General features: G+C 44.2%; 1 protein-coding gene across 1 annotated transcript; it reads right to left on the reverse strand.

Annotated features, from left to right (window-relative positions):
• Positions 1–6,278: 6,278 nt before the first annotated feature.
• Positions 6,279–24,597, reverse strand: ACKR3 (atypical chemokine receptor 3). Its single transcript, XM_040440553.1, has 2 exons — positions 24,487–24,597; positions 6,279–8,271 (listed from the first exon to the last, which is right to left on the reverse strand). The coding sequence occupies exon 2, from the start codon at positions 8,240–8,242 to the stop codon at positions 7,100–7,102; it is 1,143 nt and encodes a 380-aa protein (XP_040296487.1). The 5' UTR covers positions 8,243–8,271; positions 24,487–24,597; the 3' UTR covers positions 6,279–7,099.
• Between the last annotated feature and the right edge of the window lie 47,492 nt (positions 24,598–72,089).

Consider the following 72,089-nt stretch of genomic DNA (forward strand, 5'->3'; position numbering starts at 1 on the left):
CTCAATATTTATGGCCCTGATTCTGTAGTTTACAGAAACACCCCATATGTGGTCGTAAACAGCTGTACGGGCACACGGCAGGGCGCATAAGGAAAGGAATGCCATACGGTTTGGAAGGCAGATTTTGGTGGACTGTTTTTTTTTACACCATGTCCCATTTGAAGCCCCCCTGTTGCACCCCTAGAGTAGAAACTCCAAAAAAGTGGCCCCATTTTAGAAACTACGGGATAGGGTGGCAGTATTGTTGGTACTAGTTTAGGGTACATATGATTTTTGGTTGCTCTATATTACACTTTTTGTGAGGCAAGATAACAAGAAATAGCTGTTTTGGCACCGTTTTTATTTTTTGTTATTTACAACATTCATCTGACAGGTTAGATCATGTGATATTTTTATAGACCAGGTTGTCACGGACGCGGCGATACCTAATATGTATACTTTTTTTTAATTTATGTAAGTTTTACACAATGATTTCATTTTTGAAGCAAAAAAAAATCATGTTTTAGTGTTTCCATAGTCTGAGAGCCATAGTTTATTCAGTTTTTGGGCGATTATCTTAGTTAGGGTCTCATTGTTTGCAGGATGAGATGACGGTTTTATTGGCACTATTTTGGGCTGCATATGACTTTTTGATCGCTTGCTATTACACTTTTTGTGATGTAAGGTGACAAAAAATGGTTTATTTAGCACAGTTTTTATTTTTTATTTTTTACGGTGTTCATCTGAGAGGTTCGGTCATGTGATATTTTTATAGAGCCGGTCGATACGAACGCGGCGATACCAAATATGTATACTTTTTTTTTATTTATGTAAGTTTTACACAATAACAGCTTTTTTCAAACAAAAAAAATGATGTTTTAGTGTATCCATATTCTGAGCCATATTTTTTTTTATTTTTTAGGCGATTATCTCAGGTAGGGGCTCATTTTTTGCGGGATGAGGTGACGGTTAGATTGGTACTATTTTGGTGGGCAAACGCCTTTTTGATCGCTTGCTGTTGTACTTTTTGTGATGTAAGGTGACAAAAAATGGTTTATTTAGCACAGTTTTTATTTTTTATTTTTTACGGTGTTCATCTGAGGGGTTAGCTCATGTGATATCTTTATAGAGCCGGTCGATACGGACGCGAAGATACCTAATATGTAAACTTTTTTTTCCCCCTATTTTTTACCAATTTTTTTAAACTTTATTTGGGGAAAATGAAGTTTTTGTTTATTTTTACTTGAAACTTTTAATTTTTTGGGGGGAAAACTTTATTTTTTGTCCCACTTTGGGACTTGAACTTTTGGGGGTATATTCCTTTACAATGCATTCCAATACTTCTGTATTGGAATGCATTGGCTGTATGAATAATACTGTGTGTATTACTCATACAGCTTCCGGGGCCTGTGAGATCCAGGGGGCTGGATCTCACAGGCTCTTCACCGGAAGGCAGCGCAGATGCCTCAGGAAGGCATCGCGCTGCCTTCCATGCCATCGGGTCCCCCCCACAGCCCCATGGGGACCCGATGGCACCACAGCCGCACCAGGAAAAAGCCGCAAACCGCAGGTCTGAATCGACCTGCGGTTTGCGGCGATCGCCGACATGGGGGGAAGTCACGGGACCCCCCCGTGCATTTATCTGAGGTGCCTGCTCAATGATTTGAGCAGGCACCTTGTTCCGATCACCGCCCGCCGGGCGGCGGTGATCGGAACAACACATGATGTACCGGTACGTCATGTGTCCTTAAGGACTCGGGAAACATGCCGTACCGGTACATCATGTGTCCCTAAGGGGTTAAAGGGAGTGTCCACTTTTTTTTTATACTGATGACTTATACTCAGGATTGGTCATCAATATAACATCAGATCTGCGGGAGGCCGACTCCCGACACCCCCGCCGATCAGTTGTTTGAAGAGACCGCAGCTCTCATACAAGAGCTGCCTTCTGTTTATTGTTTACCTGCTCGCCGTCACAACTACAGCAGTGAGCAGGTGTAGTTACATCTCAGCCATCCCATTCACATCAATGGGACGGCTCTGTCTTATTCACTGGAATAGGTCATCAATATAAAAAAGCAGACAACACCTTTAAAGAGTGATCGAATAATTACATGAAATATGTGAATAAAAAGGTATATTTAAAGTGTGTGTCCACGTTACACAAATCAGACCTAGGCAATCAGAGAACAGAAGCAATCATCATGGAAAATCATGCAGTCAGTCAAGTCAAAATGTAAAAAAATTCAGGTACCTTCCCCTTGCAAAACCCTGTTAAAGGGATTGTCCAACATTTTGATACTTATGACCAATCCTCAATATATGATTGGTGGGAGTCCAACTCCCTCCCGGGACCCCCGCTAATCAGCTGCTTAAAGATGCCATGGCACTCTGGTGAGCGCTGAGGCCTCCTTACTGCTTACCAAGCACAGCGCTGTACATTGTATAGTGGTTGTGCCTGGTATTGCAGCTGAGGCGCATTCGCATGAATGGGACTAAGGCTACTTTCACACTTGCGGTAGCCTCTTCCAGCAGGGGAACAGCCTGCCGGATCCGTGCTACCGTTAGTACACTGTAGAGATTTTCTTCTGTATGGCCATACAGTATTATCTGAGGTTTTTCAAGTTTTTTCAAGTGTCTGCCTTTGGCAGGCAGACACTTGACCACTGAGGAAGGGAGCGTGAATCTACCCGTAACGCGTATGGTGAAACAAGTGATGTACCTGCATTGAAAAACCTCCGATAATACTGTATGGCCATACAGAAGAAAATCTCTAAGGCCTCATGCACACGACCGTTGTGTGCACCCGTGGCCGTTGTGCCGTTTTCCGTTTTTTTTTCGCGGACCCATTGACTTTCAATGGGTCCGTGGAAAAATCGGAAAATGCACCGTTTTGCAGCCGCATCCGTGATCCGTGTTTCCTGGCCGTGGAAAAAATATGACCTGTCCTATTTTTTTCACGGCCAACGGTTCACGGACCCATTCAAGACAATGGGTTTTTTCATGTCCGTGGATCCTCCAAAAATCAAGGAAGACCCACGGACGAAAAACGGTCACGGATCACGGGAAAACGGAACCCCGTTTTGCGGACCGCAAAAAAATACGGTCGTGTGCATGAGGCCTAAAGTAAAGGATTAACTATTCTTATCGTCGAAAGCTGCACCGAAGGAAATTGCGGAACAGAGTGGCAACTCCCGCGATCTTTGGAACTCCCGCAAAATTTAAACCAGCTTGCTGTATGGAGCGACTGAATAAGCCGGCAAATATTTAAAGCTCCATTGAAGCAATAGGGAGACAGCAGACGCTAGACGGTAAGCCAAACATCGATTTAAAGTTTTCTTCAATTCAAAGCTCATATCGAGCTTAAAAGGATATGCTATAAGAGACTTTTCACATTATCAGGATTCCTGTGGACACTTTATGAACATATTGCGCTCCCAGTGAATACACCTACAGCATTTTCAGTGACATTCAGTTTCCCAAATTGGGATAGAGCGCTAGAAGATAATACCCCCTCTTCCCAAATAACAGCATATACTTGAAGTTTCTTGGTGTGATATATATTATTGAATTTATCGACACTATTGAGTCATATGAATATAGTGTCGATCATATCTACCACAATATATGTGACTGTAATGTTGTATATTATTGCTACATTGTTCTTATAAATTTTATTACTTGTATTTTATGGGGATTTAATAAATATTTTCTGCACATCTCAATCTGGTTGCCAAGTGTATGAGTGCTCGCTCATTTTCCTATTACTACATTTGCCTTTTAAGAGAGGGTGGGGTGATTCCCTCTTTGAGCTTGCAGCACCATACCTTAACTACTTGCTAGAGAGCCACCACAACCTACCACTATCCCTAGATTAATGCTGCCATATAATATACCAATCTGTAGCCCACAGTCCCTTGATATACATTATATGCATTAGCCTGTATCCTGCAGAGTAGAAGTAAGCAAAGTGAAAGTGAATTTTATTATCCACACGTTGCTTCGTATATGTTGACCGATCCTTATTACAAAATGAAGTAGGAAAAGGCTGTTCCCTAAATTATTCTTCTAGGTTACTTCTATGCTCTTTGTTATTCATTCCATGGAGATGAGTGGTAAAGCACTGTAGATGTGCAATAGACCTGAATAAAGGAGTGTATGATTTACATGATGTGTATTTACTAACCCTCCTGGGGCTTATTTGTATGCATTTAATTACTCGTTAATTGTTTCTTATTATGTTTGCATCACAATAAACAGTTTTGCACTTTTCTTTAGTTCATTTGTTTCCATTATGTTGCAGAATTATGTGTCAGTCTCAGTACATGACTTTGTCACTTTCCCAATCAACATGCCTGTCAAGAGGTCTATGAGTGTCACCCTGCAGGACCCATCGCCTTGGGGGTGAGGTGTTTGATCCCCCACCCATTCTGTCTCCCTCTGTTCTTCTGGAATTCATCAGAGGTAGGGGGTAGTTATGTAGGACTGAGTAAGGGGCCTTGTTCCAACAAGTCCAGTAATGAGGAAGGTGCTCTGAGGTCACAAGGGAGCTAGACATGACAGGCAAGGTCTGTTTTCTCAGGGCTTAGCGTGAACATGTGTGTGTATTACATGTATATAGAAGCACTGCTGTCAGAGATAGACTGCCATACATTCTCGGCTCCTGTCTGTCACTGTGTTAAAACCTGAAGATTCTTTTTTATATTACTACTATTATTATAGGAGATTAAATATAATCCAGGCATGGGTAATCAAAGGTCATAGGACATACTCAAGAAGACAACAATTCAGTAGGGAAGGATTATTATAACTAAAACAGTCAATCAACAGAAGGGAGCAACTACAATAAATGATTCAAAATAAAGCGTATTCGCATTAAGAACAATGTGTTAACTTGGGACATTCGGTTGGGAAATCTGCTGCAGAATACAATAAAACCTCTCCAGAAGACCAAGACCAACCATTTCAGAACAAGCTTCTTATTCTTCCCTGTGACAGGTTTTCAGTTCCACCATATATTATGCATACTGGCTATCTTGAGAAGACCACCCCTGTTGACGGCACATTTGTGTGCTTGTCTCCAAGAGATTTTACTATGTTAGATGCTAAGTTTGGACGTGCTGCAGATTTATGACCAGATCTACAAAGAAAATGTTCTAGCATTCAAGTCCAGAACAGTTATCACCTGTGCACTGAATTGGTGATAAATGTTAGATCGGCAGGGACCTGACCCCCAGTCGTTGTTACCAGTACCCCAGACCCTCCTTACTTCACCAACATTACTGGGTGAGGAGTCAGTATGTAGTGGAGGTCGAGTAGAGTATGGATGCTCCATAGAACACTATAGGTTGGTCATGGAAAGAACTAATGCTCCATTCCAGCAAGTGGTGGGGGACCAAGAAGTTGGATACCTATCTGATGTATACGTGATACAGTTTATCTGCTGGAATACACCTTTTAATGTTGAGCTACATGATTAATTCATTTGTCCAGATGTGTGGCATACTTGCTACAATCATTGGCAGACTTTAGCACCACGTAAACCAAGCAAATACTTGGAACCTGCTGAAAGTGGTTGGCTGAAAAAAAGCCTGTACAATTGGTTCAGCTGCACGGGGGCTGAGGGGGCCCTTCCCAACGGTGGATTGGAGTTTAGCAGGCCAACTGGGTTGGGACTTAGCGGGATGATAGGAGGCATACTTTAATGAGGCAATGGAGATGTAACTTAGAAGTGCAAATGCTTGAGATTTTGCTTGAGACCCCAGAAATACCAAATCGTGGCCTGTCCCATCATTGTAGTATTTAGGTGCTACAGACCATACAATACCCGTAGAATTCCATTGGCAGCGATGGTGCCATGTGATGGCTAGCTAGTAAAGTATGAAATCACACTAGAAGGCTTAAAGTATCCTGAGAAGCATAGTTGATCTTTTGCCAAAAGAGTTGAAAAATCGGCAAACCAGGGTCAGTGTTATTCAGTAAAGGTGATTTCTTTGAATTAGACAAATGCCTTGTCCTGCACACAATGAGGGGGTATGTGCCATGTTTTCTTTCATTAGGCCTTGGATTTATTAGAGGATTTCAATCTTTCTACATCTCATCAGTACGCTCCTTTTATCTCCTCTCTGGGCATCTTCTTGCTAACCATTCTCTGCAAGGGTCCTCATTTGTCTTACACTACAAGCTCCAGTTGAACCATTGCCCATTGGCTAGCAGAACAAGTCGTCCCACAGAGGCCAGTTCAATTTAATACTCTCACCGGACACTTTTCACACCAAAATTCACACAGATACAATGACGACTGTTTGTACAAAGCTTTAATGGTTAAAAAGAGCCTTTGTGTATTAACAAAACCACCAAAGTAAGATATAGAAAACAGTAACGGTTGCAATCGTCAATGATCATAACACTTCAAAAATATAGATAATACATATACGGATATATATTTATATATAAAAGTCTATTTGAATTTCAAATACAAAGAACTGCCAGTTAAAATGGCTTTTAAATACAATAAGCTATAGAAAAATATATATATGTGTGTGCTTTACAAAAGGCGTTTTATATTACATATATACAAAGGCAGTGGCTGACATGATATTAATAGACTGGGTTTACCCTGTGGGTATTCATTATGTCATTTGCTGGAGACTTGCCAGTAAGGAAGTATTTGGCTGAAAGCCTTATTTCTACAGAAGTGCCGTGCCTTGTAGACACAGGAAGGGAGGGGGTTGTAGGTTATACCATTTGATGGTCATTAAGTGATGAACATGCAATGCCCTTTCTAATAGAAAATTAGACGAGATAGGACCGCATGTCTGTGCTCTTTAGTGCCATTTATAACTCTATTCAGAGTATAGTTCAGCGGCAGATGTTTGCAGACAAGCGGGGAAATCCCTGGTCACAGCTATTATTGCTGCACAGTCTTAGTTTGCTTGTGCTCTCTTGATGGACATGAAGCTTGGTGAACTGCCAGCTTTATTAATTAAGCTGTACTTGCGGCCCGAAGACTCTTCTTCTCATCTGCCAGCACCGGCAGGAATGTGAATGAGTTTGGTCCCAGATACCTCAGTCTATACCTGCGAGGAATTGAGGCAGCCAGCTCAGTCTCTTGTAGGCCTCACTTGGGAGTTTGCTCTACAGCTGAGTATTCTGCTTCTGAAACCTTAGAGGAGTCAATGAGCTTGGTAAGACCAGTCTTTGATGAGTAGCGGAATATGAAGGCTTTCATGATCTCATAGCGGTAGTTTCGGTGAATAAGGCTGTACAAGACTGGGTTGACGCAGCAATGAAGGAGGGAGTAGCACTGGGTTATATTAAGACCAGCATATAAGAAGTTGTCTAGGAAGCAGCTAAAAGGCAACAAGTGTAGGAAATAAAACACATCCAATAATACCAACATATGGTAAGGCAACCAACACACCATAAATACTATTACATAAGAGACGATGAGCCTTCCACTGATTCTTCTCTCTTGGTCCACAGATGATGATGATGATGATGTTGATAATGAAGAGGGTGAGGAGGATGACAAAGTCCATGCCAGGAGGCAATAAAAGACTGCAATGATTGCAAATGGGATGATGAAACCCAGTAAAATGTTTAGGATTTCCATTCCCAGTAGCCACTCTTTGAATGTATCTTCTGGGTACACGGAGCGGCAGTAAGTCTCATTAGAACCTGGATAAGACACGATTTTTAGATAGTAAGTGTCTGGGAGTGAGACAGCAAAGGCAACCAGCCAGACAAGTACACAAACCAGCCGGCGTATAATCTGTCTCCTGTGTTTACTAATGGTTCCACGTAGAGACACAGACAAATAGCGATCGATGCTCATGCAAGCGAGAAAGAAAATGCTGCTGTAGAGATTGATGGAGAAGATCAGATGGGTCACCTTGCAGGTCATCTCACCCATTGGCCATTGGTTATGTTGGACTAATGAAACAATCCATATGGGCAGGGTCAAAAGTACACAGAGGTCAGCCACAGCCAAATTGAAGATGTACAGGTGAGTTTCATAGCCGGTAGTCTTAGACTGGAGATTGAGCCAAATGACTACAGAATTGGCCAAGAGTCCTATAACGAAGATGAAGATGTGGACAATGGCTAGGGTGTATAGCAGAGCAGTCCTGTTCAGTGTGTTAGGGCAGGACACAGACTCCAGGGTGATGCAGTCTCCAGAAGAGCAGCTGATGTTAAGATCACTGGAGTTCAAGCTGTCCATGTAATAATCCATGGCGACAGCAAAGTCTGCAGCACTCATTGGTGAAGAAGGCCAGTGGTGAACACAACCTGTTGGGATAAAATGACATAGTTAGATGGCGGCACTGTGATCAAGAGATTAATATACTACAGTGCACTAGTCCCAGCATGCTTAGGCAACAAGAAGCTAAAAAATTGCAGCTGGAGGGGAAGTTTACACAAGTCAGATTTACCGACCCATTTTCCTATAATTCCTATAATCCTTAAAAGCCAGGTCTCTAACAACTGACATGACAGGTTCCTGACAACAGCATTAAGTCCCAGACACGCAAAACCTACAATAGCTTGACAAAACAGAAACATAAAAATAGCAGGAAATCAGCGCAACAATAACAGAATGTCAACGAGATACAAAATTGTTTTTTTTCATCACTTCACAGAATAACCACCTAAAAATTGTGTTTAGACTACAACGATGGGGGCAAAACACGCCGTAAAGTAATTAAAATTGTATTGTATTACACAGATGCCACTGACCGCTCATGGTTGTAGGCTAGTTAACGTCTATTGCTACACTCACAATATTTTGGTGTAGACGATGTACTGGTTTATGATCTTTAAAGCGAACCTTTCACCTCATTTTCACCTTATAAACTAGCAACAGTACCTTATAGATTATCTTGAGTGTGTTGTTATGCATGTTAGTGCCACTTTCCTGGGCTCTTTATACTTCAAAAAATCGTCTTATAAACTTCACATTCTGTGCTCCAACAGTCATGCAACCAGTCAAGGGGGTAGCCCTTCCATCTCCTCTGGCCGTACCGCCCCTGCCCTAACCCCTCCTCTATGCTCCTTAACTGACAGCCGGCTCAGTCGCCGGGACGGCGCTTCTGAAACCTGCGCCGTCCTCCTGATTGGCCGCGCGATCCCGTGTTTTTTGCTGACAAAAGCGCGATCATGTAAGAGAATCGCGCATGCGCATTACGCAATGCCGGCCTGTCTGCTCTCCCTCCCTAATGTGCGCGCGCTCCACTATCTTCATGCTCAAAGTGCCCCACGTGATCACTGTAGACTTGCCGCACATTAGGGAGGGAGAGCAGACAGGCCGGCATTGCGTAATGCGCATGCGCGATTCTCTTACATGATCGCGCTTTTGTCAGCAAGAAACACGGGATCGCGCGGCGAATCAGGAGGACGGCGCATGCGCAGGTTTCAGAAGCGCCGTCCCGGCGACTGAGCCGGCTGTCAGTTAAGGAGCATAGAGGAGGGGTTAGGGCAGGGGCGGTACAGCCAGAGGAGATGGAAGGGCTACCCCCTTGACTGGTTGCATAACTGTTGGAGCACCGAATGTGAAGTTTATAAGACGATTTTTTGAAGTATAAAGAGCCCAGGAAAGCGGCACTAACATGGATAACAACACACTCAAGATAATCTATAAGGTACTGTTGCTAGTTTATAAGGTGAAAATGAGGTGAAAGGTTCGCTTTAACGTCTAAATAATTAGAAATGTAAGGATTCAACTCTTCCCCATTGGCATTTTAGGAAGTAGGCTCCCAGATAAACAGATGCACATGTTAAGAAATAGACTTGTCCTTGGGCCTTGTACATATATTAGTTATGGAGATCAAAGAAGAAGACAATGTGGAGAACAGATACTACCCCCTAATTTCCCTGCCAGTAATTTCCAGTAGCTCCTGCTAAATAAAACCTGCTGGACACAGACATGATATATTGACTGTACGTTGCACAACTAAATCAAAAGTTACTCAAACTATGAGAACACATGAATATAGACTACTTGCTTAGGTGCAACAAGAGCAATATTGACGCCCTCAATGCACCAAAGGCCTAATCTGTATATTAGGAAAAAGTATCATAACTCTGGAAAGGAGCTTCTGATCAACAAAAGAGAAACAGCGTTTACATTGGGTGAAACACAGCTAAGTGTCTATGCAAACAGTTTGATAAGGAGGTCACTGGTGACAGATTCTCTTCAAAGGGTTACATTAAAGAGCATTTGTCACCATGACTCCCCCTATTAAACTAGGCACACTGCCTGATAGGGTTGATCATGCTAAGTTAAATGATACCTTGCTTGTTGCAATCAGATGATCCATTGCAGAGAAATCCTTACTTTTATTAAGATGCTAATGAGGTGCTATGTGCACCCAAGAACAAGCCTAGTCCCTTGGAGCACCACTTCACCACCACCTCTCCCCCATTGCCATTTTCTCTCCCCCACTGATTGACAGGGCCAGGCAGCCTCACTGTTCTTATGACTGGCGCTGAAATCTCATGCATGCCCCAGCGAGAGTCCAATCGTCGCGTGCACAGTTGATCTTATTCTGATCTCCCTACTCTGAGATTTGAACTGTGCATGGGCCGATTGTATTCTCACTGGAGCATGTCCAAGATTTCAGAGCCAGGCATCAGAACTGTAAGGATGCCTGGCCCTGTCAATCAGCGGGAGAGAGGGAGTGGCAATCGGGGAGAGGAGGAGATGAAGTGGTGCTCCAATAGGCTAGGCCTGTCCTCAGTGCTCTGAGCACCACATCAGCATATTAATAAAAGTAAGGATTTCTCTACAACAGAACATCTGATTACAGCAAGCGAGGTATTGGCAAACTCAGCATGATGAATCCTATCAGGAAGTACGCTGGTTTTAAAAGGATGATCATGGTGACAGGTGTTCTTTATACATGCAGTCTGATCTGTAAGCAGCATGCTATAGAATAGGAGGAGATGAGCAGATTGACAAACAGTTTTGGAGGGAAAACCTTCAGTATATCTTGTAGTTCATTCATGTAAATATCTGTTCTTTCAATGCTTAGGAGTCCAGTGGGCAGTCTTATCACTGATTTACAGCTACCTTTGAATGCACAGGAAAAGATGTCAGTAAGTAGGGGCCGCCCACTGGACTCCTAAGCATAGAAAGTGCAGAGATTTACATGAATAAATGACAACTTATAAAGAATATTCTCCCACAAAATTTTATATCAAACTGCTCAGCTCCTCCTGCTCTATAACATGCTACAGAATTCACTGCATTTTCATAGTGACAGGTTCCCTTCAATTTCTGGTTGGCGGGGCCAAACAGAAATAAAGGGGGCACCATGCTCAGTTCAGTTCTTCTGTCTCCTCCTTTTAGCAATCATTGTGGGCCTCAGTACCCTCACTGATCAGAACTTCTGACATGTCATAAAGACAAGCCTGACGTGTGTGGTAATGATTGGTACCCTCAAAGGATTGCCCAACTAGGGCCCCTAACACTACCAAATATCATGTGATTTAGCCAATTGATTCAAATGATAATTTTGGTTTTTGGTCAATGGTTAGCACTTCTGAAACTCTCATGCAAAACTTATTAGTTGCAGGGGTTTCAGTAAGTCAATATTAGCTTTTTTTTTTTAAATAGATTGGAAGCTCTCAACGTAAACCATCCATGAAAGAACTGTGAAGCTACGAATCGTATGCTGAAGTTTTATGTACTAAAGCATTCCAAAAGACAGTGACATTATAATAACTATCTAGGGTGCTGTCCAACATCATGAAAAATCGCTCAATTCTGAAGACTACAAAACTTAAAAAAAAAAAAAACACATGCATCTTATATAAGCAACAGGAAATCAGTCTAAAATGACCCCAGATCTGCTTTTCTTTTTACACGTGCCCTTTGATGACTAAATGACCCTTAACCACATGTGCATAAGCTCACAGCCTCTGCCCTTCCCCCTAATAAAAACATGTGGGACGAGCAAGTGTGAGGAAAGGGGGATATAGATGGCACACAGCAAAAACGGGTTAACATCTGAATGAACTGTCACTCAGCAGACTATGACAGTGACCTAATATACCTTCTCTGTCTCTGACACTGACCATTGCTTCTTAGAGCTTGTTCACATCTGGGTTGGAGGCTCCATTTCTTAATGATTAAATAGGCCTATGACATGTAAATATTAATGGTCATGTAAGACGTGCAGTGACCCCTGGACATGTGTCCAATTTACAAGACACTTTAGGAGAAAAGGTCAGAAAATCATATACATGGAAAGTGTTGAAGGTTTCACTAGAAACCGTAAAGTTTAAAAAGATCTTTGTAGATGATAGAGAATTTCCGCACATAAATTTACTCTACATAGTCTGTGCAAACATTACGTGAGACTATGTCTTCAACCATTCTATGACCAAGAAACTTAAAAAAAAGGCGACAATCTGAGTTCCCCAAAATGATGACTAAAGGTCTTCTGACGACCATGAAACTCTATGGGAGAGAGGTAGTCGAGAGGTCATCCTATCCAGTTGCTTTCATTTGCTTTTGCTGAATTGTTGGTCTGGTTTCGAAAAACCTTACGAGGAACTTCAATATAGGGTTCAGGACCCTCATCCGTTAACCGGAGAGAAGAGAGGGGCTACAAAGAAAACCTCCCTCTCACTGGAGGACCTGACGTATTCATATGCTGCACTGTTTCACTAGACACATATTGTAATTCTCTATTTCCCCTGAGTTGGTGCTGCAGGCAAATTAAATAGCTGCTACCAAGTTTCACCAAAGATTATACTTGATTTCTGGAGACCCAAACAGCGGGACATCCTTCTATCTAATAAAAAGCATTTGTGAAAAGTGGACATCCCACTTAAAGATATATCTAAGCATTACTATTAGAAAAATTCACTTGACATTTTCACGAATATTTATTTTTCTAACCAGAAAGAAGTTTTCCCGGGTTGACATCAATAGGATAGGCCATCAATTGTCGATCATTGAAGATCCGACTCTCAGCACCCCCACTGAACACTTGAGCCTCTTCGATGTTTACATAGGGGGTTAAAGGGTTTTAAAGTAGTTTTCCAGGACGAGAATATTGATGGCCTATAGTTTACATTGGTCAGCTACCTCCATGTTTTGTACTTAGTTACATCAGTACCAGATACTGTGGATTAGTCCTATTCAAGTGAACTGGAAAAATCTGCAAAGCCCTTCACCCCCACTACTAAGTAGATGGCGTGCAAGTACACAGATCAATTAAAAAGCTGCACTAAGAATAGGCCATCAAAATTCTGATCCCAGAAAACCCCTCCAACATTGTAGGTACACCTCTAGGTTTATATCTTTACCCATATCTGCCAATCCATTCCCCACCACTGATACCCTTGACGGCATGCCCTGTGTGCCCAACGGATTAGAACATTAAAGGGGATATGGAATTCAAAAAGTGACGAATTAAGACAGACAAAGATTGAATCTACATCATCTCTCTCTACACATACAATAGAAATGGACCCTCCCTATCCTACCATGCACACAATTGCCTATTAGGCTCAAGACCATGAAAGGCAATTCTTCTAATTAAGGAGCTTTGTAGCAAACATAGGAAACAAATAAAGGTTAAGCCCATTGAAACATTGCAACAGCAGCTACATGGTGTCCACCACTGGCTTGATACAAAGGGACCTATCTACATATGTGTATGGACTTTACAATTCTTGACAACACCTTAAAGGTGCAAATTATGGGCTTGAACCTGGAAATTACAGGGCATACAAAGAAAAGAAAAATCTAAGTCTCTCTAATGACAGGACAGTCTCTGTAATCAAGCATCTTTCTTCTCGTAAAAACCGCCTCTAGTTCACATATGTTCCACATATGTCAATCACGAGACGGAAGGAATTTAAAGGTTCCCATTACTTACGAAAATACTTCCTCATATAAAGTGAAGTGGAAAATCCAGAACAGCCCTCCAGAAAGAAAGGCTTCCCATTTACATAAATAATTAGTCACCTGGACTGAACCCGTAATTAGAAATGTTCCTTCACTGCATTCCCATGGCACAATTTGGTTCAAAATTTCTTCTGCTTTTATTTAAAAATGAGCTTATTCTTGGAAACCTGAAGAAGCACGGGACAAAATGGCCTTCCATCTAGATTTGGGGAAGTGCTGGATGATAAAGATGGCTAGCACTACATTTCGCACAAGTAAGACTTAGCTTTGAAGTTACCTGAAGCCACTTTTCAATGGGAGTAAGACCATCACATTTTTGCTCATACTAACCAATCAGATTCTACCTTTCATTTCTCAGAGCTCCCTTGGAGAATGAATGGTGGAATTTGATTGGCTGCTATGGGCAACTAAACCACTTTTCCTTTGCACCGGTCTTAATAAATCTCCCCCATAATCTTATAGGAGGAGACTTTGCCTGTGATAATCAATTAGGCACTGCTGACTGTAACTAATAGCTGGCAGATATGATGTCCTATGTTTTCCCAGCTAATGGTACATATATTTATTTCTCTTCAGGCAAAAAACAACATATGGGGTTGGGAGTGGTGAAATGCACAGTTCAGAAAGGTTAAAAGGGATGGATTTTCACACCACTCTTCAAAGTCTCTTACCTACCACGCTGCTTGATGATAAATCTCTACAAAAGGTGACCGCGGCAAACCTAGCAGCTCCTCAGGTGGCCTCATTGTCAAGGGGGCCTCCTATCTTTGCCTCCTGAGGCCAAGAAGCTGCTGTCAGCTTGGTGTGATCACTCGATGCCTTGTGTCCCATCTTCTGTGTGTACAACAATGTCTCCATTTACTCTTAAAAACCTGACTTCATGACTGCTCTCTGATATGACAAAATACAGTTGCAAGAAAAAGTATGTGAACCCTTTGGAATGATATAGATTTCTGCACAAATTGGTCATAAAATGTGATCTGATCTTCATCTAAGTGACAACAATAGACAATCACAGTCTGCTTAAACTAATAACACACAAAGAATTAAATGTTACCATGTTTTTATTGAACACACCATGTAAACATTCACAGTGCAGGTGGAAAAAGTATGTGAACCCCTAGACTAATGACATCTCCAAGAGCTAATTGGAGTGAGGCGTCAGCCAACTGGAGTCCAATCAATGAGATGAGATTGGAGGTGTTGGTTACAGCTGCCCTGCCCTATAAAAAACACACACCAGTTCTGGGTTTGCTTTTCACAAGAAGCATTGCCTGATGTGAATGATGTCTCGCACAAAAGAGCTCTCAGAAGACCTACGATTAAGAATTGTTGACTTGCATAAAGCTGGAAAGGGTTATAAAAGTATCTCCAAAAGCCTTGCTGTTCATCAGTCCACAGTAAGATAAATTGTCTATAAATGGAGAAAGTTCAGCACTGCTGCTACTCTCCCTAGGAGTGACTGTCCTGTAAAGATGACTGCAAGAGCACATCCTGGCATATGCTAACATCCTTGTTAGCGAATCTACGATACGTAAAACACTAACCAAGAATGGACTTCATGGGAGGATACCACAGAGGAAGCCACTGCTATCCCAAAAAAAACATTGCTGCACGTTTACAGTTTGCACGAGAGCACCTGGATGTTCCACAGCAGTACTGGCAAAATATTTTGTGGACAGATGCAACCAAAGTTGAGTTGTTTGGAAGAAACACACAACACTATGTGTGGAGAAAAAGAGGCACAGCACACCAACGTCAAAACCTCATCCCAACTGTGAAGTATGGTGGTGGGGGCATCATGGTTTGGGGCTGCTTTGCTGCGTCAGGGCCTGGACGGATTGCTATCATCGAAGGAAAAATGAATTCCCAAGTTTATCAAGACATTTTGCAGGAGAACTTAAGGCCATTTGTCCACCAGCTGAAGATGGCTGTTGCAACAGGACAATAACCCAAAGCATAGAAGTTAATCAACAACAGAATGGCTTAAACAGAAGAAAATACGCCTTCTGAAGTGGCCCAGTCAGAGTCCTGACCTCAACCCGATTGAGATGCTGTGGCATGACCTCAAGAAAGCAGTTCACACCAGACACCCCAAGAATATTGCTGAACTGAAACAGATCTGTAAAGAGGAATGGTCAAGAATTACTCCTGACCGTTGTGCGCGTCTGATCTGCAACTACAGGAAACGTTTGGTTGAAGTTATTGCTGCCAAAGGAGGTTCAACCAGTTATTAAATCCAAGGGTTCACATACTTTTTCCACCTGCACTGTGAATGTTTACATGGTGTGTTCAATAAAAACATGGTAACATTTAATTCTTTGTGTGTTATTAGTTTAAGCAGACTGTGATTGTCTATTGTTGTGACTTAGATGAAGATCAGATCACATTTTATGACCAATTTGTGCATAAATCCATATCATTCCAAAGGGTTCACATACTTTTTCTTGCAACTGTATTCCTCCACGACAGGATGTCGGTTAAAAGAATGTGGAAGCTTCAGTTCCTCAAGATAATCTTGACCAACCTTGGGTCATTATATAACACTCCAGGTACATTTATTTTATAGGGGTTGTCCAGGATTAGAAAAACACGTCTGCTTTCAGCCAAAAACAGCACCACCCCTGTCCATGGGTTGACTCCGACGGAGCTGAGCTGCAATACTAGACACAACCCACCGACAGGGGTGGCGTTGTTTATGGATGAAAGCAGCCATGTTTTTCTAATTCTGGAAAAACCCTTTAAGTCCTATTTAGTAAAAGTCCATACAAATGATGATGTAAACCATACTCCTCAGGGATGGCCGCTCAGCAAGCATTACATACCATGGAGAATGGAGAACACCTTTTTCTCCAGCAGGATTGAACCTGGGATAGATTATTGTTTGTGATGTGACATGAAAATTGTAAGAAAGAAACAGATATGACTCAACTTTAGGGGGTAAGGTACAAAATCAGAGGTAATTGTATTTAAAAAAAATAATAAAAAAAATATTTAAAGGGACTGTCCAGGGGGTTAAGATGATTGGGAAAGGCTTCAGCGTGAGGTTGAAAACAAATAAAATAAAAGCAGTCTTGCTCGCCCTCACTAAACCCCCCGGGCCCTGCACTGACAGCACCAAATGGACAGGATCAGGCTGTGCAAGGACACCCCCGTCCCAGATTACAGATTCATTAATAAACTTCTATTAGTAATAACTGAGGAGCAGCACAACATATTTAAAAGAAAAGATGATCCATGGGAAATAATATTATTTAGTAAAACAGACATTTCAGGAGCGGTGACAGCCCTTTTTACATGGGCCTTTAGAGAAGGCAATGATTGGGAATGAGGACAGTTAATACCAGATTATTGCTCACTAGTTAGCAGCATCCACATGCAGCAATGATCGCATTATTATTATGATTCATCCCCCATTCAATGTGCAGATTGTCGGCAGCCCATCTCAGCTTACACGGGCGATGTGCTGCTGACAAGCGAAGATTTTTGGTGCCTCATCGATCGTCTAACAAAAAAGAGTTTGCACCTTTGTGAAATGATCGGTGGCACATTTCCATGTCTTCGTGCTGCATAATTAACCCAATCCTCAGCCTGTGTAAAGATGCATCTAGATGAGGCAGTGTAAAGCCGGTATTCCTTCCTGATAGTCGGCTGCTGGATAAGTGGAGGAGACTGGTGCATTTACATGTGGCAATCTCCTCCACAGTATGAGGATGAGGGATCGCTATTGCTCATCCTCATACAGCTGCATTTTTTCTGGGCAGCAGATCGCAGTTCAGACCGCACAATCTGGTGCCCAGAATCGATCATTTAGGTGCCTACACGATCTGCTGCACCTTTACATGGGCAGATTGTCGGGAACAAGAGTCTGCAGGAACGTTCACTCCTGATAATCTGCCTCTGTAAATCTACGTTAAAAGTGCCTTTATAATGGCAATATCTATTCAATGTGTAAATTGCTTATCTGTGGCCCTTTTATATGAACTGTCTGACTAGGCAATTATCAGGAATGAACTGTTTATTCCAATATTTGCCTGGTCATCAGCGGAGGTGGGAGTCGCACTTAAAGGGAACCTGTCATCAACTTTATGCAGCCCGCACTAACGGCAGTATAAAGTAGAGACAGGGGAGTTGATTTCAGCGGTCTGTCATTTAAAATTTAAAAGTAAGTGGTTGCCGAGAACCAACATCCCAATCATTGCAGACTGGGCCTGGAAAAGAGTCAGATCTACCTGAGAAGAGTCCTGGTTATTCATGAATCCCTGCTCTCCCGCCCACCTGCTGATGGTGGACAGTCTTCTACCTAGTTTTCTCCCTTTCTCTCTAGGAGAGAACTGCCAATCATCAGCAGATGGACAGGAGAGCAGGAGATTATGTATAACCAGGACTCTTCTCAGGTAGATCTGACTCTTTTCCAGGCCTGAGCTGTAATGATTATGTTGCTGGTTCTCGGCAACCACTTACTTTTAGCTGATGAGTGACACACCGCTGACATCTGCATTTCTGTCACTATTTTATGCTGCCCTCAGTAAGGTCAGCCTAAAGTTGATGACAGGTTCCCTTTAAGCTGGTTATATACATTAGTCTCTCGTCGACTGAACCTGCCTAGGACACTAATGTTTGTGGGGAGCTCTCACCTCTCCCCCGACATCATCAGTCAAGGATCGGCTTATACATTATGAATATTTTTGCCCAGTCCTTTTGTTCCCCCGGGAGAAAAAAACGCCTCCAGAAGTGACTGGCAGGGGCTTTCTCCACTTCGACCGAGCCAAATGCATATGTATATGGGGAGCCAGGAGGGATAGCAATGTGTATGGGACGCTTTACACACAGCTATCACCTCCGTTGTATGGGTGATGGCTGCCCAAAAATGATGTTGGTGTCCACATCATTGATGCTTTCACCCGATGAATAAGAGTTTGCGTTTCAGTATGGAGGCGAGCGAGGACATTAGTGATCGCGCCTCCCCATACTGTGGAGGAGATCGCTGCATGTAAATGACGAGCAGGCCACTGTCGGGAAGGAACGCTTCCTTCTCCACAGTCACCTGCTACATCAGGCCATGTAAAGGAGCCTTTAGGAAGAAAACATGTCCATATCAACACAGATCCCCTAAGTAATAATTACCTTGTCACAAGTTCCAGCGCCTACAATGAGGATTTCAAGGAGGTCTACCCGCTCCTCTTGTAACCCAACTCCCGGTATTTCAGGACAATGAGGCCGGGATTATGATTGGTTTTGGGACAATAGAAATCTGATCTGAGTGAAACAGGTAGGAATGATCAAATTGTGTCATTTACCTTCAAAAGAGGTCCAGATAAACAGGTTTATCCAAATTAGATTAGTGTGTTGTCAGATTAAAGCCTTCCTGGCCAGAGCAAAGGTTGATGGGACTTGATCACAGCGGGAACCCTGACTAATTTGGGTGGACAGGTTTGCAATGTTCTTTGTGCATAATCAGCAGGTATTGAATCCCTCTTCTAATGTCTCTAGGCTATAGTATTCAGTGTATAAAAGAGACACCTGAATTTGAACAAAAGGCAGGACTGATCCCAGGAAGTTCCGTTGCTAGGGAGATGTTTGCCAATGTCAACTTTGAAAATTGTAGTTGTTAGGCAGCGTTTGCCTAGCAACCAAGTGTCAGACAAGCTCAAAGATGGAAGTATGCTTTGCTGACAGCAAAGGGGAAGACAGCAAGTCGCCACCGGTCATATAATTTCCATTGAGGTCTGTGGTATCATTAAAGGGGGTTTCAGAGATATTTTGCTGATGACATACCCTCTGGATAGGTTATCAGTATCTGATCAGTGGGCATCCGACACCCAGGACCCCCGCGTATCAGCTGTTTGAGAAGGCACAGTTGCTCGCAGTAGCGCTGCGGCCTTCTCTCAGCTTTTCCTAGGCCAAGTGATGTCACGGTAATCAAATGGCCTAGGCACTTCTCAGCGCCATTGAAGTGAACGGGGCTGGGCTGCGATACCAAACACAGCCACTATCCAATAGAGGCGCTGTGCTTGTTGAGCTCTGAGAAAGCTGTGGCACTACTGCCTTCTCATACAGCTGATCGTAGGAGGTCCCGGGTGTCGGACCCCCACTGATCTGATAATGATGACCTATCCAGAGGATAAGTCATCCGTAAAAAGATTTTTCTAAAGGTAACTTGGCTGTAGAACATCTGTAAGCTGCAAAGTCCGAAGAATAGTAACTGCTTCAATTCCCTATGTAATCACAGTTCTGAAGCATCTATTCTTATGACTCTGTGTTGTGCCATTCCTCTATTATTCCTACAAAAATTCATTAATGCTTTACCAGCAATCTGCAGTCAAGGTCCATCTGGTTGCTACCAATTAGGGGTCTGTCCCTGCACAGTCTGACACTATCCAATCAGTTCTGCCAGTGTCCGACTGTGCAGGAACACCCCCCCCCCCCCCCAAATAGTAACACCCAGCTGGACCTTTATTACAGACTGCTGGCAAATCATTCATAACCTTCTAGTGGGATTAATAGAGAAATGGCACAACATAGAGTCATAAGAATAGATGCTCCTGACTTGGGATTACTGGGGGAATGCCAGCAGACTAGTCAGGAGACGTGACAGGTCCTCTTTAAATCTTGGAAATGGCAACGTAGATTGTAATGGGATACAGGACCATGGAGAAAGCCAAATGTAGGGTCCACCCAAACCCGCTGACAATAGCAAGTATATCAAGCAACAATACACAAAATTAACTAAAATGTGTTTGTTTAGATAAAAAAAAAGCATAAAAACAATGAAAATAGTAACTGAATCCCAAAGTTCCCTGATAATGTTACTGTATTTCCTTGACACAGTTCCAATCGTTCTCTTTATCTCACTTCCACTGAGCTGGCTCTTCTAAAATGTCAGAAAATGCCCTTTAGAAATGATCCTCCCCGAAACTGGGGTAATAAGGCACCCTGGTGAGCTCTTTATTCCATCCACCTCATAGAAACCCAGCAGCTATTCTGTGCCGTGTCCCCTGCTGTCTCGCTCCCTCACTCCCTCTCATTTCTTCCTTCTTTTTCATCAGCCCGGCCTCTCCCCTTTCACATTCCTTTTTTTCCTGTTATTTTACTTCTGGATTTTAAAGACAAACTTCATCTCCTTTCTCATTTTTCATAATTCTTGGTGCTCTGTGAAGTTACAAATTGGCCTTGCCGGGTTGACCTGAATATTCTCGTTGACTCCACACCACAGGCTTACACAGTCCATGAAAGTTAAGCTTACTAGTGAAATTTCGGGGATGATATTTTTGAAAAAAAAAAATCTTTTTCCTTTAAACGGACGAACATCTTGATCTATTTTTATTACTACTGCTATGAAATGGGATGCGGTGGCTACTCGAATATCTATGGATCCCTGGGCAACATTACACATTTTACACACCATTTATGATCATGGTAACAATTATGAGATATCTCATATCAGATTCAAGACACCATACATGATCTTGTAGTGGTCCCTCGGTAACAGGTGAGCAGTGGAATAGTGGGCACCTACTGTGCACAGATGTACTATACCCGCACCCAACCACATATGTTACACAGACTACCTCTACCCCAAGCACTTTAGTTTGCAGCTGTCCATGACCTACTTATGTCCTTACATAGACTATTGAAAAGCAATGCGCTGTGTTTCGTTTTCTGCATTTCCTCTCGTTTCCTTCTCAAAGTGGAAATCTACAGATCTTAGGGTACGGCCACACAGCCAGGTTTCCTGATGCCGTTTTGGAAGCCAAACACAGGAGTGAATTCAAAAAAAGAGGCAAAGTCATATCTGTCCTTTATGCTTTCTCTCCTTTTTTTCATCCACTCCTGATTTTGGCTTCCAAGGCGGCATCAAGAAAACCTGCGCGTGTTGCCATCCCCACCTTTAAGTTGACTTGAGATACAATGGACCGCGCCGGCATCCTCCATTGTACGCATTTTTTGCTGGGGATGGTCGTTTGCTGGGGTCCACATGCGGTGGGACTGCTCCCCCAATGAGAAACACGCTACAGTGTTTGGGGTTTGAGCAGTTCCCCCATATTTGCCACTATATTTCTGTGATTTTGACTTGAGATAACCATCTGAGGGTTTCTGTTACACATTTGAAACCTTTGGGTTATAGAAGAGCTATTCCAGATCCCCATACCATTCAATTGCTGTCTCTAGAAAATTCAGATCAGCTTTATCTCCCGTATCTTTGGAAAACTATATATCATATAAATGAGCTTAGATTTGTGTTAGTAATCCCAAAGTAATGTACTTCTTCCGACTTGCCAAATCACTTGCAGCTCGTCTTGTCAGCACCTCCGCTAAACAACCCTCTGCTACATTCCAAGTCAAACACAGCGCTTGGCCCCGCTTTTTGGACTAGAATGAAATGACACAAGCATGGCGCCCCCCTCCCTCCCTATAATACCTGTGCAAATGTTTAACAACTCTCAGACAATGGAGTTGGTCTTCTCCCTTTAACTCCTTCATTCCCAAGGTAACCACCACACCAGCCTCAGACTGAAGCTCCTTGGGCCCAGCAGAAGAAATGCTATGTGTATATACCTGACCAGCTCAAACCCACTTTTAAGAAATTTGTGTTCATCTTTGCACATGCAGGACTTATCATCGGTAAGGATATCTGAGATGTCTTCTGCTAGAAATGAAGTGGTCTGTTTTATTAAGAGTGTCAGAGCTTGGGCCCACTGGAGGGTCCTCTGGTGGGCCAGCCCGACCCTCAACACCACATATAATTCAGAGGGTTAAATAAGTCACAAACTAGACCTCTGAACTGTCACACAACCGCAGACTCTTATCAGTCCCTTGGACAGCAACTGGTCCAGGTATGGTACATAAACACAATGGGGCATAGGGTTGTAAATGTCATAAATCAGCCTATTTGTGTACTTATAAGGGTACGACCACAGGGTCAGGTTTCTGCATGCAGTTTTGGAAGCCAAGACCAGGAGTGAATTCAAAAAAAGAGAAGTTGTATCTGTCCTTTATACTTTCTCTACTTTTACAATCCACTCCTGATTTTGGCTTCTAAAACAGCATAAAAAAAAGCCCTGTCCATACCCTAACAGTGACAATGTAACACTAGTCAGTAGTTTTGCAATTTTGTAACACATTTTTCAACATTTCAAATACACAAAGGTGTTGGAAACATTGCGCCATATGCCCCAGATCATCAATACTCCTACAAGACAATTCTTAAGACAAAAATGACTTGTTTTGCCTGCATCACCCCCTACCTCTACACTTTCCAAGTATCTTAGCCGAACTGGTGAAAGTTTTGAAGGAGTACAGCCAGTAAGCCCATGCTCCATTAGGCACACAAAACAGGGTCCTAAGTCCACTAAGTGACCATGAAAGTGACAGCGTCTGCAGGAAACTGCAACAAAGGGATTACTATTAGTAGCCCTGATCACAGCCAGCATCTATGTGTGTAAGTGTTGTGTAATATCACACATCACGGAATAAAAAACAAAAAAAAACATTGTATGCAGCAATAATGACAGTAAATGCAAAACCAATTTGCACCACAGCAAAGCGTGAAAAGATCTCAAGGTATAAAAGAGAGCGCAGGTTAGTGACAAGTGAGACAAAGCAATGAGCTAGGAATCCTGCGTAAAGGGGACGGTGACAGGGCCGTCTGGGGAGCCTATTATTTTTATCCTATTATATTTATCTAATTTACTAAAAGAGTTGCAAAGTTCAAGCCGGGAGCAGCCGTATAAAAGTGCTTTTCAGGGGGAGGCCAACAAATGGCTGCAGGGTGACAGAAGTTAACCATGGGTCGTGCACCCATACAGTACAGTACAGACCGCTGCATCAGCAAAGAGCAAACCATCCAGGGGCTCAGCATCCACACAGAGGTAGCACTATATGTCACACACATGGAAAAACTGCATCTACGTCACATCTCTGGGCTCCTGCCCTACAGGATGAAATATACAATTGTAGCTGGTGAAGGCAGTGACTACACTGTCCGAAAAGTCACAAGTGTGCAAATATAGATAACAACTCCCAACCAGTGCTGCAGGCAGATACCCATCACACACTAGAGCCAATACTACAGAAATATACTCAGATAATAATAATAATAAATTATAATAATGCACACAAAAAAATAATATATATATATAACTATAATAATAATATACCAAATAATAGCAACACTAATAATAATGATACATACTAATATGAATAATAATACATAATATACCAAATAATAATAATAACAATGATACATACCAAAATTTACAATAATAAAAAATAATGCGACAAACTAATATCTACAATAATAATAAATAATAATGGGAATATCTACACACTAATAATAACAAGCCAAAAAATTATATTTATAATAAATCTAAGAAATAAAACCCTGTTAACTGAAGAGTCTGGTGATGATCCTCCAGGTGACACTGAAGTCTATGTTCTAACATTTCCAATTATTCTTTTTTGTGGGTGACAAAAAGTTTATGAATTAACCCCTCCAGCGCTGCAGGACACCTAAGTTGTGAGAAGGCACAGGGAGAAGTGACTTTCCCCCCCAGTGCTGTGGGCTCGGGGTGCCCTCTGCTTACCGTGGACTGGAGGATGCACGCTGGCACACGCTGCTGCTCTCACCTCTCTCTCTATGTTTGTGAGTTCGCAGCGTGCGCCAGCTCTATATATAAGATGGAGGCGCCGCGCCGCCAGGGGGCGCTCTCCGGTGTGCGGGCGGCGGGAGGTCAGGTCGGTGGCTGACACGCCGCACGTCACTGGAGATGAGGGACATCTGCGGGAAGGATGCGGGGAAGTGTCCGGAGGCAGTGATTATAAGGACGCCTGGTGTCAGCAGAGCTGCTGAAGTTGGCAGGCAGGGGAGACAGTCAGCGGGCAGCCACAGGTAGAGATGGAGACAGTCAGCGGGCAGCCACAGGTGGAGATGGGGACAGTCAGCGGGCAGCCACAGGTAGAGATGGGGACAGTCAGCGGGCAGCCACAGGTAGAGATGGGGACAGTCAGCGGGCAGCCACAGGTGGAGATGGGGACAGTCAGCGGGCAGCCACAGGTGGAGATGGGGACAGTCCTCTAATCCGCAGTTAAGAAGTTTTATTAGATTGCTTTGTCCTGTTTTATGTCGTGTGAGATTATCAGATAAAGCAGTTACCTAGGGTGCACATGGCTATATACCTGCACCAGGGTCAGGTCAGCCCATCAAATCCCCAGATTACCCCATAGATGCCTCATAAAAAGCCCAGTCCAGGCCAGTACCTGTGGTGCCAGCTGCCGCCATTGGAGTCCAGGACCAGGATGTCACCACTGGTGGTACACTGGTCACTGATGCCCCTATGGTAGCATGCTATTCACACATGCCCCTATGGTGGTACACTAGTCACAGATGACCCAATGGTGGCATGCTAGTCACAGATGACCCAATGGTGGCATGCTAGTCACAGATGACCCAATGGTGGCATGCTAGTCACAGATGTTCCTATAATAGCACGCTAGTCACAGATGACCCAATGGTAGCACACTAGTCACAGATGACCCAATGGTAGCATACTAGTCACAGATGCCTTTATGATAGCCCGCTAGTCACAGATGACCCAATGGTAGCATGCTAGTCACAGATGACCATATAATAGCACGCTAGTCACACATGCCCCTATGGTGACACGCTAGTCACAGATGTTCCTATAATAGCACGCTAGTCACAGATGACCCAATGGTAGCACACTAGTTACAGATGCCCCTATGGTAGCACGCTAGTCACAGATGTCCCTATGGTAGCACGCTAGTCACAGATGACCCTATGGTGGCACACTAGTCACAGATGACCCAATGGTAGCATGCTATTCACACATGCCCCTATGGTGGTACACTGGTCACAGATGCACCTATGGTGGCACGCTAGTCACAGATGACCCAATGGTGGCACGCTAGTCACAGATGCTCCAATGGTGTCACGCTAGTCACAGATGCTCCTATGGTGGCACACTAGTTACAGATGCCCCTATGGTAGCACGCTAGTCACAGATGACCCAATGGTAGCACGATAGTCACAGATGCCCCTATGGTGGCACGCTAGTCACAGATGACCCAATGGTGGCACGCTAGTCACAGATGCTCTAATGGTGGCACGCTAGTCACAGATGCTCCTATGGTGGCACACTAGTCACAGATGCCCCTATGGTAGCACGCTAGTCACAGATGACCCAATGGTAGCACGATAGTCACAGATGCCCCTATGGTGGCACACTAGTCACAGATGACCCAATGGTAGCATGCTAGTCACAGATGACCCAATGGTAGCACACTAGTCACAGATGCCCCAATGGTAGCATGCTAGTCACAGAAGACCCAATGGTGGCACAATAGTCACAGATGACCCAATGGTAGCTTGCTAGTCACAGATGACCCAATGGTAGCACACTAGTCACAGATGCCCCAATGGTAGCACACTAGTCACAGATGACCCAATGGTAGCATGCTAGTCACAGAAGACCCAATGGTGGCACAATAGTCACAGATGACCCAATGGTAGCCCACTAGTCACAGATGACCCAATGGTAGCATGCTAGTCACAGATGACCATATAATAGCACGCTAGTCACAGATGCCCCTATGGTTACACGCTAGTCACAGATGACCCAATGGTAGCATGCTAGTCACAGATGACCATATAATAGAACGCTAGTCACAGATGCCCCTATGGTGACACGCTAGTCACAGATGTTCCTATAATAGCACGCTAGTCACAGATGACCCAATGGTAGCACACTAGTCACAGATGACCCTATAGTGGCACACTAGTCACAGATGACCCAATGGTAGCATGCTAGTCACAGATGACCCTATAGTGGCACACTAGTCACAGATGACCCAATGGTAGCATGCTAGTCACAGATTACCCAATGGTGGCACACTAGTCACAGATGACCCAATGGTAGCATACTAGTCACAGATGCCTTTATGATAGCCCGCTAGTCACAGATGACCCAATGGTAGCATGCTAGTCACAGATGCCCCTATGGTGACACGCTAGTCACAGATGCCCCTATGGTGACACGCTAGTCACAGATGTTCCTATAATAGCACGCTAGTCACAGATGACCCAATGGTAGCACACTAGTTACAGATGACCCAATGGTAGCATACTAGTCACAGATGACCATATAATAGCACGCTAGTCACAGATGACCATATAATAGCACGCTAGTCACACATGCCCCTATGGTGACACGCTAGTCACAGATGTTCCTATAATAGCACGCTAGTCACAGATGACCCAATGGTAGCACACTAGTTACAGATGCCCCTATGGTAGCACGCTAGTCACAGATGTCCCTATGGTAGCACGCTAGTCACAGATGACCCTATGGTGGCATACTAGTCACAGATGACCCAATGGTAGCATGCTATTCACACATGCCCCTATGGTGGCACACTGGTCACAGATGCACCTATGGTGGCACGCTAGTCACAGATGACCCAATGGTGGCACGCTAGTCACAGATGACCCAATGGTGGCACGCTAGTCACAGATGCCCCTATGGTGGCACACTAGTCACAGATGAACCAATGGTAGCATGCTAGTCACAGATTACCCAATTGTAGCACGCTAGTCACAGATGCCCCTATGGTGGCACACTAGTCACAGATGACCCAATGGTAGCATGCTAGTCACAGATGACCCTATGGTGGCACGCTAGTCACAGATGACCATATAATAGCACGCTAGTCACAGATGCCCCTATGGTGACACGCTAGTCACAGATGTTCCTATAATAGCACGCTAGTCACAGATGACCCAATGGTAGCACATTAGTCACAGATGCTCCAATGGTAGCACACTAGTCACAGATGCCCCTATGGTAGCACGCTAGTCACAGATGTCCCTATGGTAGCACGCTAGTCACAGATGACCCAATGGTAGCATGCTAGTCACAGATGACCCATTTGTAGCACACTAGTCACAGATGCCACTATGGTGGCACACTAGTCACAGATGACCCAATGGTAGCATGCTAGTCACAGATGCCTCTATGGTAGCCCGCTAGTCACAGATGACTCAATGGTAGCATGCTAGTCACAGATTACCCAATGGTGGCACGCTAGTCACAGATGCCCTTATGGTGGCACACTAGTCACAGATGCCCCTATGTTGGCACACTAGTCACAGATGCCCCTATGTTGGCACACTAGTCACAGATGCCTCTATGGTAGCACGCTAGTCACAGATGAACCAATGGTAGCATGCTAGTCACAGATGACCCAATAGTAGCATGCTAGTCACAGATGCCCCTATGGTGGCACGCTAGTCACAGATGCCCCTATGGTGGCACGCTAGTCACAGATGCCCCTATGGTGAAACGCTAGTCACAGATGTTCCTATAATAGCACGCTAGTCACAAATGACCCAATGGTAGCACACTAGTCACAGATGCCCCTATGGTAGCACGCTAGTCACAGATGCCCCTATGGTAGCACGCTAGTCACAGATGTCCCTATGGTAGCACGCTAGTCACAGATGCCCCTATGGTGGCACGCTAGTCACAGATGACCCAATTGTAGCACGCTAGTCACAGACGCCCCTATGGTGGCACACTAGTCACAGATGACCCAATGAATGGTAGCATGCTAGTCACAGATGACTCAATGGTAGCATACTAGTCACAGATGCCCCTATGGTAGCCCGCTAGTCACAGATGACCCAATGGTAGCATGCTAGTCACAGATTACCCAATGGTGGCATGCTAGTCACAGATGCCCCTATGGTAACACGCTAGTCACAGATGACCCACTGGTAGCATGCTAGTCACAGATGCCCCTATGATGGCACGCTAGTCACAGATGATCATATAATAGCACGCTAGTCACAGATGCCCCTATGGTGGCATGCTAGTCACAGATGCCCCTTTAATAGCACACTAGTCACAGATACCCCTATGGTAGCACGCTAGTCGCAGATGCCCCTATAATAGCACGCTAATCACTGATGCCCCTATGGTGGCACACTAGTCACAGATGACCCAATGGTAGCACACTAGTCACAGATGACCCAATGGTGGCACGCTAGTCACAGATGTCCCTATGGTAGCACACTAGTCACAGATGCCCCTATGGTGGCACGCTAGTCACAGATGCCCCAATGATAGAACTCTAGTCACAGATGCCCCTATGGTAGCACGCTAGCCACAGATGCCCCTATGGTAGCACGCTAGTTACAGATGCCCCTATGGTAGCACGCTAGTCACAGATGTCCCTATGGTAGCACACTAGTCACAGATGACCCAATGGTAGCACACTAGTCACAGATGCCCCTATGGTAGTACACTAGTCACAGATGCCCCTATGGTAGCACGCTAGTCACAGATGACCCAATGTAGTACGCTAGTCACAGATGCCCCTATGGTAGCGCACTTGTCACAGATGCCTCTATAGTAGTACGCTAGTCACAGATGACCCAATGTAGCACGCTAGTCACAGATGACCCTATGGTAGCACGCTAGTCACAGATGCTCCTATGGTAGCACGCTAGTCACTGATGCCCCTATGGTGGCACACTAGTCACAGATGACCCAATGGTGGCACACTAGTCACAGATGACCCAATGGAGCATACTAGTCACAGAAGCCCCTATGGTAGCCCGCTAGTCACAGATGACCCAATGGTAGCATGCTAGTCACCGATGACCCTATGGTAGCACACTAGTCACAGATGACCCTATGGTAGCATGCTAGTCACCGATGACCCTATGGTAGCACACTAGTCACAGATGACCCTATGGTAGCACACTAGTCACAAATGACCCTATGGTAGCACACTAGTCACAGATGACCCTATGGTTGCACACTAGTCACAGATGACCCAATGCATTGTATTACATCAAGTATAGCTTTTATATGGATTGGTTGGGGTTAAAAATCCTGACTCATCCCCTGTAGGAGGTTGGGTGTGGGCCCCTAGCTCAGGCTATGGCCCCCGTACCACAACGCATGCAAAGCCACCTCTCCATTCACCACTATAGGACTGCTGGCAGTAGCCAAGCTATTGCTCGGCTATTTTTTTAACTACTATAGCGCTGAATAGAGTGTAGCCATGCTAGCGCAGTGCACTTCAGGGGCCCCATTGTGAATATATGATCAGGTTGCAGAGGTGAGACCTGCACCTATATCACTTTGATGGCATATCCTAATAATATGCCTGAGATGGGAATACCCCTTTAAGTTCCTGTCATAAATGCCCCATAATAGTACCCACCACAGCATAAAGAGGTATTACAGTTACGGTAATAAATGTTATTCCTTGTATTAAAAGTTATCCAGTTCTCAAATATACTTTCTGTCTTAATTCTTTACAGTTTTCCAACTTGCATTCATTGAATAGGAACCTTCATTCTTTACTTTTGTCACGTGATGGAAACAGGCGCTTAACCTATTACATTACATAACGCAGGACTCAGGACTCCAGGGACCTGAGGACTCCCTTCTCCACAACCACAGTATTCATCTGTATCTGTGTCCTGAGGACATAGATAAAGGTAGCAATGGTGCTTGCCTAGGACACTGGGTCTGGGCCCCACCTTATACCACAGACCCCCATAGCAGGTTGGTATGACATCATAGCCCAGCTGGCCTGCTAGAATCTTTTTCCTGTAGGGTCAGAGGAATCTGCACCGTCCGTCTTGAATAATGCAACAGTTGTTGATTTGAGTCATTTTTTTTGTTCAGATAGCCTGAGGGCTTTTTTTTTTTTTTTTTGCGGGACAAGTTGTATTTTCTAATATTGCATTTGATGTAGTGGAAAGCTGAAAAAAAATATTTCAGGTTTTGTTTTAATATAGTTTCCTTTATTCCCTCGGTCAGCACAATTACATCAATACCACATTTAGGGCTCATGCACACGACCGTATGTATTTTGCGGTCCGCAAAACACGGATCTGCAAAAAATATGGATGATGTCCTTGTGACATCCGTATTGCATCAGTTTTTTTTGCGGATCCATTGTAACAATGCCTATCCTTGTCTGCAAAATGGACAAAAATAAGACATGTTCTATCTTTTTTGCAGATCAGACATGGGAACATTTCTGGTTTTTTTTTTGCGGACCCATTGAAGTGAATGGTTCTGCATATGGGCCGCAAAAAAACAGAATCGGCATGGACAAAAAATATGTTTGTGTGCATGAGCCTTTATATACTTTTTCTTGTGTTTTAATACTGAAAAAAAAAAAACCTTGGAAAAATTCATTTTTTTTTCTTTTCATTGTCATATTCTGACCCCCACAAGTTTTTTATAGTTATGTCTATAGAGCTGTGTAGGACATATTTTGCAGGGCAATCTGTAGTTTTTATTGATTCCATTTTGGCATGTGTCAAACTTTTTGATCACTTTTTATTCAAAATTTTTTGTGAGGTGAAGCAATACATTTTTTTAGATTTGGCCATTTTTATGTTTTTGCATTATGCCATTCCCCGTATGGGATAAATATTTTTATATTTTAATAGTTTGGGTATTTTCGAAAGTGGCAATGCATATGATGTTTATTTTTATGAGTGTTTATTTATTTTTATGTAATGATTTTTATTTTCATACATTTTCATATTATAAATTTTTTGTGACTATAATAAGCAATCATATTTAAAGTAACTACTTCCGCCATCCATTTACAGTGCTGGAAGTTAAGAGGTTAAAGGGGTTCTGCACTTTCTTTAAACTGATGATCTATCCTCTGGATAGATCATCAGCTTCTGATCTGCGGGGGTACATTCTAGTGAACAGAGCTTAGCCCCGCCCAGGCCAGTGATACTAGTCGTGATGTCACTGGGCCTGCGGTAAACAGTGAGAAGGCTGCGGCTCTGCTGGAGCGCCGCTGCCTTCTCAAACAGCTGATCGGCGGGGGTCCCTGGTGTGAGACCCCCGCCAATCAGAAGCTGATGATCTATCCAGAGGATAGATAATCAGTTTAAGCAAAGTGCAGAACCCCTTTAAATGGGTTTTTCAGGACATGGGATATGCCTTCAATATTTGTTGGTTGGGATTGCAACTCCAGGCACCCCTGGCGATTAGCTTTATGAAAATGCTACCAACGTAAAGTTGTGGCTGTGTCCGGTACTGCAGCTCAGAACTGTAGTAAAGGACAAAGCTGCAGCCATGTGTACAGCATCGTGCTTTGGTAAATGCACAGCCCCGTCATTCAGGAGTTAGACCCAGCGTGTCCTAGTGAAACTAAACATTTTTGGTATTGGTGCACTTTGTGATTAACAAAAGAATCATCGTCTAAAGAAGTTCTTACTTTAAAGAGGTTTTCCAAGTTACAGTGGATATAAAAAGTCTACACACCCCTGTTAAAATGTCAGGTTTCTGTGATGTAAAAAAGAGACAAAGATAAATCCTTTCAGAACTTTTTCCACCTTTAATGTGACCTATAAACTGTACAACTCAATTGAAAAAAAATTGAAATCTTTTAGGTAGAGGGAAGAAAAAATATAAAAATAAAATGATATGGTTGCATAAGTGTGCACACACTTAAACTAATACTTTGTTGAAGCACCTTTTGATTTTATTACAGCACTCAGTCTTTTGGGGTATGAGTCTATCAGCATGGCACATTTTGACTTGGCAAGATTTGCCCACTCTTCTTTGCAAAAACACTCCAAATCTGTCAGATTGCGAGGGCATCTTCTGTGCACAGCCCTCTTCAGATCACCCCACAAATTTCAATCTGATTCAGGTCTGGGCTCTGGCTGGGCTATTCCAAAACTTTAATCTTCTCCTGGTGAAGCCATTCCTTTGTTGATTTGGATGTATACTTTGGGTCGTTGTCATGCTGAAAGATGAAGTTCCTCTTCATGTTCAGCTTTCTAGCAGAAGCCTGAAGGTTTTGTGCCAATATTGACTGGTATTTGGAACTGTTCATAATTCCCTCTAGCTTAACTAAGGCCCCAGTTCCAGCTGAAGAAAAACAGCCCCAAAGCATGACGCTGCCACCTTCATGCTTCACTGTGGGTATGGTGTGCTTTTGGTGATGTGCAGTGTTGTTTTTATCTTTTGGAATTATGGCCAAAAAGTTCAACCTTGGTTTCATCAGACCATATCACCTTTTCCCACATGCTTTTGGGAGACTTCAGATGTGTTTTTGTAAAATGTAGCCTGGCTTGGATGTTTTTCTTCGTAAAAAAAAAAGTCTTTCGTCTTGACACTCTACCCCATAGCCCAGACATATGAAGAATACGGGAGATCAGGGGCGTAGCGTGGGGGGGGCCAGGGGGGCTGTTGCCCCGGGGCGCCAAACTGCAGGGGGGCGCTCCGGCTGAAAAGTTTTTATATTGTGCGTTTTTTTCCGGACGCGCAACAGCCGGCCAGAGTCTGAGGCAGAGAGCTGTTTAGTGCGTGCGCCCGCCCGGCCCTGATGATTCATTTGTGCGGTCATCGCGGCGGGCGCACTACTGTGTTGGTTAGTTAACTGTTAACAACTAGACAGTCTGACTAATTAACATACGATACATGGTTGGCGCCGCCTCCTGCTCCTAGTGGCAATCATTAGGCTGGCCGCTGGCCTGGCTCCCTCCGGCTCCGCCCACTTTCCAGACGGGAAACACAGTGCAGAGCGCGGGAGCCAGAGCCAGCAGAAGATTGCCAGGAGCAGGAGGCGGCGCCGCGGCAGAAGACAGACTGAGTCCACTAGTCAGTGTGCACTGTGTCACTTCAGACTCCAGTCCAGACAGAGAACTGTTGAGTCAGAGACTGACCAGGCCCTGAGTCTGAGTGAGCCCTGAGCCAGTGAGCCGCCCTAGAAGAGTCCAGTCCAGACTGTCCTGAGACTACTACAGAGCAGAGGTAGAAAGGGAGTTAGGGCTCTTTCACACTTGCGTTATTATCTTCCGGCATAGAGTTCCGTCGTCGGGACTCTATGCCGGAAGAATACTGATCAGGATTATCCTAATGCATTCTGAATGGAGAGTAATCCGTTCAGGATGCATCAGGATGTCTTCAGTTCCGGTACGGAACGTTTTTTGGCCGGAGAAAATACCGCAGCATGCTGCGCTTTTTGCTCCGGCCAAAAATCCTGAAGACTTGCCGCAAGGCCGGATCCGGGATCAATGCCCATTGAAAGGCATTGATCCGGATCCGGCCTTAAGCTAAACGTCGTTTCGGCGCATTGCCGGAGCCGACATTTAGCTTTTTCTGAATGGTTACCATGGCTGCCGGGACGCTAAAGTCCTGACAGCCATGGTAAGTGTAGCGGGGAGCAGGGGAGCAGCATACTTACCGTCCGTGCGGCTCCCCGGGCGCTCCAGAGTGACGTCAGGGCGCCCCAAGCGCATGGATCACGTGATCACATGGATCACGTCATCCATGCGCATGGGGGCGCTCTGACGTCATTCTGGAGCGCCCGGGGAGCCGCACGGACTGTAAGTATACCGCTCCCCGCTCCTACTATGGCAACCAGGACTTTAATAGCGTCCTGGGTGCCATAGTAACACTGAAAGCATTTGGAAGACGGTTCCGTCTTCAAATGCTTTCAGTACTTTTGCGTTGTTACGGATCCGGCAGGCACCTCCGGCAACGGAAGTGCATGCCGGATCCCAACAACGCAAGTGTGAAAGAGGCCTGTGGCACTAGTAGTGTAGTGATTAAGTTGGGTGGCCATGTCAGATGTCACAATGATGACCTCCCTCCCTGTCCATGAGTCTGTGTGTGGGGGGATGGTGGCTCAGCTGGTGGGTTTACAGTGTGCACCACTGTCTGAGCCAGGCTGAGCAGCATGCAATAATAATGGTAATAAATCAATGAGTGAAGTGCCAGATCTCTGCCAGGCCAAATAGGTGGCGTGGCAGTCTGGCATTCATGGTTCTGATGTGACAGCTTATAGGTATACATTGGGGCCATAATATATAATAATTATATAAGGGGGCCATCATTAATTATACATAGGGGCCATTATATATTATAATTATACAGAGAGGCTATTAATAATGGGCCCTCTGTATAATTCTAATATATAATGGCCCCCCTGTATAATTATTACCGTAAATATTATGGCCCCACTGTATAACTATAATTTATAGTTATACTGTGGGGCCATAATATATAATAATTATACAAGGGGCCGTTATATATTATACAGAGGGGCCATTATATATAATAATTATACAGAGGGGTCATTATATATAATAATTATACAGGGGGGCCATTATATATAATAATTATACAGGGGGGCCATTATACAGTATATTAGAATTATACAGAGGGCCCATTATCAATAGCCTCTCTGTATAATTATAATATATAATGGCCTCTATGTATAATATATAATGGCACCTTTGTATAATTATCATTTATTATGGCCCCTCTGTATAACTATAATATATAATGGCCCCCTGTAGAATATATTATGGCCCCCTTGTATAATTATTATATATTATGGTCCCTCTGTATAACTATAATATATAATGACCCCCCCCCCTGTATTATTATAATATATAATGGCCCCCTCCGTATTATTAGGATATATAATGGCCCATTATATATCCTAATATTACAGAGGGGCCATTATATATTATACAGAGGGGGCCATTATATATAATAATAACTAATAATAATAATAAAACTCTGCAGAGATGAGACGCGGCTGAAAGAAGGTGTCATGGCGGTCTTATCTCCGAATGAAGAGGCTGAGGAAAGTCTACATCACAGGAGATGTCACTGGATGGATGTGGTATGTGGTGCTGTATTATACTGTATATTTTGTAGTGATGTATGTATTGTCCAAACACATATTTGTTTCACAGTAGGGTTGGGGGGTAGATTGAGAATTTGGCCCACCCTGCTGCATCCTGGCCCCAGACTTCAGGTCACACTGTGCGTGTTCTGAATTCTGGGGCTTTATACCCATCTACTACATCATCTGTACTTAGAGAGTTACCACCATGTTATCTGTGGTGTTATATAGGACTGCTACATTATCTGTAAAAGGGGCGTGTCCACAGGTTGGGGGGGGGGGGGGGCGCAATACATGGCTCGCCCCGGGTGCTGGCAACCCACGCTACGCCACTGCAGGAGATTGTTGTCACATGTACCACACAGCCAGTACTTGCCAGATATTCCTGCAGCTCCTTTAGTGTTGCTCTAGGCCTCTTGGTCCCTCCCAGACCAGTTTTCTGCTCGTCTTTTCATAAATTTTGGAGGGACGTCCAGTTCTTGGTAATCTCACTGTTGTTCCATATTTTCTCCACTTGATGATGACTGTCTTCACTGTGTTCCATGGTATATCTAATGCCTTGGAAATTCTTTTGTACCCTTCTCCTGACTGATACTTTTAACAATGAGATCCCTCTGATGCTTTGGAAGCTCTCTGTGGACCATGGCCTTTGCTGTGGGATGCAACTAGAGCAGCTGAACTTTATTTGGGGTTAATCAGAGACACTTTAAATGATGGCAGGTGTATGCTGACTCCTATTTAACAGGAGTTTGAATGTGATTGCTTAATTCTGAACACAGCTACAGCCCCAGTTATAAGAGGGTGTGCACACTTATGCAACCACATTTTTTTTGTTTCTTCCCTCCACCTAAAAGATTTCAGTTTGCTTTTCAATTGAGTTGTACAGTTTATAGGTCACATTAAAGGTGGAAAAAGTTCTGAAATGATTTATCTTTGTCTCATTTTTTACAGCACAGAAACCTGACATTTTAACAGGGGTGTGTAGACTTTTTATATCCACTGTACATGTAAACTCTGACAACCCCTGTAAACTGACAAAATATGAAATGAATGTATAATCACCCATTTTCTCTTCTGCTACTTCCTGCGATGCGCTCCGGTCTTCACCGCTGCCCTTTGTTTTGTGGCTGCAGCCATGATGTTCTATACACACCAGTCAGCGCTGCAGCCAATTCCTGGCCTCAGCATAAATGTCCCGTACACGACTGAGGTCATCAATTGGCTGCAGAGGTGACATGTGCACAGAACATCACTACTGCAGCCAAAAAGATGATGTCAGCAGCAGGAGGACCGGAGCATAGTACTCAAAGAAACAGGGAAGGAAACAGGTGAGTATCCATTATTTCTTTTTTATTTCAGGCCACTTACAATGGTAGCCCAAGTTTTTATATAACTCGGACAACCCCTTTAATATTTTATAACAAAATCGGATAAACATGTTTCCTCAAGAAGCCTCTTAAAATGTGCAACATCAATCTCTGACTTGTGTTCCTAACGTATGTGGTTTTTAGGTTTTACTGCTTTCACGTAATGAAAAAAAACACTCACATGTTTTTTTTCCGGAGGACAGAGCTGTGTGAGGGATTGCTTTATGCAGGATGAGACATTATCATTGATATAATTTGGAATATATACATTTTGATTAATCTTTTACTGGGACTGTTTTTATTTTATTCATTACAGCGTGGCTTAAAGGGCTTGTCTGGGTTCAGAGCTAAAGCCGGACATATCCCCATCTTAACCCCTCCGACCCCTCTGATATGAGCATCGGAGCATTGCATTTCATGCAAGGGCTGTTTGTTTATGTTTTTAACACTACTAGACGGAGACTTCCGCCTAAAAATGTTGGCGGTGACGTCACTGGCTCTGATGGGCGGGCTTTAGCGCTGACCTAGCCGTTTTACAGGCTAGGGCAGTGCTAAAGCCCGCCCATTAGTGCCAGTGATGTCACCAGGCTCACTGCTAGGGCGGAAGCCTCCACCTAGCAGTCCCTGTGGAGAGCCCAGTACGTCACCGGATTTACAAAAAATTCCTTTGCCCTGCGCGATTCAGTGTAGTACAAAGGAGAGCATCGATGCATGAAATGCTCCAATGCTTATATCAGGGGGGCCGGAGGAGTGAAGATGGGGATATGCCCCATATGGGGATGTATAACCCCTTTATCTATAGCTCGGATCATTATGGATTCCAATTATATGTCATTTTTTTACTCTTTTTCATTACTTTTATAATAATGACAGACATCCTATTTGGCTCTGCCTCCCATATTTGCAGCTTAGGCTACTTTCACATAAGTGTTTTCAATTCCGCTATTGAGATCCGTCATAGGATCTCAATAGCGGAAGAAAACGCTTCAGTTTTGTCCCCTTTCATTGTCAATGGGGACAAAACTGAATGAAACAGAGTGCACCAAAATGCATTCCGTTCTGTTTGGTTGCGTCCCCATTACGGACAGAAAAACACTGGTGCGGAGCAAGACGGATCCGTCCTTGCACACAATGTAAGTCAACGGGGACGGATCCGTTTTCTCTGACACAATAGAAAACTCAGGGCTATAGAAGACAAAATACTACCGGATCCGTTCATGACGGGTGCAGGCGGTTGTATTATTGTAACGGAAGCGTTTTTGCAGATCCATGACGGATCCGCAAAAACCACTAATGTGAAAGTAGCCGAATCTACCATGGTGTCTCTTAGGCCCCTTTTCAGACGAGCGAGTATTCCGTGCGGGTGCAATGCGTGATACGAACGCATTGCGTCTGCACTGAATCCGGACCCATTCATTTCAATGGGTCTGTGTACATGAGCGTTGTTTTTCACGCATCACTTGTGCGTTGCGTGAAAATCGCACCATGTTCTATATTCTGTGTTTTTCACGCAAAGCTGGCCCCATAGAAGTGAATGGGGCTGTGTGAAAAATCGCATCCGCAAGCAACTGATCGCAATCGCAGGCAAAACTGAATGAACTTGCTTGCAAAATCACACATTTTTAACTGAACGCATCCGGACCTAATCCGTATCGCTCGTCTGCAAGGGGCCTAAGTGGCCAAAAAGTTTGCTGTGAAGCAGTGTGTGCCCTTTATGAATGCTAGGTTCCAGTGGGCAGGAAACAGAGATTTTATATCCGTTTTACTTTAAAAGCTCTGTCTTTGTGACCGATGCCGTTTTAGAAAGTAGGAAACAATTGTTTCTATCAGGCATTTTTTGTTTTGAAATCTCCTTCCTACAAAAATACATCGTATCACCCGGGGGATTCATTATTCAAATAGGTTACCTAAATCAGCGTGAATTTTTTTTTTCTTTTACAGAGTTCAGGTCAGGACACTAATCTATTCTGTAGGCACTCCTGTCACCACGGAAAGAAATCTCAGGTGTATAATGTATGTTTCTGCCATAGATAACCATGGCTAAATATTTCTGGTCCCAAATATTTGAATTCTTTTTTTTTATGGTCAGTGACAAACAAAACCAAACTTCCGTGACTCTATGAACTGATGTCGTGAATGGTTGTATTTAGCGCTGCAATGTAAAACAGGACACATGTGAGCCACTAAATAGAAGCCTGCTACTTTTGGGCAGACTTCAGGAGTCAAGAGCCAATTAGTGTCTTTTAAAGGCATTGTAATGACTGTCCCTCCAGTCACAGTGGTTAACTATTATGGGACAGTTTCCAGTCCGGAAAGATCGGGGCTAAAATAAATGAACAACACTGAGCACAGAGATTTCAGAAGGCGATGGAAGCGCCAGTCCTACTCCCAGTTAAAATGATCATATTCTTTATAAGTTGCACCGCACGAGTTGACATTTTTATAGCAAACACATTTTCTTTGATTTTGAAAAATCTATAAATCATAAAGTATTGCAAAGGAAAAGTAATACAATGAATTGACCTGGAATTGATTTTCTTCATATTTTAAACAGTTTCACATATGCGTTCCATTGGAGTATGCCATTTTGCCGGTGAACATAGAAAATGCAACTTTTTTCCATACAGATATGAAAGAAAACATGTCCCTGTATGAAATGAGGTTTACAGTTAGGCCCCTTTCACACGGGCGAGAATTCCCTGCGGTTGCGATGCGTGAGGGGAACGTATTGCACCCGCACTGAATCCGGAACCCATTCACTTCAATGGGGCTGTTCAGATGAGCGGTGATTTTCACGCATCACTTGTGCGTTGCGTGAAAATCGCTGCATGTTCTATATTCTGCGTTTTTCAAGCAACGCAGGCCCCATAGAAATGAATGGGGATGCGTGAAAATCGCAAGCATCTGCAAGCAAGTGCGGATGCGGTGCGATTTTCACGCATGGCTGCTAGGAGATGATCGGGATTGGAACCCGATCATTATTATTTTCCCTTATAACATGGTTCTAAGGGAAAATAATAGCATTCTTAATACAGAATGCATAGTAAAATAGTGATGGAGGGGTTAAAAAAAATAAAATTAAACTCACCTTATCCACTTGTTCGCGCAGCCCGGCTTCTTTTCTTTCTTCTTCTTTGATGACCTGACAGGAAAAGGACCTTTAATGACGTCACTGCGCTCATCACATGTTCCATCACATGGTCCATCACCATGGTGATGGACCATGTGATGGATCATGTGATGAGCGCAGTGACATCATCAAAGGTCGTTTTGCCAGGTCCTGAAGAAAGAAGAGGAGATCGGCTACGCGACCAAGTGGATGGGGTGAGTTAACTTTGTTTATTATTTTTAACCCCTCAATGGACATTTTACTAAGCATTCTGTATTAAGAATGCTATTATTTTGCCTTATAACCATGTTATAAGGGAAAATAATAAAATCTACAGAACACCTAACCCAAACTCGAACTTCTGTGAAGAAGTCCGGGTTCGGGTGTGGGTACCAAACATGCCTTAAAACGTTTTGCATCGCGCAGAAAAATTGTGGATTTTCCCGCAACGCACCTGCATCCTGTCCAGCCCTCACACGCGACGCCCGTGTGAAAGAGGCCTTATTTTCACCTGCCAAAGCTACGGCAGGTCAGGAATGGAGAGCAGTTGAGGACATATTTTGAAACTTGTCCTCTACAATGAATACGGCCAAAAACCTAATTACTCAACAGGAACACCCACAGCTGGATTTCTAAGGTTGATTTAGCAGGAGCAAAACACAACTTTGGTCTGTCACAGTCTATTGGTAAATTTGTCTTAGAAGTAAAACAACAGAAAATTTGCAAACTATATATACTGTATAAAACGCAACCATCAATTTCAATGAAACTTGGTATACACATCCTTTGCTACCTGGAAATAAATCTTGTGGGAGTCTCAGCTCTCTAGGACGTACCGTTCCTGAGATATTCCCCAAAAATTACCTGCAAGTCTTTCTCTTCATATCCCAACTGCCATACACACGATCACATGTCCCTTATCAGCCAATAGAAGTTTTCAGGCCCTTAGTCTCCACATACACACAGTTTTACTCCAGGTTTCCATAACAACCCAGCCATTTTTCTTCACTGCTGTAGGTTAGCCTTATGATAGGGCTACACGACGACATGTGTCGCAAAATACATAGGGCACAACTACACTGCTACATGTGTCGCGCGACATCGATGTCGCACCAATGTCACGCGACAATTTTTATAATGATAGTCTATGGTGTTGCACTGCGACATGTGACTTGCTGCATCTGCGATGTGACAGTTGCAGAAAAATCCATTTTGGATGGATTTTTTGCAACTGTTGTGTCGCAGTCGCAGCATGTCACATGTTGCAGTGCAACACCATAGACTATCATTATAAAAATTGTTGAGACAAAATGTCGCGTGACACATGTCGTCGTGTAGCCCTAGCATTAAAGGGGCAGGGCGTTGTGGAGGTCACTGTTGAAGGGGCGGACACTGTGGAGGTCACTGTTAAAGAGGCGTTCACTGTGGATGTTACTGTTAAGGGGGCAGGCCGCTGTGGAGGTCACTGTTAAAGGGGCGGACACTGTGGAGGTCACTGCTAAGGGGGCAGGGGCCACTATTAAAGGGGCAACTGCTGTGGAGGTCACTGTTAAGGCAGCAGGGTACTGTGAGGTCACTGTTAAGGCAGCGGGGTACTGTGAGGTCACTGTTAAGGGGGCGGGCCTCTGATGAGGTCACTGTCAAGGGAGTCGGGTGCTGTGAAACTCACTGTTAAAGGGCGGGCTGCTGTGAAGGTCCCATTTTAAAGTGGCGGGGCACTGTGTGGGGGTCAGTGTTAAGGGATGGGGGACTGTGGAGTTCACTGTTAAAGGGGCGGGGTGCTGTAGAGGTCATTGTTATGGGGGATACTGTCGACACACACAAACATTAAATGAAATAGATGAAGTATGCCCGTGCTAAGCCGGGTCCTTCTGCTAGTCTAATATATAAAGCTTAGTGTATGTATGTATGCCCACTAAAGGAATCCACACCGTCAAATTTACAATCACGAAATTTGGCACACAGGTATAGTACAGACCAAAAGTTTGGACACACCTTCTCATTCAAAGAGTTTTCTTTATTTTCATGACTATGAAGGCATCAAAACTATGAATTAACACATGTGGTATTATATACATAACAAACACGTGTGAAGCAACTGAAAATATGTCATATTCTAGGTTCTTCAAAGTAGCCACCTTTTGCTTTGATTACTGCTTTGCACACTCTTGGCATTCTCTTGATGAGCTTCAAGAGGTAGTCCCCTGAAATGGTCTTCCAACAGTCTTCAAGGAGTTCCCAGAGATGCTTAGCACTTGTTGGCCCTTTTGCCTTCACTCTGCGGTCCAGCTCACCCCAAACCATCTCGATTGGGTTCAGGTCCGGTGACTGTGGAGGCCAGGTTATCTGGCGCAGCACCCCATCACTCTCCTTCATGGTCAAATAGCCCTTACTTTCAAAGTTTTCCCAATTTTTCGGCTGACTGACTGACCTTCATTTCTTAAAGTAATGATGGCCACTCGTTTTAATTTACTTAGCTGCTTTTTTCTTGCCATAATACAAATTCTAACAGTCTATTCAGTAGGACTATCAGCTGTGTATTCACCTGACTTCTCCTCAACGCAACTGATGGTCCCAACCCCATTTATAAGGCAAGAAATCCCACTTATTAAACCTGACAGGGCACACCTATGAAGTGAAAACCATTTCAGGGGTCTACCTCTTGAAGCTCATCAAGAGAATGCCGAGAGTGTGCAAAGCAGTAATCAAAGCAAAAGGTGGCTACTTTGAAGAACCTAGAATATGACATATTTTCAGTTGTTTCACACTTGTTTGTTATGCATATAATTCCACATGTGTTAATTCATAGTTTTGATGCCTTCAGTGTGAATCTACAATTTTCATAGTCATGAAAATAAAGAAAACTCTTTGAATGAGAAGGTGTGTCCAAACTTTTGGTCTGTACTGTACATCAGTTGTCCTGGAAGATTTTAGACTGGGTCTCAGCTCTCTAGCAAGTACCGTTCCTGATATATTCCCAAAAAATGTCAAAATTTAAATTTCTCTACTTTTATAATAGATAGTAATAACTCCAAAAATAGTTATTACTTTACATTCCCCATATGTCTACTTCATGTTTGGATCATTTTGTGAATGCCATTTTATTTTTTGGGGATGTTAGAAGGGTTAGAAGTTTAGAAGCAAATCTTGAAATTTTCAGAAAATTTCCAAAACCCACTTTTTAAGGACCAGTTCAGGTCTGAAGTCACTTTGTGAGGCTTGCATAATAGAAACCACCCAAAAATGACTCCATTTTAGAAACTACACCCCTCAAGGTATTCAAAACTGATTTTAGAAACTTTATTAACCCTTTAGGTGTTTCACAAGAATTAATGGAAAATGGAGATAAAATTTCACTTTTTTGGCAGATTTTCAATTTTAATCCATTTTTTCCCCGCTAACAAAGCAAGGGTTAACAGCCAAACAATACTTAATATTTATTGCCCTGATTCTGTAGTTTACTATTTTAGGGTACATATGATTTTTGGTTGCTCTATATTACACTTTTTGTGAGGCAAAGTAACAAAAAATAGCTGTTTTGGAACCAGTTTTATTTTTTGTTATTTACAGTGTCCATCTGACAGGTTAGATCATGTTGTATTTTTATAGAGAAGGTTGTTACGGACGCGACAATACCAAATATGACAACTTTTTTGGGTTGTTTGTTTCAGTTTTACCTAATAAAGCATTTTAAAAAAAAATGATTTCTTAGTGTCTCCATATTCTGAAAGCCATAGATTTTTTAAAATTTTTGGGTGACTGTCTTATGTAGGGGCTCATTTCTTTCATTATGAGATGACGGTTTGATTGGTATTATTTTAGGGTGCATATGACTTTTTGATCACTTGGTATTACACTTTTTATGATGTAAGGTGACAAAAAATGGCTTTTTTGACACCGTTTTTTGTTTTTTTTTACGGTGTTCACCTGAGGGGTTAGGTCATGTGATATTTTTATACAGCAGGTTCTTACGGATGCGGCAATACCTAATATTTTTTCATTTTTTTAAGTTTTACACAATAATATCATTTTTGAAACAAAAAATATTATGCTTTAGTGTCTCCATATTCTCAGAGCTATTGTTTTTTTTATTTTTTTTTGGCGATTGTCTTAGGTAGGATCAAATTTTTTGTGGAATGAGATGTGTTCACCTAAAGATTAGGTCATGTGATATTTTTTAGAGCAGGTCTTTACAGACGTGGCAATACCTAATATGTATACTTTTTTATTTATTTAAGTTTTACATAATATATTTTTTTAACAAAAAAAAATCATGTTTTAGTGTCTCCATATTCTGAGAGCCATAGCTTTTTTATTTTTTGGGCGATTGTCTTAGGTAAGGTATAATTTTTGCGGGATTAGATGACGGTTTGATTGGCACTATGTTGGGGTGCATATGACTTTTTGATCGCTTGCTATTACACTTTTTGTGATTTAAGGTGACAAAAAATTGCTTTTTTGACACCGTTTTTATTTTATCTTTTTTACGGTGTTCATCTGAGGGGTTAGGTCATGTGGTATTTTTATACAGCAGGTAGTTATGGATGCAGCCATACTTAATATGTATACTTTTTTTTTTTTTTTACATTTAACACAATAAAAGCATTTTTGAAACAAAAAAAAAACATGTTTTAGTATCTCCATAGTCTGAGAGCCAAAGTTTTTTTATTTTTTGGGCGATTGTCTTAGTTAGGGGCTCATTTTTTGCAGGATCAGCTGACGGTTAGATTGGTGCTATTTTAAGGGGCATACCCCTTTTTGATCGCTTGGTGTTGCACTTTTAGTAATGTAAGGTGACCAAAAAATGTTTTTTTTAGCACAGTTTTTATTTTATTTTTTTGACGGTGTTCACCTAAGGGGTTATTTTTATAGAGCCCGTCGATATGGACGCGGCTATACCTAGAATGTCTACTTTTTTCCCCCCCTATTTAAAAAATAATAAAATTTACTTTATTTTGGGAAAAGGACCCTTTTTTTTTTTACTTGAAACTTTTAATATTTTTTTCAAAACTATTTTTTTTACTTTTTTTTCACTTTATTTTTTGTCCCACTCTGGGACTTCAACTTTTGGGGGTCTGATCCTCTTTACAATGCATCACAATATTTGTGTATTGTGATGCATTGGCTGTAAGTGTATTCAGCCAGGTTGCCTGTGAGATCCAGGGGTCTGGATCAGTGGCGGAACCAGGGGTCGGGGCAATTGCCCCCCCCCCGAGCTGGCGGCGGAGGGGCACAGGGAGATGAGCGCTTCATCTCCATAGTCATCTGTATCACATGGGGGGGGGCTGTTATTGCTGGCACATGGGGGGCTGTTATTGCTGGCACATGGGGGGGCTGTTATTGCTGGCACATGGGGGGGCTGTTATTGCTGGCGCATGGGGGGGCTGTTAATACTGGCACATGGGGGGCTGTTATTAATACTGGCACATGGGGGGCTGTTATTAATACTGGCACATGGGGGGGCTGTTATTAATACTGGCACATGGAAGGGGCTGTTATTAATACTGGCACATGGGGGGGCTGTTATGAATACTGGCACATGGGGGGCTGTTATTAATACTGGCACAAGGGGGGGGCTGTTATTAATACTGGCACAAGGGGGGTCTGTTATTACTGGCACATGGGGGGCTGTTATTACTGGCACATAGGGGGGCTATTACTGGCACATGGGGGGGCTGTTATTACTGGCACATGGGGGGGCTGTTATTAATACTGGCACATGGGGGGCTGTTATTAATACTGGCACATGGGGGGGCTGTTATTAATACTGGCACATGGGGGGGCTGGTATTAGTACTGGCACATGGGGGGGCTGTTATTACTGGCACATGGGGGGCTGTTATTACTGGCACATGGGGGGGCAGTTATTACTGGCACATGGGGGGCTGTTATTACTGGCACATGGGGGGGCTGTTATTACTGGCACATGATTGGGGGGGGTTGCTCTTGTTACGGGGGGGGGCTGTTATTAATTTTGGCACATGGGGGGGCTGGTATTAGTACTGGCACATGGGGGGGCTGTTATTACTGGCACATGGGGGGCTGTTATTACTGGCACATGGGGGGGCTGTTATTACTGGCACATGATTGGGGGGTTGCTCTTGTTACTGGAACATTATTGGGGGCACTATAGGGGCATCTACTTAGGCCACAAAGAAGGGATATTTTATATGGGGTGCTCTGTACAGTACAATTTTATACTGGGACATATTATGGTGGGTACTATGGGGAAGGGGGGAGAGGAGTACTATGGGGTCATCTACGGAGGACACTAAGAAGGGGTATTTTATACTTGCAAATTATGGGGGACACTGAGGGCATCTACTGGGGCATTTTATACTGGTACATTATGGGGGGCACTAGGAGGAAGGAGGGTGTGGAGCACTATGGGGGCATTTACTGGGGGCACTATATAGGGGTATTTTATACTGGCACATTATGGGGCACTATGGGGACATTAGCTCACCTGGGGCATTACAAGGGGGTATGTTTTGCACATTATAAGGAGAATTATTCCTACTGGGGGGCATTATGGTGGGCTTTATTACTCCCCCATGGTATGACCCCCTAGTAGCAGCACCAGCCTCTCCCTGCTCTGCTATCCCTCTGCCCCTTCTCCAAATCCTTATTATGAAATCTTTCTCATTAGGATAAAACACATCAGCTCCGCCGAGCCCCCCGGTCAAAGTGTTGAAGTGGCGTCCGAGATCCCCAAGGGCCAAGCCAAGTAACTGTAAGTTTTCATGTGGAATATGTTTGTTATACACATATAGCATACACTGTGCCACACAATATACAGTATACTTCTACACTGTGTGGTCTGTTCTATAAGCACCATTGTTTTGTGGCGGCGGACAGAAAATAATCTGGAAGTGCCCCTCCCGAGACCAGGCTCTGGATCCGCCACTGGTCTGGATCCGGAAGGCAGCCACGATGCCTAAGGAAGGCATCGGGCTGCCTTCCCTGCCATTGGGTCCCCGTCACAGCTGCGCAGGGACCCGATAGAAGCTTTCTGCCTCTGCACACATCGCACGTGCCACGGTCAGCCCTGACCGCTGCACATCAAGGGTTAATGCACCGACATGGGTGTTTTCACCAATTCCGGTGCATCCAGCAGGGGTCTGGCTATCAGTGACTGCCGGACCCCTGCCGCTGGGCGTCAAGTCGCGTCCCGCTCGCCGTACTATTGCGGCGCTGGTCGGAAAGGGGTTAAAGGGGCAGGGTGCTGTGGATGACACTGTTAAGGGAGCGGAGTGCTGTGGAGGTCACAGTTCAGAGGCAGGTAGGGTGGCCACTCAGGCCATCTCCCCTGGCTGCATGGTTTGTGCTGAGAAATTCTTGCAAAAAAATTGCAAGCATAATTTTTAAGTATAAAAGGCTTTATTAATATTTAGTGACTTCATGACATTACGTAGCTGAGCCCTTTTGCTGAACCTCTGTGGTCCAAGTACCAGATGGTTGAACTTTTCATGTAGTAAGTGTGCGCAGTGGATGGCGGTATGTTACTACAGAAGAGGTGTTATTAACTCTCCTGGATACAATCAATCTTCAGTACAGCGGAACAACATCTATGGGTTTGTCTTCTGTTCTTAATCATGAGTACATTATCTCACTGAGGTTTCCTCCAGTCATTACGTGTTGAGACTGACTTCTCCTTACATGTGCGCTGGCGATTTGTGAGGCTTCCTTTTTTCTAACTTAAGACACATGCATACAACCGTAGTTTTCGTCTGTGTCTGATCTGCAAAATCCAGTCTTTTCTATGTGGCTACAAAAAAAAATGGAAAAAGGACACGCATGTCATCTGTATGCTGCCCTCATCCATATGGCTGTTCAGCAAATGATAGAACATGTCCTATTCTTCTCCATTTTGCAGACAAGAATAGGATCTTCTACTGATTCGATTCCGTATTGTGGACCGCATTTGCGGATCTGCAATACATGGGCACCGTTCCGTGTGCATTCCACATCACGGATGCGGACCCATTCACGTCAAAGGGTCCTGCAAATCCGGAGATGCGGAACGGAAGCACCGAACGTTAACACTACGGAGTGCTTCCTGGGGTTCCGTTCCGTTCCTCCGCACCGCAAAAAGATAGAACATGCTTTATCTTTTTGCGGAACGGAGGGATCGCGAACCCTTTCAAGTGAATGGGTCCACGATCCCAAACGGCTGTCCCACGGACGGTGCCCGTGCATTGCAGACAGCAATTTGCGGTCCACCGCACAGGCATGGGCTTCACACATTCGTGTGAACGAGCCCTGAGAGTGAGAAAATTGCACATGGCCGGTGTCTGTATTTTGCGGATTTCAAAATGAATATAGTTGTGTGCATGAGACCTAAAGCTTGGAATTTCAGATTCAGCAGTGTAGCCATTTACTCCTTCAAACATACCTACCATGTAAGGCGGCTTTCACACTAGCGTTTTTGCTGGATCCGGCAGGGTCCAGCAAAAAAGCTTCCATTACTGACAATACAACCGTCTGCATCCGTTATGAACGGATCCGGTTTTATTATCTCTAACATATCTTTAACATAGCCAAGATGGATCCGTCATTAACTCTATTGAAAGTCAATGGGGGACGGATCCGTTTTCTATTGTGGCAGATTGTGGCAGAGAAAACGGATCCGTCCCCATTGACTTGCCGGATCCGTCTTGCTCCGCATCCCAGGACAGAATGAAAAAATACAACATGTTGCGGTTTGCTCTCCGCAACTAAACGGAACGGAATCCATTTTGGAGCACTCCGTTCTGTTCAGTTCAGTTTTGATCCCATTGACAATGAATGGGGACAAAACTGAAGCGTTTTTTTTTTCCGGTATTGAGCCCCAATGACGGATCTCAATACCGGAAAACTAAAACGCTAGCGTGAGAGTACCCTAAGTGTCCCACTTTTCAGTAATTCACTCATCACTAGTAATTATCATTTTACAGCTGACAGTAAATGCTGTAAATGAGTCTTTATCAGTATACTGAGCTATAGACATGTACCACTTACAATCTTTCTCATTCACTATGGTTTTCCAATTTGTCCGGAAAAAAGAAAAATTCTGGTTGGCCACCCTGACCACCTACCATGGATGACTGACAGCTATCTGCCTATCCACAGTATAGAAAGAGAGCTGTCAACCGGTGATGGGGATAGCCATGAACACGAGGACTCCTGCGCTTGTGCACTGTATAGAGCGGACTCCAGCACTCACGCTGTAGCTGCTGAATATAGTTCTAGGAAGCATAGTCATGCCAAAGTGTTGTTTTGCCTTTTGCTTCTTGAAAGGACATATGCTATGCGGACTGTAGCTTTTGCGTAAACCGTATAGGTATATTGTAGAGGTAAGAAGAGTCTGTTATCCTGCATTTGGCTGAATAGGAATTGCTGCGAGAACACTATGCACTGCTAACATATCACAGACTTCATCATGAGCAATGCCCATGGGAAATTGTGTCGCTTGCCAGCATATGCACAATAGCACTTTTCTTTGATAGCTGTCTTGGTGCATAATTAATCCTGCGTAGTAAATCCCATAGGATTGCTAATGCTGATGTCGTTTGAGGTATTAGGCCTGATGCACACCATCTCTAGTAATGGCCCAAAACAAAATGTCTCCTGCTCCAGCTGAGAATCCAATTAGCAAAAAGCAATACATTGTCTGGCTTTCCCTCTTTCTGCTTCTTCTCAATCTTGTGAATTTGTGTAAAAGATTTTATTTCTAGTCATAATGATTGAATGAATGTCCTAGAAAAGATGGAAGTGTCTACAAACACTATTAATAACGAACCTTTCATAAGTAAAAACTATAATTGTTAATATTTTGAACGCACAAAATTTTATTGCGACTTTTATTGTTACTTTTTTGGGGCGTTCCCACTATAAGCAATTATGGCATCACCACTCTTTGAACACAATTTCCAACTGGTTGTACTAAACAAATTTTTACTGCATAAATTGTGCTCCCCTTTAAATGGTGCCTTAAAGGGTTTTCCAAGATTTAGTCAGAAAGCAAGGCAATGTAAAATAAACAAAAACATTTACTCATCTTTAAAATGTTATGTAGACCTTTGGGGACAATTTTTATGATTGCATTGTACTTAGTTTGAGCTAAAAATCATTTTTCAGTTGGTCTTTATTAACAATATGGAATTCTTTTTTGTGTACAAAGCTGACATTAGCAGCCAGTGGATTTTTCGCCTTTTCCGTCATTTGGGGAGCTGACAGGCTCTTTATCTCTGCTCTCTGACATTATAAACACTCATCAAAGCTCAATCCTTATTTTACTGATAAGAATGTGGCTTAAATAAGTGTTTATGGCCCCTTAGTAGTTTAGAGAAGAGGGTTATTAGCTGACTTGTACAAAGTAAAAGTACCAGTCACACAGTTAGGCCTCTTTCACACGACCGTTGTGTGCACCCGTGGCCGTTGTGGCGTTTTCCGTTTTTTTTCACGGACCCCATGACTTTCAATGGGTCCGTGGAAAAAACGGAAAATGCACCGTTTTGCAGCCGCATCCGAGATCCGTGTTTCCTGGCCGTGAAAAAAATATGACCTGTCCTATTTTTTTCACGGCCAACGGTTCACGGACCCATTCAAGTCAATGGGTCCGTGAAAGAACACGGATGCACACAAGATTGGCATCCGTGTCCGTGATCCGTGGCCGTAGGTTACTTTTTATACAGACGGATCCGAAGATCCGTCTGCATAAAAGCTTTTTCAGAACCGACAGTATATTCTAACACAGAAGCGTTCCCATGGTGATGGGGACGCTTCTAGTTAGAATACACTACAAACTGTGTACAAGACTGCCCCCTGCTGCCTGGCAGCACCCGATCTCTTACAGGGGGCCGTGATCAGCACAATTAACCCCTTCAGGTGCGGCACCTGAATGGGTTAATTGTACTATCATATCCCCCTGTAAGAGATCAGGGCTGCCAGGCAGCAGGGGGCAGAGTTTGAATATCATTGGTTGCCAGTGCGGCCCCCCCCCCTCTATTGTAATAATAGGTTGGTGGCCAGTGCGGCCCCCCCCTCCCTCTATTGTAATTATTCGTTGGTGGGACAGTGTGCGTCCCCCCCCCCCTCCCTCCCTCTATTGTAATAATTCGTTGGTGGCACAGTGTGCGCCCCCCATCGGCCCCCCCTCCCTCTATAGCATTAACAACATTGGTGGCCAGTGTGCGGCCTCCCATCTCCCCCCCCCCCATCATTGGTGGCAGCGGAGTTCCGATCGGAGTCCCAGTTTAATCGCTGGGGCTCCGATCGGTAACCATGGCAACCAGGACGCTACTACAGTCCTGGTTGCCATGGTTACTTAGCAATAGTACAATAGTAGAAGATTCATACTTACCTGCTGGTGGCTGCTGCGATGTTCGTGTCCGGCCGGGAGCTCCACCTACTGGTAAGTGACAGGGTCTGTGCGGCGCGCATTGCTAAATGAACTGTCACTTACCAGTAGGAGGAGCTCCCGGCCGGACACGAACATCGCAGCTCCCAGGTAAGTATGAATCTTTTACTATTGTACTATTGCTAGTAACCCGCTGCCACCAATGATCGGGGGGGGGGGGGGAGATGGGAGGCCGCACACTGGCCACCAATGTTGTTAATGCTATAGAGGGAGGGGGGGCCGATGGGGGGCGCACACTGTGCCACCAACGATTTATTACAATAGAGGGAGGAAGGGGGGGGGCGCACACTGTGCCACCAATGATTTATTACAATAGAGGGAGGAAGGGCCCCCCCCCGCGCACACTGTGCCACCAATGAATTATTACAATAGAGGGAGGAAGGGGGGGGGGGGCCGCACTGGCCACCAATGATATTCAAACTGGGGAGGGGGGGGGTCTGCCCCCTGCTGCCTGGCAGCCCTGATCTCTTACAGGGGGATATGATAGTACAATTAACCCCTTCAGGTGCGGCACCTGAGGGGTTAATTGTGCTGATCACGGCCCCCTGTAAGAGATCGGATACTGCTAGGCAGCAGGGGGCAGTCATGTACACAGTTTGTAGTATATTCTAACTAGAAGCGTCCCCATCACCATGGGAACGCCTCTGTGTTAGAATATACTGTTGGAAATGAGGTTTCACGATCTAACTCATATCCGACAGTATATTCTAACATAGAGGCGTTCCCATGGTGATGGGGACGCTTCAAGTTAAAATATACCATCGGATTGGAGAAAACTCCGATCCGATGGTATAAAAGGGACTCCAGACTTTACATTGAAAGTCAATGGGGACGGATCCGTTTGAAATGGCACCATATTGTGTCAACGTCAAACGGATCCGTCCACATTGACTTGCATTGTAATTCAGGAAGGATCCGTTTGGCTCCGCACGGCCAGGCGGACACCAAAACGACTTTTTTTTCATGTCCGAGGATCCTCCAAAAAACAAGGAAGACCCACGGACGAAAAAACGGTCACGGATCACGGAAAAACGGGACCCCGTTTTGCAGACCGTGAAAATATACTGTCGTGTGCAATAAGCCTTAAAAAACTGTTAACTCTTTGTGACAGAATGGCTCAATATTTTTAATAAAGACCAATTGAAAATATGATATTTAGCCAAAAAATTCGTGAAATGCAATCATGAGTAAAAAAAATTGTCTCCAATTGCCTCCAAAGGTGTACGGAGCCTTTAACTGTCTTGCTGCTCCAGTACCCTCACTTCTGATCGAAAGGCACATGACTGATGAGGCCACTGATTGGCTGCAGCAGTCACATCAACTAGAGATCAGTGAAGTATTGAAAAATTTGATTAGGTTGCTTCGCAGAATTGTACAGAAAAATTTGCTTTGTGACGAATTATACCGCTCCTCATCATTGTACCTCTCAGATGCCGCATTCATAGCTGATAAGCAATATTACAATGTAAAATAAAAAAGAAAATGCATAAAATCAAACTTGCCTCATCCATTTGATCGCTAAGATCTTCATAGAAAGTCTAGCGCAAAATCTAGCGCTGCCCTTGATGACGCCATCATGCCGGCTGGTGTGGTGATGTCATGGGATTTCACACAAGATCTTCAATCAAGATGGCGGTGTCCGGCTCTTCATGCTCAAATGGATGAGGTAAGTATGATTTATTTATTTTTTACCGCCATTCAGGGAAAATCGATTCGTTACAACGAAGTACAAGGAAATTCGGCTTTGTGGTGAATTGTGGACTTGGATTTAATCAACACTGACATGAATGATGAATGGCGCGTGACTGTGCAGTTCCAGAGGAGATGAGATCAGCCGATACTGGAGCAGTAATGTGGGAGCAGCATTTTTTATATTGGAAAACCCGTTTAAATACCTCCAAACATATCTATATACAAACTACAAAAAATGGCGTGGTGTAAAAAGGCAGAAAGTGCTTAACCCCATATGCAGTTGTGCATCTATACCCAAGGGAGCAGATCCTGCACTTGTGGCCCGTTGCTAATGGCGATCCCCAGCAAAAATGCATACAGTGGAGGATGCCCGCAGCACTTTCTGCCTTTTGAAAGCCCATTTAAGCAGCTGCTAATCTGCCTAAGGGCAGATTAGGCAGATTCAATGGTTCAGCAAAAAATACTGAAGTGTCTCCGTGTGCATTCTGTTTCAGTATTTCCGTATTTCCGTACCGTGAAAAGATAGAACATGTCCTATTCTTGTCCGCAAATCACGGTGCTTGGCTCCATTCAAGTCAATGGGTCCGCAAAAAAAAACTGAACACATACGGAAATGCATCCGTATGTCTTCCGTATCCGTTCCGAACCATCTATTAAAAATGTTATGCCCGGCCCAATTTTTTCTATGTAATTACTGTATACTGTATATGGCATACGGAAAATCGGAACGGAAAAACGGAAAGGAAACGGAAACACAATGGAAACAAAAAACGGAACAACGGATCCGTAAAAAACGGACTGCAAAACACTGAAAAAGCATTACTGTCGTGTGCATGAGCCCTAAGGCCCCTTTCACAGGAGCGTGACATATTGGCTCCGGATGTGTTCAGGGTGCGTTCTTTGAAACTCGATTATTTTGCAAGTAAGTTGAGTCAGTTTTGTCTGCGATTGCATTTAGTTTTTTCCGCGCGGATGCAATGCGTTTTTTTACTGAAACCCAATTCAATTCTATAGGGCCAGGGCTGCGTGAAAAACGCAGAATATAGAACATGCTGCGTTTTTCACGCAACGCAGAACTGATGTACACAGCCCCATTGAAATGAATGGGTCAGGATTCAGTGAGGGTGCTATGCGTTCACGTCACGCATTGCACCTACGCGGGAAAACTCGCTCGTGTGAAAGGAGCCTAACAGAATTATTTTTCTGCCGGTTAACACCAGCATAGCGCATATCCTTTCTTTGTAATCTCTTTTTATTTTCTAATTGCTGATTTTTTTATTCTATTTCATAAACATGATTACGGGGGCGGCCATCTTGCCTGAGCTGTTCTTAACAACATTTAGAAAGCATTAAGAAAATTGCTTTACAGCAGACCCATGGGCCATAGACACAATGGTCAGGAGGGGACCTGATTGACTTCTATTGTACAGTTTTCTAGGCAGAGATTATTGTACAAGGAAAGAATAGATAAGATGTGACAATTACCTATTGTGTATGGTGGATCCGGTCTTATCTTTACACAAAGGTGATATCATTACAGGCAGGATTAGAATGACAGATAAGCAGGTAACTGCAATAAAGTGATGTAAGAAACGGCCCCTATTATTAGGCTTAGTGGCCATTGTGAAAAATGATGGATTTTATGTTTTATTGTTTAAATATAGATATTGGCATGGGAAATTAAAAATAAAATCACCTGAAATTCTTTAAAAAAGTGTTTAATGTAAAAACTTGATTTAAGCAATAGGTCATTTTCTGATGACACATTCCCTTTAAGGGCCCTTGCACACGACCGTATGCCATCCGAGACATACGGTCCGTCAGCGGCCCATATGTCCCGGAGCAGCATTGATTGTGCGCACATATGAGTGCGGGATCATACACATATAAGTCTCGGGACAATAGCCCCGCTGGTGGCCCGACGTGCACAGTATCATTGTAATCTATGATGCTGTGTGCTTCCGTGAGCACGGTCAATGCCGCTCCGAGATTCCGGGACATATGGGCCGCTCATGGACCGTATGTCTCAGAGGGCATACGATCGCGTGCAAGGGCTCTAAAGGTGGGCTCTCCAGACTTACCCATAAACTTGCATGCTCAGATTGGCTTAGTGTGCATGTTTATTTCAATGAGAGGGAAGGGAGTGGGGAATAAGCTGGCCCAAATTTTCCTGTACCTCAATATGACATCAGGAGGCCAGTCAGGAAGCCTCTATACATATTGTAAAGCACCCAAAGCCGTGAAAATTGTGTTTGATCTAGTTTTATATTGTCAGCCTAAATTATGCTTACACAGTACAATTTCTGTGCAAGGAATAAAGAAATGTTGGACTTAATTGGATTTGTCTGAACAGATGTTTAAAGGGAATGTTTTAAAGGGATTCTATCACCAGGATTAACGCTATAGTGATATTTATATGTGCCCATCAGTCTCCTTGCTGTGTTTAAAATGATCCCACTGTTACTGCTCTGTGTGTGTTAGATTTTTATAAAAAACGATCTTATTGATATGTAAATCACCTCTGTCAGGAGCCCAAGGGGTTGTCCCACGCTCTCCTGGAGCCCAGCCGCGCCCATCGATCCGGAGCCCAGCACCGCCTACCACTTAATTTATTCACTCCACTTGCCCTGACGTAATTTTTTCTCAGTGCCGTAGTCTCGCACAGGCGCAGTGGACACTGTAGTACACAGCCCCATTGCGGACTACTGGCACCGGCTTCGACAAGTCAACTGCGCATGCGCCGGCTCCCTTTTCCGGTGCCAGCATGGTGTGCAGGGAGCCGTGCATGCGCTGTTGACTCGTCGAAGTCGGTGCCAGTAGTCCGCACGGGCGCAGACTACAGTGTCCACTGCGCCTGTGCGAGACTACGACACTGAGAAAAAATTACGGAGATAAATATCGCTATAGTGTTAATCATGGTGACAGAATCCCTTTAAGGCTGTATTACACTGGCTTGTTAGCGATCATCATGCAGTGTAATACTGCTGCCCGATGAATGATCAAACGCTTAAAAATCAGCGCTTGCCAGGGGCAGATCTTGCTGTTTAATAGCGATCTGCTGCGGCAAACCACTAGACAGTATGGGGACAAGCGATGGCATAGCGATCACTCCTCCCCATGCTGCAGAGGAGATCGCTGCATGTAATAGCAGAGGTCTCCTCCACTAGCCACCAAGTGATTGCCGAGAGGGAACACTTCCCTCCCAACAATCGCTTGCTCAATCGACCTGTGTAATACAGGCTTTAAACAACATTCATATCTGTGTTGGCAGCTCTATTTGGGGCTTCCGTCACAGAGTTCTTCAAAAAATAGTTCTTCCAAACAGAAACCTAACGGATCCCATTAGAGTCAATGGGATCTGTTAGGCTCCGTTCTTGTCAGTTATGTGCTGAATCCGGCACTTCCATTATTTTACATCTTCTATAACAGAGCAGAAGATTGGAAATAAATAGTGCTGATGTGAAAGAGACCTTAGTGAAACTACTTGATCGTTAAAATGCATTTAAAATATTTTATGTTGAAGTTCTTTCTGGTTATTGCCTTCTGTTATATTTTTGCTTGACTGTGTTTGACCATACAGACTATTATGTAGGTAAGTAATGCGATTTGTTAGATATGTAGGTTAGCTTGGCATGAAAAAAAGATTTGCCCTAGTTTTTAAGCAATTTGCTTGGACTTCCACAGGGAATAGCTTGTATCTTATTGTTTGCTGATGGCAATGTCTTATTTGTATGCTCATTTTATTTATGTCTGTAGGCAATTCCTGATGGCGTTTTCATCTTGCACTAGGATTTCTGTGGAATTTATCAGCCCAATACAAGACCCTCTAATACAAGAACCTTAGTCTACTTTGTCTTGTTTCCACAGATTTGTAAAGTGCTGTACAATATAAAGAGCAATACTAGGAATGATTTCACATTCTCTATATTCTAATTGTGTATCGGCTCTTAATACTGAAATGTTTATCCTGTTTCAGCGGACAAGACACATATCCATTGATTTTAATGTGTTTATTCACACATCAGTATGATCGTGAGTCAGTGGGAAAACAATGGAGACATGCACTTTGGTCTGTGATGCGGACCACACACACCCATTGAAGTCTATGGGTGCATGAAAACCACCAACAGAACACAGATCTCTTCTGACCATAGGAGATGTCCTGGAAATCCAGATTCAAGGACCTTCATGGACATCTTCACAGATGAAACACTAACCATCTTGTCATGAACATCAGCACTAACATGGACATGTGATAGAGGCCTTAATGGTATGTGCATCAGTGTCAGGGGAAAAACAACTTATAAATATGTTATGTACCAGGAGAGGCTGATTTGTGTATAGCTTCTGGTATTTTATAAAGGCTATGTACACCTTTGGGGGCAATATTTTTTATTATTGCATTGTATTTATTTTGAGCTAAAAATCTTTTTTTCAATTGGTCTTTATTTATTTTTTTAATTGAGCCCTTTTCTCTGTACAGGTCTGCGTTTCTCTTGTAGCAGGATGAATTTCTGATCTCTGACCTTATAAACACTCATTATAGCTAAATTCTTATCTTATTGATAAGAATGTGGCTTAAATAAGTGTTTTAGTAATGTATAGATAAGGTTTGGCACAAAGTAAGAGTGACAGAAGGACTCAATCTTTTTAATAAAGAATTGAAAAAATTATTTTTAGCCCAAAATGAGTAAAATGCAATCTATGAAATACCTACTTAAGGACCTGCTGCTTAATTGGGCATTACCTGTGATGTATGTTACTTTTTCAGAATGCACTAGGTTGTCATTCCTGTGCCCCCCTCCATAACACTGACAAGGTTGTGCAAGCAGTGATGTTTTTTAATTCCGTTCAGAAGTCTCAGTGATATATAGCCTGCCCTTTCTGATTAAAGGTGACCTGCTCTGATTTTTGCCTGGATGCTACAGTGGGAAGAGGTTGTGGAACAGAGAGCACTTCCACATGAGGATCCACCATTCTGGCACCTGTGTGAGCAGTGCCAGTTGGATTAAAAGTTTTTTTTCATAATGCATCTTTGAAAGGTACCTTAACCAGTGGTGCATGGCCCCTACCTAACACTGAGATATTTTGCAGGGTAAAAACTGCTGAAAGCCTCTCTTTAAGGGTAAAGCCACACGTTCAGGTTCATTTTTGAAACCAAAATCAGGAAAGAAAGTATTAAGGACAGATACTGCTTCTGGAAACCTGAAAGTGTGGCAGTACCCTAACAGTAAGCTAGGAACATCACTGCAGGGTCAAGCCATGTCTGCTCCTCCAGTACCCTAGAGCAGGGGGTATCTGTAAATGGTTTCCGGTTAAATATAGTGTTATGTCTTGTGTTGTATTGCCATGTTATGTATTGCACCCAGTATAGTTGTGTATGGATAGCGAACGCAGGGTTAATAATTCTGGCTCAGCCCTTTGCAGAAGGTTGGGTGGTGATCTAGGATCTTCCCCCAGCTCAGTTAGTCAGTCTAGACTGGAGTTCAGAGAGAGAGGAAGATGTTGCCTCATGATCCCTTTTCTCAGGTATAAGAAAGATACAGAGACTAACAGATCTTTGCAAGATCTTCAGAAAGAGAAGAAGCGAAAGATAAAGGAGAGAATTGGAGAACTTGGAATCTGCATGGCCAAGCATAAGGGTCAGTAAGGTAATCTGCTACCACTGTCATTCAGACGGTGTTGCAAGAAGGCACACACTGTTAAGATACCCTTCACACTTTGACACGTTCTGGCCAGACGTACCTATAAAACCTTGTATCCCGCAGTGGACACTATAACCATCATTGCCGAGGTACTGTTGTCAGCCATAGATTTTACTGAGAGAGATAGAGAGCAAAAAGGGCCATAACTCTCATCCTTGCCTAAATACATACGTCGCTATCTGGGAGAGAATTGCACTGTGAACAGTTGAAACTGTGTTTTGCAATATGTGGATGTACTGCAACTCCTATTTTTGAACCACAGTAAAGAGAGACATTTATTTTTCTAACTCTAGCCTGGTTTTCTGACTCCTGCACCATACGCCAGCCATTGCACTCTATGCACCCTGCCTGGCACACATCCAAACACCTAAAATCAAGGGCACCCCAGCTACCACCAGGCAGGAGCTCCAGAATCAGAATGTGCCCCGTTGGGAGTAAGGGTGCCCTCTCCTTTCACTGCACCACCCTAGAGAGCAACAGTGTGAGGACAGCTGGCGTTATTGACTGTGACAGCAAGAGCCAGTACCACTCCCATGCTCCACTGCGGCTCCTCATAGGCTCAATGCACTCCAAACTGCAACTGAGGGCATATCTTTACAGCTGCATTTTCTCTTATCTTGGTGTTTTTTTCCCCTTTTCTTCCACCCACCCCCATATGTCTCCAATCGGTGCCCCTAGTTTCAACACCTGATACTAGTGAATTTTCAAGTGGGTGGTCTCTACCACCCAGTGTCAATGGCTGAAGTGACATTCCATTGACACAGGGCAGGGAGAGACCGCCCACCTGATAGTTGACTACTATTGGGTGCCAATACTGACTCCAGTCACTGCAGGAGAAAAATGCACCAGAGTCAGTAAAGATGTGGCTGCAAAGATATGGAGCCAGTTGCATTCCTGTAAGGATATGACAGGTCCTTTTTAATCTAGTGCCCATACAGTTTGTCTAAATTATTGTCAGAATTGCTGCATTTTGTATTTTAGGTGTGTCAGAGTAAAGGGGGTGAATGCAGGGGTGGACTAGGAACTTAATGTGACCCTGGGAAAAAAAACTAAAAGTGGACCCATTTTGTAGGCAGGTCCAAATTAACAGAAGGCAGGCAATACAAGTAGGTGGGGTCAACAATACTATAGTGCAAAATACAATCCCAGCAGAACCAAATAACACAGTGTAGCACAATATATTGCCCAAAAAGCTGTCCCTCTGTAGTGGCCATCAATAGCTACCATCTTCTGTCCTCCTCCTCCAGTTGTCTATGGAGCAGGGGGCTTAGGAGGCGAGGTGCGGCCACAGCACAGGGCATGTGCAGTCGCTGGCGGTATACATGGGTACCTGATTCTCACAGCGTTAATTACTGTTGAGAGCTCATTATCTACCCGGTCAGCTGCCACGAGGAAGACTTGGGGCATCGGTCCACCTGGGAATTTCGCTGTAGGGTCTATGGCCAATCCGCCTCTGGATGAATGAGGTTAGAAGGATCGGGCTACTTTTTCCTACACACAGCACCACTCCAGCCCATGTACTGTGCCTGGTCTAGCAGCTCACGGTCTAAAAGTCAGAAAATAAAGGCAGATTGGTGTTTTGACTATAAACACGTAATTTCCATGAAGTGACAATTACCGAAACCTATACTTTACATCGTTATGGCTTTACTCAAGTCACTAGTCATGTTATTTAATATGAGCGCTAACCTTTTCAGTGGGTGACGTTAACGTGGCCCTATTCATTGGGTGATGTGTTTTTCCTTTTAAAATTAGGAACTGTCATTCCAAAACGACACAGACCAGAAATGTGTGTATAACGTTTTATTGAGGGAAATATCTCCTTGTATTTACCAAAGAGCCGCGTGTCAAATAATGTCTAGCCTTATTAAACCGGGCTTCACTTTTGGTGAATAGGCCTGCTTCTTTATAGAGTTTGGCACAGTATTGCGTTACACGCTGACGGAAAGCACTGTGGGTGAAAATTTCCTTGGTACTGTAATTTAGCTTGCTCACACCAACTTGAATTTAGCAGAGCTATACCAGCACTGACATATAAACAAATGCGAATCCATTACGACAGATCTGTAGAGCATTGCCACAGTGACACGGCTCTGCAGTGCACCTTAGCTGCGTTAATTTAATCTGACACTGGTGGTTTGCGTTCTGTGTCTCCATCCTTTACAAAGATCCCTTATGTTCTGATCTTAGGCTGTACAAACTGTTAAAACCGTGCTTATCCCCAGGGGTAATGCACAAGCTGGCCGGAGAACATGATCTGTAACTGGGCTTTAACAAGTTGTTGAAAAGTCACAAATGATGATAATTCAATAAGGCACGGCGGGATTCGGGTTACCATCTGATAAGGCAGCTCCAGGGACTACATCAGTAAAATGCTTATTTACATTATCCTTTTTAGTTGAACAGAAGACATTTTGTGGAAGGATTTGTGGGTGATTTGGGGAAGATTATGTCATTAAGGATGCAATCAGAAGCCGAGAGCCAGCATGTGCTAGTGCAAAATGGGCTTCAACCTCAGCAAAGAATCTCTCCGCTGTTCCTTTTCATATAAGCTCGTCAGATCGTCTCATTAATTGAGGCACATAATCAGCCTTGAATAGCCAATAAGTTTCGAGAGGAAGGTGAAAATTAACTTTATCGCTGTATTATCTTATGCATAAATGGCAAAATTACTAATCATGTCTTGATTCATAGAACATCATATACTGGTTATATTTCAAATGATGTGACATTATAGGAAGATGACCAGTAACGAAAGTAATTCGGATTGGTGCAATTCAATATCATATGCTGGTTCAGCTAAAGGAATGGATCACATCACTCCAGATTATAGTGCCACATGGGCCGTGCATGAGTGTGGATGGCTGGATGGGAGTAGCGGTAATACTCACGGTTCTTATGCTCCCTAGGCTCATGCAGTGATGTGCAAGGACGCACCCTTTTCTTACCTTTGGGACACACTCTGATTCTGGGATTCTCATGCCTGATGATGGTTGAGGTGCCCTTGGTCTTCTTAGTTTTGAGGTGTAATTCAGAGTCCCGGTTTGTGCAGTGTACAAGTAGTGTAGGGAATCAATGATGAGGCAGTTGTGCCGCAGAACAGTCCTTTACTGAAGAATTCAAATGTAAGCAGATCATAACAGTTCTTAGCATGCAGTAGACCAGCAGTTGGTACACAGAATGCACTTTCCCACAGTTCCCGCAGTAGTTCATAGGCCAACGTGTCTCTTTAAAGTAGTCTTTCTTAACTAGCTGATTCTGACATAAGCATCCAGATGTGGAGTTTATATTTTAGACCAGGCATGCTCAACCTGCAGCCCTCCAGCTGTTGCAAAACTACAACTTCCAGCATGCCCGAACAGCCTACTGCAAGGCATTGTGGGAGTTGTAGTTTTACAACAGCTGGAGGGCCGCAGGTTGAGCATGCCTGTTTTAGACAATACAATGCAACCAAAGGGTGGTCCCCTCACAGCAGGCAAACTCTTCTGCACCTTTCTGAACAGGTAGAGTACACGTCCACAGAATTCACCTCTGGATGTGGAGATTTTCACAGTGGGCCAAACTGTTATTTGGTGTGCTCAGGTATCAGAGGCAACTCTTGAACATGGATGCCATAGTCAATAAGCCCTTGTAGAGAGGTTATGTATATTGGGCTTTCTCTACACATCCTTTTCTATATTTGTGAACCCCTTTAAGATGACGGCAGGGACCATGGTCAGTAATTCAATACACTTTCCAACTGATTGTTTACTTGTATTTATCAACAGTAAAAGCACCTGCAAATCCTGGTGGAAAAATGTTGCCCTAATGAGCCTTCAAAGACTGTTCTAAGTGAATGATGACAGAAAGTTTGTGTCTTACTTGAGATAACATTGCAGCCTTGCAGACAGTAAACAAAATCAATAGACACGGAGAACAAAATGCACATGATGGTGTTTTATGTTCAAGAGCTGCAGAATACGGGGGCATTTAGGTTGCACTTCTTTCACCACAGTGACACAGTCAAAGAAAAGTTCTTGACCTCCGTTCAGCAGGATGACACCATGACATAGAGCCAGACAGAGGCAGCTGCAGGACATGAAGACTGACCTTTTGAAGGAAACATTGGACAGTTTAGGGTTAGATGTTCACTTCGAATTCTGACGTTATAAGGGGCCCTGAGCAATTTACACAGTGTCATGGGACTTTTGCTTTGGGAACTGAGAGCCAGATCTAAAGGAAGCATTTATTCAAAATATTATAATAGGAAATTCATGTGTAGGATATTCCCTAATGTGTAAAATATTCCCAATTCTATAACAGCGGAGTTTGAATCTACTTAACCAGAAAAAGTTATTTCCAAGCCAAATGAATTCAGTAGAACTTATTCAGCCGGGTGTCTCACTGATGCTTTGCGGCACTGGGGTCCCAGTTTCAAATCCAACCAAAGACAACATCTGCATGGAGTTTGTATGTCCTCCTCATGTTTTCCCTCGGTATTCCTAGGAAGAATAATTGGGCACATTTGGATGGTGTCAGTCTGTGCAGAGATGCATCCCCAACTGGTAACTCCCATCTAGACCTTCATTGCAAACTCCTAGTAATTCATTCATATAATTTTAGCAGAAATAAGAAAAAATAAAACATCATAGAGTCATAAGAATGGATGCTCCAGAATTGTTATTACATGGGTAAGCAAGTAGTTGCTAAAACAGACATGTCAGGAGAAGTGACAGGTCCTGTTTAATCAAAGAATGAAAAACCATAGGCAGTGTATTATAAAGGGAGAAGAGACAACCGGTCTCTCTCCCCAGTGGCAGCCCATATCACAGAGAGGGGACTTTCGGTCCCTCATCTCAGAAGAAAGCATCACTGGCAGTGAAGATGGTCACTACCCCTACCCAGAACCCAGCAGCGTTCCAGGGAGAGGAGACAATCGTTCGATCTCCCCAGTGGCAGAGGACGTTCCAGGGAGAAGAGGTAGCCGTTCTCTCTCCCCAGCGGCAGTGTGGTTACCCAGGAGATGATATCGGTTGCATCACTCTCTCTGCAGCAGAGTCAAGCGGACCAGTTGGAAGAGGTTCTGGATTCATCTTGTCCGACTAACCCAGGTCCAGACCAGTTGGGGGTCTGGTACCTGGTTAGTCTACTGTTGGGAGGGGAGAAATGTGACGGACTGAACCGTTACTGGGGCTGCTGGAGAGGCCTGAGGGCTAGCTTCCTTCCTATGGACTATGGACCCAGAACTATGGAGCCCCCCCCCCCCTCCCCCTGGCTCATTATTCTACAAAGGGAAAAATGGGTAGTTTCTGCCTGTGAGTGATTACGTTATCCCATTGTGTTGATTAATTGTATCACATGTGTGTGTTTTCTGCCTGCAACTCCATGTGATTGGTTTATGTAAGAAACTGTCTCAGTCTTCCACAAGGTCCCCCATGGGAGTGTCCCTTGCTGGAAGACCTGCATAAAAGGCTGACATGTTGCCCCATTAAAGTGTCCTGTTGTACCCTTCATGAAGTCTGGGCTCATGTTTGGGGGATTGGAGAACTACACTCTGGGGATTGCTATAATCATTATACTCTCCAGAGTATAATCCCTAGCTCTTGTAAGAGCTGTTCCTGTTCTTGTTCCTGCATCGCTCTCTGAACCTGGAAACCTTGTCGTAGGTCCAGGGTGGGTAGAAGACGACGGCGGCTGTGGGGTCAGCAGTGCTTACGGTTTCAAGTGGAGTGCTTGGAGCCCTCAGGAAGCACTAGGAGCATCCATCAACAGAGGTACCCAGTCGGGGTGCCAGGAGATCCGTTACACTCCAGAATTGTTATTACACGGGGAAGCAAGTAGTTTCTAAAACAGACATGTCAGGAGAAGTGACAGGTCCTGTTTAATCAAAGAATAAAAAACCTTATTGTCCAGAATCCACAGTTTTTTGGCACTGCAGAATCTATAGACGTTGGCCACCTTCACTGCAAACAAGTTCAGATATTTAGAACCAGAACCAGAAATCCAAAGTAGCTGGGAAGCCAAAGTACCTACTCTCCACATGAGCACACAGACAAGCACTACAAGCTGGCCATGTTGCCCCTCTGTCTCCTGGTTTCCTCCTCCTTTAATCCCTCTCAGAGACAAAGATCCAAGATAGTGAAGTACTGCAACACTAGGATCACCCAAGGATATTTATTATACTTACAGGATATTATATAAAACACGCATGTAATAAAAACAGATGTCCTGGCAAGCCTCCCCCAGGTTTTGCCATGCTTTTTCAAGGGCCTGTTTAAAGGGGTTATCCAATTTCAAGAAACTCCCCCACATGTGCCGGGCCCCTTACTGGAGGTAATATACTTACCCCGCACCTGGCGCCGCTCCTGGTCCCCGCACCGCCACTGCTGCTTCTCCCTGCACACGGATAAAAACGTCCGGTGTCGGGGGGGGGGGGGGAGCAGGCGGGGATGGGGACGAGCCTCTCTAGCATCATGAGTGACGCTAGCGAGGCTCGTCCCCGTCCCCGCCTGCCATTGGCTGCTCCCCCCTGACACCGGATGTTTTCATCCATGTGCAGGGAGAAGCAGCAGCGATGCGGGGACCAGTATCGGCGCCGGAGCGGGATGAGTATATTACCGGTGAGGGGCCTGGCACATGTGGGGGGGTTTCTTGAAATTGGATAACCCCTTTAAGGATGAAAGAGGAGCACCGGTTGTATGTACTAGTATGAAAAGATTACACTAGCAGTGAACTTTCCTGATAATTCACCTATAAGTTTTATATTTTTCATTTATATATTTTAAATATTTCTCAGTGCTCTCCATTCTTTGCTCAGCTATTGTTCATTGTATTCTTTTTTTGTTGATCCTACTTCACTACTCCATTGGAAGTGCCCTATAGAATTACATCGGACCTTAAACTTTGTTGGCAAAGTCTGACCTTTTTTGTGTTTGATGATATGGTCAATGGAGCGGACAACAAATATTCCCTCATCGTGGATATCCTTACACCACAGAGGAGCGGAGATCCAGAATGTGGGTCTAGTCAGACTTCTAAGACTTCTTCTAGGCTCCTTCTGTAAATAAATCTGGATCCTTCTGTGACACATGACACTATTTCTTTCATCCATCTGTATTTGCAGTCATGCTAAATATTATCCCTTGTGAAAAAAAAAAGACTTATGGTAAATGGAGTCCCTTTTCTATAAAATAATGTAAACAGAAAGGTGAGAGCCCGAAGCAATTTGTGTCGCCTTCTACATATACAATGGCACAGGGACGGACTCCTTCAGTCTGACTGGTGACATGATACATACAGAGTGGCTGACAGACTGCTGGCTCTTAAGTTACTGGAAAGGTATTGTGAAATGCCAGCAGACGCCAAACCGTGAAATCAAAGGGTTTTTATTGGCTGGACCTCAGTGGGAGATGGCAGCGAATGGCCTCTCCACATTATTAGCCAGAATCCCCTATAGATTCTATGGTCATGAGTTATTTTGTATATGACTATCGGGTCTGTAGCTGTCTCCATTGGAGAAGCCTAAGGTTTATGACACCATTATTGCTCTTTCCAATCACAGATCACGTAATGGATGGTGTCTTCAGCTGGGGGTGTTATTTATTAACAAACAAGATGACTATTCAGAGGACACCTAGTAAAACAAGCAGACAAGAGGAGGGAAGCTTTGTATGTTTGCTGAATCCTTTAAAGGGAATGTGTCACCTATAATGTTTTCTGCCGCTTAAAGCCCGATAGTGACAGAAGTCTTTTTTCTAATCTGTTTTTATTTTCTGATAGTAGATTTAAAAAAAAAAAAAATTCTGAACATAATCATCTTGCCTGAGCTGTTAACTGCATGTAAGGATATGCTTTTTAGCAGCCCCCCTGGGCCATAAACACAATAGTGACTCTTATGGCCACTGCCCCCTCTTCCTGGATCGTCAGAGCTAAACATCTCAACTAACCCTGTCTTTTCGTGCTTGTGCCGCAGTTCTATGTCTCAGTGCTTTCGCAGTCACAATCTGTGCCATTTTGGAAGCAGCAGAAGATCCATTGCAAAGGCCCCGAGACACAGGTCCATGGCACAGGCACGAGAAGACAGGGTTAGATGAGATGTCTAGCCTTGTCAATCCAGGGAAAGGGAAATAGAGGGATGTTACAAAACTGGTGCTCCAGGAGCTCTGGCTGGCCCTCGTTGCTCCAACTATCTAATTTGCATAATTATGAGAAGTTTGGTTTCTAGACAACGGAGAAACAAAGAAATGTAATAAAGGTAGCGTTTTAATCAGCATGATCAATCCTACTAGGCAGTATGCCTGGTTTAATAGGGTTGATCATAAAATGGGGAAACCAATTTTATTATATTGGATATTTATCATACCAGACCCTTTATACATTTTGTATTACATAAATACATGTATATAACAGATAGATAGAGATACGGACAGAGATAGATAGATATGCAGCGTACTCAAGTTGTGTGCAATAGGTGTTTCTGGGTGATGTAGTGCAATATACACTAACCTGGTACAGCTGACTCTCTGCAAGGGCAGGTATAGGTAGGAATAGTTCGTGACGCCAGTGCCAAGTAAACGGTGGCACGCCGTTTGCGGATGCAGGAATATTTTGAGGAAACGTGGTGTTAAAACAGAACTTCAACTTTAGTAGTTTGCAGGCAGAGACAATATTGGAAACGCAGTTCCTCAGCATACAGTCGATTTTGCAATTCGGTCGATGCAGGCAATTCAGTACAGCAGGGTAATTACAGAGTGTTGAACACAGGACTTGCAGCAAAGGAGCTTGCACTCTAACTCTGTCTGATCCTGGAATGTAGCAATTCTTCACCAAGGCCCATTAACCTAAGTCTGGCTTTATATCCTTGATTATGGCTTAAATAAGTACCTCCTCTGTTTCTCTCAGTACCTCTGGCTCCTCTGATCTTTGCCTCAGTCTCTCCTAGCTTCTGAATGGTTCCTCAGGCTCTTAGGCTAAGATGTTCCTGCTTCTGCATATGGGTATTCAGGAGGGAATCTTCTCCTGAACGGCAGGCTTCAGGCCTGGACTTGTCTCAGACATTGTCTAATCTCCAACTGTAGATTACAGACACTAGACTCCGTCTGCCCTGCACTTCCCTGACTGGGCTTTATATAAACTAGGGCTCCCTAGCTCCCTCTATGGACTAGAAGTAGGAATGACACCCCTAGCAGGCCTGTAAGTGCAAGTTTCAGTGACAGGGAAATACACACATTACATTACATTTTATAAAACTGGCATACAACAACTCCCCAATATTAAGGAGGGACGACAGCACACCAAGTGACCTTTGGTAGTAACGGGTATTACAACTCCCGTATACTACATACCCCACTGCTTTAAGCTGAGTACGACCTCGTACTCCATCATGGATCTCCCAACTGGAATCTCTACCTGAAATAGAAAAAGAGACATGCAGGCAGACATACATGTAATTCATCAAGCAAAGGAGCAGGGAAAGGAAGATACAGCGGCACTACAGCAAACACCTTTTGTCTAAATGCGTCCGTGCCAGAACCTGGGGAGGCAGCCGTGGTGAGGTACGCAGCAGGAGGTGGTGCTCAGCGTGGTTAAGCGGTAAGTCAATGAGAGTTGAGAAAGAGACGCGGCACTCACCAAACTTCTAAATGCTGGTAGCTGTTTATTGGAGATCGAGCATCATGCGCAAGCAGGGGGGGCGGGATGGCCACAGTGTGCGTCGGCGGCGACGGCCGTTTCGCGCTGGAATAGCGCTTCTTCTGGCCGGATATGACGTGCGTTAGCACGAGTAACCTTATATAGGGGGAGGGAAACCGGGCGTATCCATGGTGATCCCGGACCTCCCCTGTGTGCAGGTGCTTCAAAAGGTGTACAGACAGAGACACAAGTGAATAGTTCATATTATACAAACAATGTCATGTAAAACAAGACAAGACGAACATGAGATACCCGGGTTATAATTAGGCGACAAATTTCAGAAACCAGGCCGAAGGTATTAACAGTGACAGAAAATTAAGAAATATTTATACGGACACGTAGGCGCTGAGCCTATCAGGGGAATAATATCATGGGTTATCAAGAGGTCGAGTTGGTAGTATACACAATTATACAGGAATAAGGTGGTGAAAAGGGGAACAAAGGCGGGACCAGACTAGACTCCGCGGCCATGCCCTTACAAGAAAACCGCCATGTCATTTTTGTCATTAAGACCGAGAGGACCCATGGCATTGGTCCTGATGATCCATCTGGCCTCCCGCTGCAGCAAGAGGCGGTGGCGGTCGCCTCCACGGAGGATTGGCCCCACAGCCTCAATGCCCGCAAAGGAGAGGCCAGATGGATCACCGTTGTGGGCCTCATGTACATGTTCAATTAGGCGGGGGGAACCTCGCCCGGTGCGGATCGAATTGATGTGCTCCCGCACCCGTTCAAGCATCGGCCTAATGGTCTTCCCGATGTAAAACATGTTACAGGTACAGAAGATGACATACACTACAAAGGGAGTGCGACAGTTAATGAACTGTCGTACTTTGTGTGTTACACCCCCTAAGGACAAAACTTTGGCCTGGGCATTTAAGTGACAAAAAGAGCAGGTACCACACTTGTAATTGCCTATAGGAATTCTACTGTTCAACCAATTAGACCTTTTTGGTTGCCGAAGAACGCTTTGGACCAATTTGTCCCTTAGAGTGTGGCACTTCCTAAAATAAATAATTGGTTTGCTGGAGGCTACTGTGCCCAATGAAGCGTCATGCTTCAAAAGGTCCCAGTTGCTGTATATTGCCCGTCTGATGGTGTCAGCTACAGGGCTATACTTGAAGACAAAGGCGAATCTCTCGTCCTTGTCCTCGCCATTATTGTCCCTGAGGAGGCTAGATCGAGGGCGGATAGCTGCTCGATGCATTGCATCCAGTACAGTTCTCCTTGGGTAACCCCTTTCCACAAGTCTACCCACAAGTTGGTGAGCCTGTCTAAAGAAGTCCGCATCGGTACTATTAATTCTGCGCAACCGGACGAATTGCCCGTATGGTACCGCATTCTTAACAGCGGGGGGATGGAAACTGGTCTGGTGGAGCAGCGAATTGGTGGCAGTGGGTTTCCGGAAACCTGTAGTGTGCAGGTGACCTTCAACCACGGAGACATGTACGTCAAGGAAATCCAGACATCTGCCTCCGAAGTTGAAAGTGAACTTCATGTTCATATTGTTGATGTCATTAAGGTACTGCACAAAAAGTCCACACTGCTCTTCGCTGCCCGACCAGACCAGAAACACATCATCCACGTATCTGAGGAACCTGTGGATGTAGACAAGGAAGGGGTTACCCAAGGAGAAAATGTACGTCTCCTCAAATACCGCCAGATACAGGTTGGCAAAGGTACATGAGACAGGTGTACCCATCGCCGTACCCTGTATCTGGCGGTACCATTGGCGGTTGAACTGAAAGACATTGTTACTGAGAACCAGATGGAGAGACTCTTGTATAAACTGAGAAAACGTGGAGCCTTTATCTGTCCGGGAGAGGACTGTCGCCACCGCTTGAAGGCCTGCATCATGGGGAATGCGGGTGTAGAGACTCTCCACGTCCAAGGACACAAGGTGGAATTCCTCCCGCCACTCAAGGTCATTGACGGCACGGAGGAAGTCCCCGGTGTCCTTGAGGTACGTGGGAGTCCCCACTAGAAGAGGCCTGAGGAGCCAGTCCACATACTTCGAAATGGACTCCGTCGGGGACCCAATACCTGCAATAATGGGTCTCCCCGGTGGGTGAAGTAGGGACTTGTGTACCTTTGGCACGAAGTACCACGTGGGGTACTTAGGGAACTTAGGGACTAGCTTCTCCATAATGCTTTTGGGCAAGAAATTTTGGTCAACGTATCTAGAAAGAAGTGAGTGAACCCTGTCAAGGATGGATGGCACAGGGTTCTCACTAAGCTTTAAATACACGGTGGCATCGTCTAGCTGTCTAGAGGCTTCCTCGAGGTAATAGGCCCTCGGCATCAGGACCACGTTGCCCCCCTTGTCGGCGGGCTTTATGACCACATCATCGAGGCCACATAGCCAATGTAAAGCCGTCTTCTCCTCATGTGTTATGTTAGGGGGTGCCACTGGATATACCAGTGCACGTACATCCCTAAGAACCTGCTTGTAAAAAAGGTCAATAGAAGAGCCCGTCGGCATGGGGGGCAAAAACGTGGATCCGATACCTCCCGAAAAAGATTTATGAGGCTGTGGAGGGATGTTATCCTCATTCTCGGTCTCAATATCTGCCAGAAAATAGATGCATGACAATTCGTCTGCATCAAATCTGGGGTGCAGGTGGAACTCAGCTGGCGTCAAGTACGCCGGAACCTCGCCAGGTAAAGGCGGTGGACGTGGTAGGCACTTCTCAGCAAACAGTTTCCTCAGGAAAAGCTTGCGTACGGCTTTATACAGGTCAACCTCAAACCCCACAGGGTCAAACTGTTCAACCAGGCTGTATCCCAGTCCCCGGCAGAGGAGTGAGACACAGCCGGGGGACAGGCTGTGGGGCGTGAGGTTAATCACCGTATTGCTGGAAGCAGGTGTAGAAGACAAAGGATCAGAGACAGTCATTGTCTCCAGGTGACTTGGCGTCGCCTCCTCGTGGATCTGCGAGTTTGAATGTTTTTGCCTCTTGCGGCGGCCTCGTCCCCTCCGGGTTCTCCTCCTAAAGGGGGTAAATCTGTGGTGCGCCCGGCTGGTCCAGAGACTCCTGTCTCGGACTGGCTAGAGTCAGAGTCCGAGGTCCAGAAATCGCTGCGGGTGCGGCGTATGTTGCGTCTTGGGCGGCCGCGGTTTTTGTTCCAATCGAACACTCTGTCTGTTTCATAATCCGTCTTGTCACGCAAGAACTTATCCCTCTTCCGCTCCTTAATATCGACTTGAGTGATAGCTAATTTATTATTCAGCTTTTTTTCATACATGTAATTCATCTGCATTTACATTTACATCAGGTCCAATTGGCAAAGGTGCAGGGTAGTGACAAGGGGCGTCGTTCTCTTCTCTCAGGATAGTGAATGGAACGGGGGCGCTGACCTGGCACAGCGTAACATTAGAACCAGGATAGTCCATGACAATGAATAAGTCCATGATAAAACAGTAGAAAACAGTATAAAAGTTCTTGGAGGCTCAAATAACAAACATGAGTCCATACCCAGGTTATTTCTCATTAAATCACAGAGGCTCTCATGCGGTGGAGTCCATCTCTGGGCAC

The sequence above is a fragment of the Bufo bufo genome, chromosome 7 (genome assembly GCF_905171765.1).
Source record: "Bufo bufo chromosome 7, aBufBuf1.1, whole genome shotgun sequence".
Classification (NCBI taxonomy): Eukaryota; Metazoa; Chordata; class Amphibia; order Anura; family Bufonidae; genus Bufo; species Bufo bufo.

Coding starts and splice junctions, on each gene's coding strand:
- ACKR3 (XM_040440553.1), bottom strand. CDS start 8,242: ATGAGTGCTGCAGACTTTGCTGTCGCCATGGATTATTACATGGACAGC.